The sequence below is a fragment of the Chlorocebus sabaeus genome, chromosome 1 (assembly GCF_047675955.1).
Source record: "Chlorocebus sabaeus isolate Y175 chromosome 1, mChlSab1.0.hap1, whole genome shotgun sequence".
Lineage (NCBI taxonomy): Eukaryota > Metazoa > Chordata > Mammalia > Primates > Cercopithecidae > Chlorocebus > Chlorocebus sabaeus.
The window spans coordinates 102,719,252-102,791,340 of record NC_132904.1 but is presented as its reverse complement, the minus strand read 5'-3'; the positions used below and the strand labels follow the sequence as shown (position 1 = coordinate 102,791,340).

The 72,089-nt window shown below is 38.0% G+C and overlaps 1 long non-coding RNA gene across 1 annotated transcript; it reads right to left on the bottom strand.

Annotated features, from left to right (window-relative positions):
• Nucleotides 1-33,758: 33,758 nt before the first annotated feature.
• Nucleotides 33,759-46,923, bottom strand: LOC140710074 (uncharacterized). The gene is made up of 6 exons (XR_012090973.1): nucleotides 46,679-46,923; nucleotides 44,053-44,117; nucleotides 42,090-42,755; nucleotides 39,735-39,902; nucleotides 36,521-36,606; nucleotides 33,759-34,274 (listed from the first exon to the last, which is right to left on the bottom strand). It is a non-coding gene; the product is annotated as an uncharacterized lncRNA (long non-coding RNA).
• Between the last annotated feature and the right edge of the window lie 25,166 nt (nucleotides 46,924-72,089).

Below are 72,089 nucleotides of genomic sequence, written 5' to 3'. Positions count from 1 at the left end.
TAAAGTGTATGTACAGTGGGTGAGGGGAATCTACCTAAACAGTTTAGAAAGATAAGATCTACCCATTTCTTAGGAAACTCGTGAAAAATAAACAAATTATCAGAAATATATTTCAGAAATGAAAGGTAGACTTTAAAGTCTCTATGTTACTTAATAAGTGTATAAATAAAGAAGACAGTTTTCTTTGTATACATCCAAAGGTCCTCTTGCATTCTTATTCAGTCTCTCTTACTCTCTTGCTTATCCGCTAGCATAACTTTCATACTTCCCATATTTTCCCTGAACCCTGACTCCAATCTATTTTTCACACAATAACATCCTTATTATTCAAAATCTAAAGAAGCCATTGCATGTTTTAAATTTTATTTGGTCCTACGCTAATACAAAAATCTATTAATTAAGCTGTATTCTGTCTCTTATCCCGAAAAGTACTGGTCTAGATACAAAAATCTATTTTTCCCTTTTCTATATTTTCATCCTTCTTCAAGTTGAAATACACATGGATGAGAGTAGCCCAGACAATATTTAAAAGCCAGTTTAACTCTGATAGCTCAGAACTAAAGAGAATACATTAGAAAAGTAAAATGTGGCCCTGTCTTTAACTTCAGAGAAAAAGTAAAAGTAAAACAATTCAAAGTAAAGAGAAATAGACAAATTCAAGAGATATACACAAGGTAGCTTTAACAAGACTGCGACTGATCGCATGTGTGAGGTAAAGGGGAGACAGGAAACGTGCCCAGATTTCTGACTAGAACAATTTAGGCTGTGGATCATTCTTTGAAATCATAGATAAAGAATGCAATGAGGAAAATGATGAGTTGTCTTGGAGGTATTAAGTCTAAAATCCTTATGAGAAATTGAATAGCAACATCAAGTAGGAAAATGAATATATATGTCTACATCTGCTATAGAATGAATGTTTGAATTCCACCAAATCACAAGTTGAAACCTAATCCTCAATGTGATATCACTGGAAAGTAGAGGTTGTGAATAAATTAGATCATGAGAATGGAGCCCTCATGAATGGGATTATTGCTTTTATAAAAGAGGACCCAGAAAAATTCCTTGTCCCTTCAATCCTGTGAGAAAACATCCAGAAAACTACCGTCCATGAACCAGGAAACAAGCTCTCACCAGACACTGGATCTACCAGCACCTTGATCTTGGACTTTCAGCCTCCAGAACTGTGAGAAATAAGCCATCTAATCTGTGGTATTCTATTATAGTTGCCGGAACAACCTAAGACAGTATCTTCCTAAAATGACTTAAAATATAGATCTAGGGGGCTGTGGCTGTTGGATGGTCCTCAAAACCATTTTTCTATTGAGAGAGAATATATGAAATGAGAAAAGGGAGTCTGAGAAACATCACAGTTAGAGAAGAGAACCCTTACAAAGAAGACTAAGAGAATAAGAGGCATAGGGTGAAAAATGAAGCAAAGAAAGCAGGTGTTTTTAAGAGAGAAAGATTACAATGCTGAGATATTAAGGCAGATAAGGACCAGTTTCAATTAGATTTAGCAACAAGTGATTCTAGTGCTGTTCCAGGGGCTAAAGCAAGATGGCAATGAATTGAGCAAGTGAATAAGGTGATAAGAAGATGGAGACTACAGTATAAATTATTATTTTAAGAAGTGTGTCTTCTTTCTTTAACAGAAAAAAAGAGTAGGAATGGAATAAATTCTGATAAAAGTTTTCCAGAAGAGAAACAAAGATTGAAACACTGAAAGCAGATCTCTGCATCATCAGTCTATTTCTCAGTACACAAAATATTCTCAGATCTCCCAAATGTAAAAATTGTTTTTAAAAATTCTCTTTTGATCACCCCATGTCTCTCTTATCTTATTTGTCTCCTCCCTTGTACAACAGAACTTCTCAAAGGAGGGATCTGTAATCATTACCTCCACTTCTTCACCTTATATCTTCTCCTTAACTGCAATTCTGCCCCAATCACTCCTCTGAAACTACTATATAGTGATACTAAGGACCTCTGCCTCTTCTAAGTCAACATAAAACCACACCTATGTTCTCCTTTTAAACACTTAGAAGTATTTTAATCTGCTCAAGTACTCTAATTTCTTGAATTCTATGGCACCACACCTGATGGATTTCACTCTATCTCCCTGGAAGACCCTTCTGTCTCAGCAAAGTTAGTTCTCTGTGAAAGTGCTGAATGACAGAATAGCCCCAAACCAGACCTAGATGTTCCTCTATTTTCCATCTACATTAATCCAACCTACCATATCTCCAAATAGCAGATGTACTAATAGCTTTTTTTCTCGTAGTTGTTCTTCTTGACATCTCTGCTGGACTGTCCAATTGATGCTTTAGATTTACTGCCTATCAAATACTGGCTATTTCCCTCTGAAAGTGAAAATGGATGGGATACAAAACATAGACGGAGAGATTCAGAAGATGAACATTTCTTCCATTGTACAGGCAGGGAAAAAAAGGGGGGGATGGGTACAAATGCCATCTTGGTAGGTTTGGGTAAGTATCAGGCAGGTGAAGGAAGACCTCAACTTAAAGCTTCTATCACCTCTTAAGCGAAAAGAGAATGGGAACACCTTGCAGGCCCAGTTGTAGCTGAATATCTTGAATTTATAGTCACCATTAGGAGTTATAAGCAAGAGAGTGATGTAATTATATTATTTTGAGAAAGGTGAATCTGCCAGAATAGAACATGAATTAGAAGACATTGAACTGATAAGCATGGAGTCCAATTAGGCAAGACCCCAGCCATGTTTAGAAAAATGATTATGGAGAGAGAATGCAATAGTGCACATCAAATATTCAACCTTTCTTTGATTTACCAATATTCAATGGTCCAAACTCCTTTGGGTCTATTTAGAGATTATTCATTTACTACCTGTTTATTTTTTCCTGCAAACTTAGGACAACTGCTTTCCTGGAGGCATCGCTGATCATGCAGAAGAGAGGAGTAATGGGTAAATCTTTGTGAACAACACTGGAATAAATGATCCTTTCTATTCTTTAAAAAAAAAAATGGAGGTCATCTCTCTATCTGAATGCTTGCACTTGAGTGAAACCCAATAAGAAGAACTGTTCTTCTGCACCCAAGATGAGAGGGCATTTTTGAAGAACTTTAACTAGAAAATGCTGTCAAGATCATCCTGCTAAGAAGTTTGTGTGTTTCTTGCTATTCTAGGTGCTAATGGACATAAAAAAACTGTAAGAACAATTCATTTCTGGCACCCTCTGAGGATGCTACTCCTAAAACAATAAGAGAAAGTGTGGAGCTGGGTACCCCCTCTGAGAAAATGTGTCCATGAAAATATCCATTGTGCAGAAGGTGGAAGATCTTTCACTCCACCTAAGAAATTGGAGTAAACAGCTCATTAAACTCATGTAGCATACTAAGGTGAGAGAGAAACTATAAAAATCAAGAAAGAAGGTAAATAAACAAAGAGGCTGCATGTCTCCAATGGAAATTGTTTAATATGTATTAGGAAGAAAATAAGTTACATATTAAACAAGAATTTAACCATAAGTTGTAATAAAAACTGATCTGGCCACTTACTAGGTAGTTTTTCATAACATTCTCTGTATACTATCATAAAGGAACAGGATGAATTCCTGATGTGAAGAAGGGAGGGGAATGATTACATGGAAATTACAGATGATGAATATCAAGAAGCAGTTTAGGAAGTTGGGTTTTGGGAATTTAAGTATATTTAAATATATATATACACACACACACACAAAAAGATATGTTTTAGTTGGATGAACATATATACATATATTTCTATACATGTATATGTATAGGAATAGGAATGTATATAATTACATAAGTATGAATATATTATATAAATATGAATTATATCTGTATATTCATATTATACAGATATATATGTATATGTGCATATATACATATATATGTATATTTCTGGAGCATGGAGTCCAATTAGAACTCCAATGTATATGTTGTTCATCCAACTAAAACACGGATCTTTTCAAAATTTGATTATCTACTCTATGCAAGCACTATAAGAAATTTTAAGATGGTATAAGACAAAAAAAATCCCTTTTCTCAAACAGGTTTTTAATATTTGAGATTGATTTATCACTTAGAGCACAAGCACCTGATTCAGTATATGATCAATAAATATTTGTTAAATTTGTGGAATGAATAAATTAATGAATAACAATCTTGTTTCTGATCTTGCACAATGTTTAAAATGCTGAAAGTTGGGAACCTGACACAAAAGTAATAAATACCACAGCCCTGTTAGTTTCGGAGCAGTAATCCCAGCCAAAGACTGATCCTATTGGAAAGAGTGATTAAAAGTTAAGCTCAGGGCTGGCCACTGGGTAAATGTACTGTGCAGCAGTAGGAGGCAGAGAGGAGCACCGGAAAGCTGCCACCTCTCCCTCCAAGGGGGTACTTCTGTACTCCAGAGTGGAGGATGAAGTAAATCACCCTTGAAACTTGTGTAATTGAGAGTGACATATAACAATGTGGTGAGCCAGAGTAAGTCATTAGAGAATGCCTAAGTGTGGGGAGAAGGGATAAGTCACAATATAGCTTCATTCTTGAAGGGAGGTTCAGATGTCTCTACTTTCCCTCCTGAGCCAGACAGATTGAAGCTGACTTCTAAGAGTGCTGTGGCTGTGCAGAGATTTAGGATAAATTGAAATCAACACTATGCTGAAATAAAAACATCCTTTCTCTGCTCTTTACACATTCCTGTGCCACTAGAGGCTACTTCCAAGCAGCTGTTAGATTATTTTTTTCTTACTTTTCCCTTTGATAATTCTCTTTCATTAATGTCATATCCTAGCTAAAAATGTTTACTGGCACCACTAGCCTGGGACTTCTAAATCAAATCCCCCAAATCTGTTTGCCACCCATCTTTTCAAGCTGATCTTCCACACTGCCCTATACGCCCTCTCTACCCACGAGACTAATTTGTTCACTATACCCAAATATGCCTTTCATGTCAGTGCCTTTGCTTTTTTCTTGCATTCTTTTATTAATTTCACAAAATATTTGGGCAAGACAGACATGTGCTGTTTATTTTATACCAGAGCACGGTACTAAAGTACTTTACATGAATTTACTAATCACAATAGTGCTTTGAAGCTAATTACATTGTTATGCTCATTTGCAAACGAGGAATTAAAGAACTGCAGTTCTTGATAACTTTTCCGAGATCATACAAAATAATAAAGGATGTGTGTGAAATATTCTGATTCATTCCACACACACAGAACAGATGCTTATCATAGGGCTCCTATGTAAGCTTATCTTCTGCAGTTCTCCACTCTGGGACAATCTGGAGTTTCAGTCAAACTGGTCTACCACCTATTTTATGACATTCTCCTTCTTGATCCTGTAACCTCCTGCCTGGGAGGTCCTCCTTTTTCTTTGTCCCGATCTTATTTTTACTTCAAAAACTGGGCCACTTCTCCAATTGGGCAGACTACTGCATATAGTCTCTGTGAAATTTAATCGAATTCTACTGTGCTATTACTTTTCCTTATTTCAGCATGTCTATCAAAAGACTATAATGTTAGGAATTATATATTCCTTTGTCTCATCCACAGAGTCTAGCAGTACCACACTTCCGGAAGTTTCTACTAATTTTGAGAACAGAACTCACCTCGACTAAATTGAGTCCCCAACTGTTTAAAAGATGCTTTTTCACTTTGTCTGCACTTCCTAGTACTTACAGATGCTAGCTTTTAAACTTATTTTAGAGAATTATTTTTAAAACTCAGTCATTAAAGATGCAGAAAAAAATCTTCAGAAAGGATGTTTGAAATGAATTCGCAAGGTTGAACATATCCCTTTTCACGATACATGAAATTGTTTCAAATAAAAGGTGACTCAAAGGTTGGTATTTTGTTTTTGTGCCTAAATTAATCTAATGGCATGCTCAAAATATGACAATTCAAATGACTTTGAAGCAGAAGACATATTTTGCAATTTTTATTATCAAACTTGAAAACACAGTCATTTCCCCAAAATATGGCTCATTAAATTGATTTCAAAGCATCTTTGTTTCATTTAATTATACATGTCCATCTACTTTCTAAGCCCTTTTATTTGGCTTAAAACATTCTCATTTTCTGACAAGTCTCTAATCTCTTGTAAGCTCCTCAGGAAATTTAGAGGCACTCTCTGTCACAGAATGCCACATGCCCACAGCCCCAGCACCCCTGCTGAACTTGCAAAGCTGCTGATTCTCTGGTTTGTGTCAGACCTTGGCACCTAAATTTCCTTTTCCAGGCTGCTGACAGCCATTTCCACTGAGTGCTTTGCCTCTGACTTTTCTCTCTAGACATTCAGGTCAACTGGGGTTCTGAAAATGGCAGAATTTCTCCTGTCTCCTTCTTTGCAGCCAAGGTCATATCCTGAGAGATTGACAGGCTAGGCAAGGAGCAGATGGGGAGTCGTCTCCCTTTGGCTGATGTGGATGTGTGATGAATGACTACAATAAACCAGAAGGCAGCTGTGGTTCAGAAAGAGCCCTGAACTCACAGTTACAAGGGCTGTATGTGTCTCTCGTGTGAGCTTCTTAGCTTGTTTGTATCCACGGGAAAGTCACCACACCCCTCAGAGCCTCAGTTTGATCCCCTGTGAAATAGACATAATACCTACAATCAGGATTGCTGCAATAATTATACAAGATAATGCAAAAATATGGAAATGGAAATAGGTGCAGGAAAAATATAAACTTAAATTCTAAATGTGGGGTTTCCTAGTTTCTCCTTTTAGTTTACCATAGAGATGCAAATAGGTCAATATAATTCCTTACAGCTAAAGTTAACTGAGATTAACTAAAACTACTCAGAAGCTAAAGCACTTGGATAAAAATTCCTTGTCCCTTCAATCCTGTGAGAAAACATCCAGAAAACTACCGTCCATGAACCAGGAAACAAGCTCTCACCAGACACTGGATCTACCAGCACCTTGATCTTGGACTTTCAGCCTCAGAACTGTGAGAAATAAGCCATCTAATCTGTGGTATTCTATTATAGCAGCCGGAACAACCTAAGACAGTATCTTCCTAAAATGACTTAAAATATAGATCTAGGGGGCTGTGGCTGAGTAGCATAGGGTTTTATTGGGTGAAAAGGAAGAAAAGGGAAAACAGGGACCCTGCACAAAGCCAGAGTCACTGCTGGTACATTTACTGTCTCACACTTTAAATCCCAGGTTCCACAAAGGAAGAGGAGAGGCCTGGCTCCTCTGAAATGGGCTCAAACTTCTCTGGCTGCACTCCAGTGTGCATACCTCTCATTGCGCATGTCCGTCGAAGGCTCTGCCTGGGAGCCCTTCCCACCTGGCTGTCTCATCAGCACAGGTATTTTATGAGGGAGGTAAAGCAGCTACAATTAGTCCATTTTGTAGTTGAGAAAACTAATTAACAGCTGTCAGGATGTGAAAGTAGATCTTCTGATGGTACAGACTTTCTCCACTCTAATAAGGAATTAGAGGAATTTTCATCCCATAAGTCAGAAATAGATGATATTTAGCACCTGTTCAATGGAATTCCACTTCCTGTGGGTATAACAGACATCAATAATGAATCATGGCATTCTTTATTGCTGACTCTATGTGCAATCTCCAAATCCTTGTCAACATACATTGTGTAGCAACCACTTGTGAATCTGAGTTGGCATATGATGAAATCCATTTTCAATGCTTACCTCAGGTATTTCCATTTTTAATCAGGACTCTAAAAAACCTAATAGCTTTATACGCATTAAGCTATGACTCTTTGTTTGTACGCTAAGTAGTTATGAGCCCTTGGGATGTCACTATACAAATCTAAGCCCAGTTCCTCACTGATAAAATGGATGATCTCTAACGTTTCTTTCAGTATAACAGTAAATAATTATATGAAAGTCCAGGCATGGTGATGAGATGGGTTATTCTGAAGCAAGAATGACCTTCCCATTGCCACTCAAGTCACATCAGATAGAATTCTGCTTTTATTTTCTTCTTAGTTCAGCCCTGCTAATTATTATTTGTTTAAAGATCAAACTGGTATAGTCCCAGCTACTCAGGAGGCTGAGACAGGAGAATGGTGTAAACCCGGGAGGTGGAGCTTGCAGTGAGCTGAGATCGCACCACTGCACTCCAGCCTGAGCAACACAGCAAGACTCCGTCTCAAAAAAAAAAAAAAAAGCTCATACTGGCCCATATAATGCTGTGGAATATTAATTGGTTATTTAAAATGTAATACATGAAACTATTTCTAACATTTATTTGGTCTCATTAGTTTGGGTTTATACAGATTGCATACAAATTGTAAATCAGAGTAGCTTAGTATAAGAAAGTAGGGACTTTTGAGTCAGATGGAACTGAATTCAAATCCTGATTTCATCCTTGATGGGTAGTAAAAGACCCTAGTGAAGGTTACATACCTAAGGCTTGGATATTTTAAATATACATAATATATATAATTTGTGATGTATTGTTATGTGAAGTTGAAATAATGTGTGTAAACACTTTCTATCACAGAGCCTGGCATGTAATAAAAATATTATTATTTAGAGATCTCTCCTGTCAATGCAAGATACTACACAGTTGCTTATTTGCTTACCTACCTTGAAAATGGAAAATGTTGCCTTTTGGTTCCAGATACACTCCATAGATAACTTTAACATTAGCTGATCAAACTCCTTTCCCATAACTCTTCTGTGGGAAGTTTTGTGGCATGTAGAACCATGTCTATAATCTTTGCCATTAACTCAATGCCTGTGATCCCTGAGCAAAACACATGCCCTGCCACAGCCACAGAAATGTACTGTAATGTTTCTTGGGACCACCATCTGGATCTAAACAGAGTTCAAATGGCTGACAGGGTGATACAATGCCTGTTTATTTGTACTTTATGTTCCAGAACTAGCAGATAAATGGCTATGTTTTAATCCCATATCTTCATGCTGGAATGAAGCTCTGTTTGAGACTAAATAAAGGATGTAAGTTTAGACTGGATACAATATGTATCCACTAAAGCATCACTGTATATTTGAAAAGCAAATATCATTAGTGGGAACTCAATACCTTCAGATTCTATTGAAGTGTGCTGAGCCTCTGTAAAGCTGGGGGATGAGAAAAATCAGCTTTTGACCGAACTGTAAAGAACAGCAGGATAGCTCTTCAGACTAAGGAGCAGGGAGGGGTGGCTGTGGAGCTGCAGGCAGTAATTATTCATCCTAGTTCTGCCTATAATCCATCAAAAGAGGGGGCAAATCGTCACTCCTGTGTGTCTTTGATTTCTGTATCTTTAAAACATGGGCAACTATTAAGCATTATCATGAACCTTATTTATTTTTTTTTAAAAAAAGGGAATTCAAAGAGTTGGAAGGTTCAGTGAATGTGAGGTGATAAAACAAAATATTTTGATGAAACAAAATATTTTATAAATATTTATAAAATCAAGACTAGCCCTGGCTGGGCGCGGTGGCTCAAGCCTGTAATCCCAGCACTTTGGGAGGCCCAGATGGGCGGATCATGAGGTCAGGAGATCGAGACCATCCTGGCTGACACAGTGAAACCCCGTCTCTACTAAAAAATACAAAAAACTAGCCGGGCGAGGTGGCAGGCGCCTATAGTCCCAGCTAGTCGGGAGGCTGAGGCAGGAGAATGGCGTGAACCCGGGAGACGGAGCTTGCAGTGAGCTGAGATCCGGCCACTGCACTCCAGCCTGGGTGACAGAGCAAGACTCCATCTCAAAAAAAAAAAAAAAAAAAAAAAAAAAAAAGACTAGCCCTGACTTGATGGCTGCTGCCAATAATCTGCCAAAATATCTCACATCGCATAAGATTCCTGATACTCTAAGTTTCAATCATCTGGGACTTTTCTTTTAGGATTAAGAATTGTGTCTTTAAGAATTCCATTTTATGACCCAAATAGCCAACAAGAGGGTAAGGTACTAAACAATGCTTATATTTTAATAGGTTTGTATATGAAACAACAGTGAGGGACATAAAATAGATTCACACTGATTGAGGTGGGATGAGTAGAAGGATAGGTCTGGAGATTGAGGCACAGTATCTAAAGACAGGGTCAGATAGAACCCTAAGAAAAGAGGAATCCAAAGCAGGTGACCAGGAAAGGCAACAGAAGAGTTCAACATGGCTACAGTATCAGTATGGAAAGCCAAAAAAGATATCTTCAATGGGAGCATAAAGCGAGGCATCACACCTACTCCCTATACAATGACGAGCACTTTCTGCATGGAGTCAAGAAATCAAACTAGAATACCAGATCAAAATTGTCCTTTGCTTTTAAGTAGCTCAGTATCAATGCAGCAAGATTGAGATGAGACTCTTCCCTTCTCTAAACTTTGGTTCCCTAATTTGTAAAATGAGGTGACTGGAGTAGATGATCTCTGGGACCCATTCTAAGTCTAACATGCTACCTCTGTGTATGTCCAGAATGGCAACTACATTACAGATATCTGAATACTTCCTCCACACAGAAGCCTGGAAGAGATCAATAATCAATCATGATGCTTGTCTGCTGAACTCAGATGCAAACTTAGAGTCCTTTTCAAGGAGAGAGCAACTAATAATATAACAGAGTTGGCTTGGAATAGAAATCCATTTGCCATCCCTAATATATGTATTTAGACGCCTAAATTGTCTCAAAGACTAGCACAAATGATAACACTGGCCCCAAAGTGTGGATTTAATTCTGCCCCAGTAACTGAGTAAATTCCTGTGGAGATTATATGGGTGGAGCCAGTTACTAGAAGTGGAGAAAAGACAGACACAGCAGTGGATACCCAAAGAGATTTGAAGAAATACTGAGCAGAATTGTTCACCTTTGTTCTTTGCCTTTCCAGTCACTACTGTTTAATATTTAATGTCCCCTCTGAAATGAAAACTACCCTGAAAATGGTCCAAGGAAGAAGACAACATAGTGTGGGTAAGAGTTAACAGACTTGGATCACATCTGGCTGTGAATCTTGGGTAGATAACATTTGAGCATTATTTCCATATTCTTACAGTGGAAACTAAAATACTTTGTAAGTTTATTGCAAAACATAAATAAAGGAAAAGTTCTTTGTACACAAAAATGTGTTGCTAGCATAAGTCCTGTATTAGCTAACACCTTTGGAGAATTTATTTGACAACCAATTAGGTGGCGGGCGTCTGTAGTCCCAGCTACTCGGGAGGCTGAGGCAGGAGAATGGCGTAAACCCGGGAGGCGGAGCTTGCAGTGAGCTGAGATCCGGCCACTGCACTACAGCCTGGGCGACAAAGCTAGACTCCGTCTCACAAAAAAAAAAAAAAAAAAAAAAAAAAAAAAAAGTTAACCACAGAATGGGAGGGACTAGATAGCCAACTAGACACAGCCAGCAGGAGCCTCTCCAACTGAAAGAGATCAAAATATTGAGTGAATCAACATCTTTTGAAAAAATCTTTTGAGGGAAAACACAGAGAGCTAATAAAGAGGAGACACAGACACAAAGCCTGAAGAGAGAGGAAGCCAGGAACCCAGTATGGGATTGTGGAACACCAGAACTCATTCCTGGCCCTGAACAGGTCCTAAAGAAGGGATGAGTGAAGTGACTGCACGGCAACCCACTGTCACCACAGACCTCTGGGATCCTAGCTACAAGGGATATGACCCCCAAGGACAGCTGAGCTGGCCGGGGCAACTTCCTGGAGAGTAGGCAGAGACAGAACTCAAGGCTGCATCGGATTTTGCAAGGGTACAGGGCAATAAAATATGGCCATAGGTGCCCATCTCCTAGGGCTCTCCATAGTCCTCTGAGTGCCTCTGGCCTTTGCTGACTGTTGGACTAGGAGACAATAGGGTTGTCTTTCCCATGGGACTGGGGTATGCAAGATCTGTATGTCCCTGTGTTCACCGGCCCCTGGCAGGGTCCCTGCCTGGCCACTCCTGCAAAAGCAAGCACATAGAGCCACCTCCACTGCCTTGCCTGAGTGGTTTGCTGGTGGCCTGGAACACCTTGGTCCCTCAGCACAGCTGGTACTTGGTTTTAAGGGACACAGGACTAAGCCAAGGGCGCAGTCCAAAACCCCAGGGTTCAACAGAGCATGCAGCTCTGGAGGCTGAAGTTGAGATAAGTTGCTGGAACTCAAGCATGGAAGAGCCTTCACTCTCAGAACACCAAGAAGAGTGAGGCTCAAGTTTATGGGTCAGTGTAGGATTTTGGTGTGCCCCCTCCACAGGGCTGGTCTGGGAAGGGTGTGCCTTCTCTGCCAGCGACAGCTTCTGACCGAAGGATCCCTGCAGCCCCGAACACCTAATAGCCCAGCAATTTGGGTGCAAAACTAGCAAATCAGGCCAGTTACTGGGACAGCCACCAGAAGGAAAGCTGGTCAAGGGAGAAAGAAATGGGTGGTCCTCATAGCTGTCTGCTAAGCAAAAATCCCGGGCACAATGACTGCCAAGCACAGAGATACAACAAGCTCCCAGGGAGCTGCAGGTCTCCTAGCAACTTAACTTTCCATTTCAGCTGTCTGTAAGGAAGGTGGTATCACAGTCTGATGGACCCACCTTGAAACTAAAGAATTGCAGGAACAGTTCCAGTGATGGAGGGAGCTCCCCTAAGGCCAGGGAATGGATCTAGTGAGAGGTTCATCTCTCTGATCTTTTTGCCTCCTCCACCAAAAAGCACCACTGCAAATGCATTGAAATGGGAAAGAGGCTTGCAGCTAGGGGCCTAACTGCCAGCCATTACTCTTAAGTGCCATATACAGGATTGCAGCCTGAATAACACCACCAACAAATAATTGCCCATATATACTGCCCAATTCAGTAATCTAGCCACAAATAAACATCCCATACAGAGTCTTAACCCATACAGAGTCTTCATCCACTGTAAGCACCCAGAATCTAAGCAAATTGACTATACTCAACTTGTACCACAATCAAACCCTCAAGGGTAATAATATAAACCAAAAAGCCCAATCAAAAATGACAGCAAATTGAAAAAGAAAGGAACAACAGTCCTTTCAGATGAGAAAGATTTAGTGCAAGAAATCTGGAAGTCCTAAAAGTCAGAGTGTCCCCTTACCTCCAAACAATTGCATTAGCTCCTTAGCTATGTTTTTTAATCAGATTGAAATGACTGAAATGACAGACGTAGAATTCTGAATTTGAATGACAAGGAAGTTCAGCAAGATCCAGGAGAAAACTGAAACCAAATACAAGGAATACAAGAAATTCAGTAAAACAATCCAAGAAGTAAAAAATGAAATATCAGTTTTAAGAAAACCAAACTGAGTTTCTGGAACTGAAAAATTTACTACAGAAATTTTATAATACAGTTAGAAGCATTAACAACAGAATAGATAAAGCTGAGGAGAGAATTTTAGAGCTCAAAAACTGGTCCTTTGAATCAACACAGTCACACAAAAATAAGTTTAAAAGAATTTTTTTACATGTACAACCTCCAAGAAATATGTTATTATGTAAGGAGACCAAACCTATGACTCATTGGCATCCATGAAAAAGAAGAATAGAGAGTAAGCTACTTAGAAAATAAATTTGAGGATATAATCCATGAAAAGTTTTCCAATCCTACTAGAGAGACCAACATGAAAATTCAAGGAATTCAGAGACCTCTGAAAGATATTATACAAAATGACTATCTGCAAGGCACACAGTCATCAGATTCTCCAAGTTCAACATGAAAGAAAAAAATCTCAAAGGCAACTAGAGAGAAGGATCAGGTCACTTACAAAGGGAACCCATCAGGCTAGCAAGGGACCTCTCAAAGCAGAAGAAATTGGAGAAATATCTTCAGCATCCTTAAAAAAAAAAATCCAACTGAGAACATCATATCCCTTGAAACTAAGCTCTGTAAGTGAAGGGGAAATAAAATTTTTTTCAGAGAAGCAAATGCTAAGGGAATTAATTAGCACTAGACCAGTCTTACAAGGGGTCTTTAAGGGAGTGCTAAACATGGAAACAAAAGAATGGTACCTGTTACCATAAAAACACACTTAAGTACATAGTCCACAGACACTATATAGCAACTACACAAACAAATCTATAAAACAGCTAGCTAAACAACATGATGACAGGATCAAAATCTCACATATCAATGTTAACAGTGAATGTAAATGCTCTAAGTGCCCCACTTAAAAGGTAGACATGGGCAAGCTGGATAAAAAGTCAAGATTCCACTGTCTGCTGTCTTCAAGAGACTCATCTCAGTTGCAATGACACACATAGCCTCAAAGTAAAGGATCGGAGAAAGATCTACCATGCAAACAGAAAACAAAAAAATAACAAGGGTCACTATTCTTATAGCACATAAAACAGACTTTAAGCCAACAACAGTACAAACAGGATGAAGAAGGGCATTACATACTGATAAAAAGCTCAAGTCAACAAGAAGAATTAACTATCCTAAATATATACACACCAAACATTGGAGCACTCATATTTATAAAGCAAGTTCTAGACCTATGAAAAAACTCAGACACACAGTAATAAGGTAGACTTCAACATCCCATTGACGGCATTAGACAAATCATTGAGGCAGAAAACTAACAAAGAAATCCTGAACCTGAACTCAACACATGACCAATTGGACCTAACAGACACCTACAAAACAATCTATAGAGCAATGATAGAATGCATATTCTCATCTGCACAAGGAACAACTACACAGCCCTAAAGCAAGTCTCGATAATTCAAATAAATCAAAATTATACCAAGCACACTCTCAGATTACACAGCAATAAACACAGAAATAAGTACCAAGAAGATCTCCCAAAACTACATAATTACATGGAAATTAAACAACTTGTTCCTACATGATTTTTAGCTAAACAATAAAATTATGGCAGAAATCAAAAAGTATTTGAAATTAATAAAAACAAAGACACATTATATGAAAATCTTTGGGATGCAACTAAAGCAGCGCTAACTGTTTTACATTTCTTAAGAGGAAAGTTTGTAGTGCTAAATGCCTACATTAAGAAGTTAGAAACATGTCAAATTAACAATCTATGATTGCACTGACAGGAATAAGGAATTAAAAAACAAAACAAAACAAAACAGCAAATAAGCCCAAAAGCTAACAGAACAAAAGAAACAAACAAAGTAAAAGCAGAATTGAAGGAAACTAAGATGCAAAAATTCATACAAAACATCAATGAAACCAAAAGTTAGTTTTTTGAAAGAATAAAGAAAATTAATAGACCACTAACTACATTAACAAAGGAAAAAAGAGAGAAGGTCCAAATAAGCACAATCAGAAATGACAAAGATGATGTTACAATTGATCCCACAGAAATACAAAAACTCTTCAGAGACTATTGGGAACACCTCTATGCATACAAATTAGGAAATCTAAAAGAAATTGTTAAATTCTTGGAGACACACAACCTCCAAATATTGAATGAGGAAGAAATTGAAAACCTGAAAAGACAAATAATGAGTTCCAAAATTGAAACAATAACAGAAAACTTGCCAATCAAAAAAAAAAAAAAATCCCTGTACCACATGGATTCACCGTCAAATACCACTGGATGTACAAAGAGGAACTGGTACCAACCCTACTAAAACTATTCCAAAACATCAAAGAGGAGGGACTCCTCCCTAACTCATTCTGTGAAGCCAGCATCATCCTGATACCAAAAAATGGCAGACACAATGGAAAAAAACAAACAAACAAACAAAACTTTAGGCCAATATCTTTGATGAACATAAATGCAGAAATTTTCAACAGAATGCTAACAAACTGAATCCAGATGCAAATCAAATAGCTAATTCACCTTGATCATGTAGGCTTTATTCCTGGGATGCAAGATTAAGTTGGCATATGCAAATCAATAAATGTCATTCATCACAAACAGGATTAAAAACAAAAAACATATAATCATCTCAATAGACACAGAAAAACTGTTGATAAAATTTAACATCTCTTTATGATAAAAATACTCAACAAACTAAGTATCAGAGGCATATACTTCAAAATAATAAGTGCCATCTATGACAAACCTACAGCCAGCATCATACTGAACTGGCAAAAGCTGGAAGAATTCCCCTTAAGAACTGGAACAAGACAAGGATGCCCACTCCCACCACTCCTATTCAACAGGGTTCTGGAAGTCTTAGCTGGAGCAGTCAAGAAACAGAAATAAAGGGCATCCAAACAGGAAAAGAAGAAGTCAAGTTATTTCTCTTCACTGATGATGTAACTCTACATTTAGAAAATGCTAAAGACTCTGCCAAAAGACTCCTAGAGCTGATCAAGACTTTAGCAAAGTTTCAGGATACAAACTCAATGTACAAAAATCAGTAACATTTCTATATATCAATAACACTCAAGCCGAGAGCCAAATTAAGAATGTAATCTTACTTACAATGGCCATAAAAAGAATAAATTGCCTAGGAATATATATAGGTAAAAGATATATAGGAACATATATAGGTAAAAAATACATAGGTAAAAGATCTCTACGAGGAAAATTACAAAACACTGCTGAGAGAGATTATAGATGACACAAACAAATGCAAAAATATCCCATACTCATGGATTGGAAGCATCAACATAATTAAAATAGCCATACTGCCCTAAGCAATATACAAATGCAATGCTATTCCTACCAAATTACCAATGTTTATTTTACAGAATTAGAAAAAAATATTCTAAAGTACATGGAGAAACAAAAAAGAGCCCAATAGCCACAGCAATTCTAAGTGAAAAGAATAAAGCCAGAGGAATTACATTACCCAATTTCAAACTGTACTATGAGGCTACAGTAACCATAACAGCATGGTACTTGTACAAAAACAGATGCATAGACCAAGAGAATAGAATAGAAAACACATAAAGTCACACACCTACAACCAACTTATCTTCAATAAAGTTGACAAAAATAAGCAACAAGGAAAAGACTACCTATACAATAAATGGTGCTGGGATAACTGGCAAGTCATATGCGGCAGAATGAAATTGGACCCTTACCTATCACCTTGTACAAAAATCAACATGAGATGCTTTAAAGACGTAAATATAAGACCTGAACTATAAAAATCTTAGAAGAAAACTTAGGAAATACCCTTCTCAACATCAGCCTTGGCAAATAATTTACTACTAAACCTACAAAAGCATTTGCAGCAAGGACAGAAATTGACAAGTGGGACCTAATTAAACTAAAGAACTCTGCACAGCAAGAGAAACTACCAAGAGAGTAAACAGACAACCTGTAGAATGGGAAAAATTATTTGGAATCTATGCATCCAAAAAAGATGTCATTTCCAGGATTGATAATGAACAAATCAATATAAAAAACCAACCCCATTCAAAAGTGGGTAAAGGACATCAACAGGCACTACTCAAATGATGACATACAGTGGCCAACAAACATATGAAGGAAGGCTCATAATCATCACTAATCATCAGAGAAATACTAATCAAAACCACAATCACACACCATCTCACACCAGTCAGAATGGCTTTTGTTAAAAAGTCAAAAAAAATAACAAAGGTATGTGAGGCTGCAGCGAAAAGGGACCACTTACACACAATTGGTGGAAATATAAATTAGTATAGCCATTGTGGAAAGTAGTTTGGAGATTTCTCAAAGAACTGAGTGTTGAACTACTATTTGACCCAGCAATGCCACTACTGGGTATATACCCAAAGGAAAATAAATCATTCTACCAAAAAGACACCTGCAGCCGTATGATCATTGCAGTGCTATTCACAATAGCAAAGACATGAATCAACCCAGGTGCCCATTAATTGTGGATTGGATAAAAAATATGTTATACATATACATCATGGAATACTACGCAGTCATAAAAAAGAAAGAAATCTAGTTCCTTGTAGCAACATGGCTGCCGCTGGAAACCATTATACTAAACAAATGAATGCAGAAACAGAAAACCAAATACCACATGCTCTCACTTATAAGTGGGGGCTAAATATTGGGTGGTGCATGTTTTTATAAAAATAGGAACAATAGACTCTGGGGAATACAATAGGGGAAGGCTAAGAGTTGAAAAAAACTACTTATTGGATACTATGCTCACTACTTTGGTTCACAAATTCATATTCCAAACCTCAGCATCATGCAATATAGCTTTGTAATAAAACTGCACATAAACTCCCTGATTCTAAAATAAGGGTTGAAAAAAAAATGAGCCACTAAAAACAGTATGGTACCAAAGGCAGGCAGCAAAAAAGAAGGCAGATGGACACTGTGTTAGGTTCTCCAGAGAGACAGAATAGGAGACACTATATATAAAAATATATGTATTTTATATAATTATATATAAGATAAAATTATATGCAATATGGAAGTTATATATATTACATATATTACATATATATTATATAATATGTAACATATGTAATACATATATTATTTATAATACATATTATTTATAATATATATAAAATTATATACATGTACACTTTATGTCCCTCAACCCTCTGATTCAGCAGTCTAAGAAGGGAGTTACAGCGTTGGTTGGGGATAGTGATCTGGACTACCAAGAGAAAATTAGACTATTATTATTCCATGGTGGAGATCAGAAAGAGTATGTCTGGAATACAGAAGTTATATATATTATATAATACAGAAGTTTTATATATATATTCTGTAATATATATAACACATATTCTATAATATATAATACAGAAATATATATAGAATACACTAATATATATTCTGTAATACATAATATTCATATATATTATATATGTATATTATATATTACAGGATATATTATATAGAATACAGAATTCTATATTATATATATAACTTCTGTATTTTATTACATAATATAGATAACTTCTGTATTCCAGACACTCTTTCTGATCTCCATCATGGAATAATAGTCTAATTTTCCCTTGGTAGTTCAGATAACTCTCCGCAACCAACACTGTAACTCCCTTCTTAGACTGTTGGATCAGAGGCTTGAGGGACAAAAGTGTACATGTGGCAGTCTTAACTTCCAATTAATTGGAATCATTTTTGTGTCTCTAGTGGGAGTATTCCTTCCTCTGGAACTAATACTTCTAGGCCAGCAGAGGACAAAGAAAAAAAATTTTTGCTAGGGCGTCACTAAGAGTAATTGTGAGTGATGGCACTCACACTTCTTTCCACTCTTTGAGTCTTGGACCCATGAATTTTGACTATGGAAAAAAATAGTACCACATCTTGCATTCTACTGAAAAGCACATACAACCTTCTGAGCACCTTGTCCCAGCCTTACAAGGTGCTATCACCTATCTGGTGCTGTAACTAGGTCTTCAAAAGGCCATTTCACCCTTCTGTCAAGCCAGCTGCTTCAGGATGGTCGGGTATGTGGTAAAACCAGTGAATTCCATCAGCATGAGCCAATTGCTGCACTTCTTTGGCTGACATGATTAGAACCAATACCAAGTGGAATACCGGGATGGTGAATAAGGCATTCTGTAAGTCTACAGATAGTATTTTAGGCAGAAACACTGCATGCAAGAATAGCAAATTCATATCCAGAGTAAGCATCTATTCTAGTAAGGATGAAATGCTGCCCTGTCATGATGGAAGCGAGCCAAAGAAAATCAACCTGACACCTGGTGGTTGGATGATCACCCTCAGGAAAGGTGCCATAAGGCCAAATGGTTCACAGGCCAAGGAACCTGGAATTTTGATGTACAAGAGCAGGAGAATAAGGGCATCCCACTCGTTTTGTTCCATCTGGGCCCCCAGCCAATTATGGTGCCTCACCACATTGACAGTAAATCTTCCCCACTCAGTTCACTAATGCACACACAACTCTTCCCTGGAAACACCCTTTCAGACAATCCAGAACAATGGTTTGCCAGCCATCTAGGCATCCTTCCTTCAACCCAGTCATATTTGCATCTATAATTAACTGTTACAGACACCAAACCCACATTTCATCAAGCTTACTTTATCCTCCTGTTCTCAATGGACTTCAACAATGTGACTCAGGTTCCTCACAGAACAACTGCCAAGACTTTGACGTGTTCTTCTCAAAATGCAGCATTTTTATATTCATTCTGCTATACTCATTTCCTATTCATTTTTACCTTGGGTGCTCTTGCAGTTGATAGAAAATATGCAAACTACACAGACCATTTGCCACCACTTGAAAGGCTCCATGGTACAATGACAGTAGAGAATGTTTGGAATTCTGGGGCATTAATAAACTCTCTGAAGTGAATACTGTGGGAGTCTTAAAACTTCTGTTCCTTTCACTCTTCAGCAAGATGTTGGCTGAGAAGCAGTTCCTCAGTTATTCCCTCTATATATCTAGGGCAGTTGGTTCAGTCTGTGACAAAACATAATGCATCTAGATCTAGGAATTAAACCCTATAGTTCTATAGAAATCAAGCAAAAAATCATTAACCAGAATTTTGTCACTACCTCACTTACTGTGTCCTTTGTATGTGTAGTGTGAGAGCAGTGCTCTGGATAACTTTTACAGAAAACAAGGGATGTCCTAATAAAGTGGCGAGGAAAATCAACAAAAAGATTTAAAAAGGCAAACTCAAGCCACTGTTTCCTCTGATTGTATATAAACACATGGAGCAGAACTGAGACATTGAAGACTTAAGTCTTCATGGATGCTTTACAGTTTAGAGACTAAAACTGGAGGAAAAAAAAAGAAGGTAGAGTCTTGCATCAAATATATTTACTATCTCTCAACTTCAAGGATCTTTAAGATTGACAACAGTTTACTAGTTACTCATACTCATAGTTAAAAGGAGGAAAGTACTGTAAGCTACATGGGTCCACACAGATACTGTACTTGGAAGCAGAGAAAGCAAGCAGGGAGTGTCAGAGGAAGGCTTTGTAGGATCAAGAAAATGAGATGCTCTTTGATTCCCACAGTAGGGTGTTATTGGTTTGTCTGAATAATCCTATGAACTGAAGAGAACTGAAACAGATTATACTACCAACTGTTAAGACTACAATAATATGCTATAGTATTATAATGCTGTACTATGTACTATAATACTAACTACAGTTCGTTGTTCGTTCTCACTTAATGTTGTTGGCAAGAGGTTCTTAGAAACTGTGACTTTAAGTGAAACAATATGCTATATAATGAAACCAATGTTATCCTGCGCAAATTGATATTAATACAAGTTAAGTTTCTTTGACATACTATACGTTGTTTTGCCTAAAGTCACAATTTCCAAGAACCAATTAAGGATATTAAGTGAGAACTTATTGTACGTGTATTTTAGTAACATGTAAGATGAACTATATATATGCACACACCATTATTTCCGTACAAAACTGTATGTTGTGTACATATTACATTCATGTATCACATAACAACCTTTTGGTCAATGGCAGACTCATATATGATAGTACAGTCTAAATGCATAATAGACTCCATCATCTAGATATGTGCAATCACTACATACTAGCTAAATATATGCTATACACTCTACTACGGCATAGGAATCTCCAAATATGATGCAAAAAGTATAACAAAAAAAAAAAAACCAAAAAACTGAATCTATCAGCAAATAAAAAAAAATGTATACTTCATTACCAAGAGAGATTTAACCCATACAAGCAATACTGCTTTTACATCTGAAAGACAATATAATACACCATATAAATAAAATAAAGGTCAAAACCCACATGATTATCCCAACAGACTCAGAAAAACTATTTGAAAAAGTTCAACACACCTTAATAATGAAACATTCAATAAATAGTGAATAGAAGAGAATTTTCTCAACCTGCTTTAAGGCATTTTTTAAAAACACACAGCTAATTTCATATATGGTGGCCACAGGGGTGCTTTTATCACCACACCCCAGTTCCAGCTGGCTCGGTGGGGAGAGGGGGGGGGAGAGAGAGAGAGAGAGAGAGAGAGACCAATTGACCATTTGTCTGGGAGAAAATAAGGAAAGAGAACAAGATTCTTTTTTCTGGATAGTGCAGAGAATTATTTGTGATCTTATCTAAGACCACCAAGGTGGTACCTCTCTGAGACTGCAAAAACTACATTATTATTAGGATTGGCACCAAAGTCGCTTCAAATACCTGGAAAGCTTTCTCAAGAAGGACAGGCACAAACAAGCCCAGACTGCAAAGACTGCAATACCAAACTCTTCAATGCTCAGAAACCAGTGAACATTTACAAGTACGAAAATAATCCAGAAAAACATGACTTCACCAAACAAAGAAAGTAAAACACCAGGGACCAATCCTAGAGAAATAAAGATATATGTCCTTTCAGACAGAGAATTCAAAATAGCTGTTTTGAGGAAACTCAAAGAAATTCAAGATAACACAGAGAAAGTATTCAGAATTCTAACATAAATTAAATGAGATTGAGATAATTAAAAATAAACAAGTAAAATTCTAGAGTTGAAAAATGTAGTCGACATATTCAAGAATGCATCAGAGTCTCTTAAGAAAAGAAAGAATTCATGAGTTTAAAAACAAGCTATTTGAAAATACACAGTGAGAGGAGACAAAAGAAAAAAAAAATAAAAACAATGAAGCGAGGTAGTTCCAAGATGACCAAACAGGAACAGCTCCAGGCTACAGCTCCCAACATGAGTGACTCAGAAGACAGGTGATTTCTGCATTTCCAGCTGAGGTACCAGGTTAATCTCAATGGGCGTGTCAGACAGAGTGTGCAGAACTGTGGGTGCAGTCCACCAAGCAAGAGCCAAAGCAGGGTGAGGCATCGCCTCACCTGGGAAGCGCAAGGCATAAGGGAATTCCCTTTCCTAGCCAAGGGAAACTGTGACACATAGCACCTGGAAAACTGGGTCACTCCCATCCTAATACTGTGCTTTTCCAAGGGTCTTAGCAAACAGCATACCAGGAGATTATATACTGTACCTGGCACAGAGAATCTCATGCACACGAGGCCTCCCTCATTGCTAGCACAGCAGTCTGAGATCTAACTGCAAGGCGTGGCAAGGCTGAGGGAGGGGCGCCCACCATTGCTGAGGCTTGAGTAGGTAAACAAAGTGGATGGCAAGCTCGAACTGGGTGGAGCCCACCTCAGCTCAAGGAGGCCTGCCTGCCTCTGTAGATTCCACCTATGGGGACAGGGCATAGCCAAACAAAAGGCAGCAGAAACCTCTGCAGATGTCAATGTCCCTGTCTGACAGCTTTGAAGAGAGCAGGGTTCTCCCAGCACGGAGTTTGGAACCTGAGAACGGACAGACTGCCTCCTCAAGTGGTTCCCTGACCCCCAAGTAGCCTAACTTGGAGGGACCCCCCAGTAGGGGCAGACTAACAACTCACACGGCTCGGTACCCCTTTGAGATGAAGCTTCCAGAGGAATGATCAGGCTGCAACATTTGCTGTTCAGCAATATTCACTCTTCGGCAGACTCCGCTGCAGATACCCAGGCAAAAAGGGTCTGGAGTGGACCTCTAGCAAATTCCAATAGACCTGCAGCTGAGGGTCCTGACTGTTAGAAGGAAAACAAACAAACAGAAAGGACATTCACATCAAAACCCCATCTGTATGTCACCATCGTCAAAGACCAACAGTAAATAAAACCACAAAGATGGGAAAAAAACAGAGCAGAAAAGCTGAAAATTCCAAAAATCAGAACACCTCTCCTGCTACAAAGGAATGCAGCTCCTCATGAGAAATGGAACAAAGCTGGAAGGAGAATGACTTTGATGAGTTGAGAGAAGGCTTCAGACGATCAAACTTCTCCGAGCTAAAGGAGGAAGTTCGAATCCATGGCAAAGAGGTTAAAATCCTTGAAAAAAGATTAGACGAATGGCTAACTAGAATAACCAATGCAGATAAGTCCTTAAAGGACATGATAGAGCTGAAAACCATGGCACAAGAACTACATGACGAATGCACAAGTTTCAATACCAATTCAATCAACTGGAAGAAAGGATATCAGAGATGGAAGATTAAATGAATGTGGATGGAATGGATCAGACGGAAGTGTCCAAATGTATTCAGGACACTCATCTCACATGCAGAGACACACATAGGCTCAAAATAAAGGGATGGAGGAAGACTGACCAAGCAAATGGAAAACAAAAAAAGGCAGGGGTTGCAATCCTACTCTCTGATAAAACAGACTTTAAACCATCAAAGATCAAAAGAGACAAAGAAGGCCATTACATAATGGTAAAGGGATCAATTCAACAAGAAGAGGTAACTATCCTAAATATATGTGCACCCAATACAGTAGCACCCAGATTCATAAAGCAAGCCTTTAGAGACCTACAAAGAGACTTAGACTCCCACACAATAATAATGGGAGACTTTAACACCCCACTGTCAACATTAGACAGATCAATGAGACAGAAAGTTAACAAGGATATCCAGGAATTGAACTCAGCTCTGCACCAAGCAGACCTAATAGATAGCTACAGAATCTCCACCCCAAATCAACACAATATACATTCTTCTGAGAACATTGCACTTATTCCAAAATTGACCACATAATTGGAAGTAAAGCACTCCTCAGCAACTGTAAAAGAACAGAAATTATAACAAACTGTCTCTCAGACCACAGTGCAATGAAACTAGAATTCAGGATTAAGAAATTCACTCAAAACCATTCAACTACATGGAGACTGAACAACCTGCTCCTGAATGACTACTGGGTACATAAAGAAAGGAAGCCAGAAATAAACATGTTCTCTGAAACCAATGAGAACAAAGACACAACATACCAGAATCTCTGGGATACATTTAAAGCAGTGTGTAGAGGGAAATTTATAGCAGTAAACGCCCACACAAGAAAGCAGGAAAGATCTAAAATTGACACCCTAACATCAGAATTAAAAGAACTAGAGAAGCAAGAGCAAACACATTCAAAAGCTAGCAGAAGGCAAGAAATAACTATGATCAGAGCCAAAATGAAGGAGATAGAGACAAAAAAAAAAAAAAAAACCCTTCAAAAAAATCAGTGAATCCAGGAGCTGGTTTTTTGAAAAGATCAACAAAATTGATAGACCACTAGAAATAATAACACAGAATAAAAGAGAGAAGAATCAAATAGATGCAATAAAAAATGATAAAGGGGATATCACTACTGATCCCACAGAAATAGAAACTACCATCAGAGAATACTATAAACACCTCTACACAAATAAACTAGAAAACTTAGAAGAAATTGATAAATTCCTGGACATACACACTCTCCCAAGACTAAACCAGGAAGAAACTGAATCCCTGAATAGACCAATAACAGGCTCTGAAATTCAGGCAATAAGTAATAGTCTACCAACCAAAAAAATCCAGGAGCAGACAGATTCACAGCCAAATTCAACCAGAGGTACAAGGAGGAGCTGGTACCATTCCTTCTGAAACTATTCCAATCAAGAGAAAAGGAGGGACTCCTCCCTAACTCATTTTATGAGGCCAGCATCATCCTGATACCAAAGCCTGGCAGAGACACAACAACAAAAAAGAGAATTTTAGACCAATATCCCTGACGAACATCAATGCAAAAATCCTCAATGAAATACTGGCAAACCGAATCCAGCAGCACATCAAAAAGCTTATCTACCATGATAGAGTGGGCTTCATCCCTGGGATGCAAGCCTGGTTCAACATATGCAAATCAATAAACGTAATCCAGCATATAAACAGAACCAAAGACAAAAAGCACATGATTATCTCAATAGATGCAGAAAAGACTTTTGACAAAATTCAACAGCGCTTCATGCTAAAAACTCTCAATAAATTTGGTATTGATGGAACGTATCTCAAAATAATGAGAGCTATTTATGAAAAACGTACAGCCAGTATCATACTGAAGGGCCAAAAGCTGGAAGCATTCCCTTTGAAAACTGGCACAAGACAGCGATGCCCTCTCTCACCACTCCTATTCAACATAGTGTTGGAAGTTCTGGCCAGGGCAATCAGGCAGGAGAAAGAAATGAAGGGTATTCAATTAGGAAATAAGGAAGTCAAATTGTCCCTGTTTGCAGATGACATGATTGTATATTTAGAAAACCCCATCGTCTCAGCCCAAAATCTCCTTAAGCTGATAAGCAACTTCAGCAGTCTCAGGATACAAAATCAATGTGCAAAAATCACAAGCATTCTTTTACACCAATAACAGACAAACAGAGAGCCAAATCGTGAGTGAACTCCCATTCACAATTGCTACAAAGAGGAAAAAATACCTAGGAATCAAACTTACAAGGGATGTTAAGGACCTCTTCAAGGAAAACTACAAACCACTGCTCAATGAAACAAAAGAGGACACAAACAAATGGAAGAACATTCCCTGCTCATGGATAGGAAGAATCAATATCATGAAAATGGCCATACCGCCCAAGGTAATTTGTAGATTCAATGCCATCCCCACTAAGTTACCAATGACTTTCTTCACAGAGTTGGAAAAAACTAATTTAAAGTTCATATGGAACCAAAAAAGAGTCCACATTGCCAAGACAATCCTAAGCCAAAAGAACAAAGCTGGAGGCATTATGCTACCTGACTTCAAACTATACTACCAGACTACAGTAACCAAAACAGCATAGTACTGCTACCAAAACAGAGATATAGACCAATGGAACAGAACAGAGCCCTCAGAAATAATAATAATACCACACATCTACAACCATCTGATCTTTGACAAAGCTAACAAAAAAAAGAAATGGGGAAAGGATTCCCTGTTTAATAAATGGTACTGGGAAAACTGGTTAGCCATATGTAGAAAGCTGAAACTGGATCCCTTCCTTACATCTTATACAAAAATTAATTCAAGATGGATTAGAGACTTAAATGTTAGACCTAAAACCAAAAAAAAAAAAAACCCTAGAAGAAAACCTAGGCAATACCATTCAGGACATAGGCATGGAGAAGGACTTCATGTCTAAAACACCAAAAGCAATAGCAACAAAAGCCAAAATTGACAAATGGGATCTCATTAAACTAAAGAGCTTCTGCACAGCAAAAGAAACTACCATTAGAGTGAACAGGCGACCTACAGAATGGGAGAAAAATTTTGCAATCTACTCATCTGACAAAGGGCTAATATCCAGAACCTACAAAGAACTCAAACCAATTTACAAGATAAAAAACAAACAACCCCATCAAAAAGTCGGCGAAGGATATGAACAGACACTTCTCAAAAGAAGACATTTATACAGCCAACAGACACATGAAAAAATGCTCATCACTCGCCATCAGAGAAATGCAAATCAAAACCACAATGAGATACCATCTTACACCAGTTAGAAGGGCAATCATTAAAAAGTCAGGAAACAGATGCTGGAGAGGATGTGGAGAAATAGGAACAATTTTACACTGTTGATGGGACTGTAAGCTAGTTCAACCATTGTGGAAAACAGTGTGGCGATTCCTCAAGGATCTAGAACTAGAAATACCATTTGACCCAGCCATGCCATTACTGGGTATATACCCAAAGGATTATAAATCTTGCTGCTATAAAGACACATGCACATGTAGGTTTATTGCAGCACTATTCACAATAGCAAAGACTTGGAACCAACCCAAATGTCCATCAATGATAGACTAGATTAAGAAAATGTGACACATATACACTATGCAGCCACAAAAAAAGATGAGTTCATGTCCTTTGTAGGGACATGGATACAGCTGGAAACCATCATGCTCAGTAAACTATTCCAAGAACAGAAAACCAAACACTGCATGTTCTCACTCATAGGTAAGAACTGAACAATGAGAACACCTGGACACAGGAAGGGGAACATCATACACCGTGGCCTATTGTGGGGTGGGGGGAGGGGGAAGGGATAGCATTAGGAGATATCTCTAATGTAAATGACGAGTTAATGGGTTCTGTACACCAACATGGCACATGTATACATATGTAGCAAACCTGCACGTTTTGCACAGGTACCCTAGAACTTAAAGTATTAAAAAAAAAATGAAGCATGGCTATAAGATCTAGAAAATAGCCTGAAAAGGACAAATATAAGAGTTATTGGCCTTATGGAGAATGAAGAAAAAGAGTAGGGGAGAAAAGCTTATTCAAAGAAATAATGTCAGAAAACTTCCCAAACTTCCCAGATGAGAACACATGGACATAGGGAGGGGAGTATCACACACAGTGGCCTATTGATAGTGGAGGGCAAGGGGAGGTGGAGCATTAGGACAAATACCTAATGCAAGCAGGGCTTAAAACCTAGATGATGTATTGATAGGTACAGCAAACCACAATGGCACATGTATACCTGTGTAGCAAATCCATGTGTCCCAGAATTCAAGGTAAAAAAAAAAAAAAAGAAAAAAGTCCTCACAGCATAAGAAAAATCAACAAAGTTAAGAGATAATCCATAGAAAGGCTGTATTAGTCCATTTTCACACTGTTAATAAAGACATACCCAAAATTGGGTAATTTATAAAGAAAAAGAGGTTTAATGGACTCAAAGTTCCATGTGGCTGGGGAGGCTTCACTATCATGGTAGAAGGTGAAAGGCATGTATTACATGGTGGCAGACAAGACAGAATGAGAGCCAAGAAAAAGGGGTTTTCCCTTATAATACCAAAGGATCTCATGAGACTTATTCATTACCACAAGAACGTTATGGGAAAACTGCTCCCATGATTCTATTATCTCCCACCAGGTCCCTCCCACAACACATGGGAATTATGGAAGTTACAATTCAAGATGAGATTTGGGTGGGAACAGAGTCAAACCATATCATTCCACCCCCGGCCTCTCCCAAATCTCATGTCCTCACATTTCAAAACCAATCATGCCTTCCCCAAAGTCTTTTTTTTTATTATTATTTTTGTGAGAGAGAATCTCATTCTATTGCCCAGAATGGAGTGTAGTGGCACAATCTTGACTCACTGTAACCTCTGCCTCCTGGGTTCAAGCGATTTTCCTGCCTCAGACTCCTGAGTAGCTGGGATTACAGGCATGCACCACCATGCTCAGCTAATTTTTTGTATTTTTAGTAGAGACGAGGTGTCACCGTGTTGGTCAGGCTGGTCTCAAACTCCTAATCTCAAGTGATCCACCCACCTTGGCCTCCCAAAGTGCTGGGATTACAGGCATGAGCCACTGTGCCCAGCCCCCCAAAGTCTTAACTCAGTTCAGCATTAACTCAAAAGTCCACAGTCCAAAGTCTCATTCAAGACAAGGTAAGTCCCTTCTGCCTATGAGCCTATAAAATCAAAAGCAGGTTACTTCCTACATACAGTGTGGGGTATAGGCATTGTTTAAATACACCCATTCCAAATAGAAAAAAAATGGCCAAAATGAAGGATCTAAAGACCACATGCAAGTCCAAAATCCAGCAGGGCAGTCAAATCTTAAAGCTCCAAAATGATCTGACTTCATCTCTCATGTCCAGGTCATACCAATGCAAGAGGTAGGTTTGCATTGTTTTGGACAGCTCCACCCCTATGGCAGGGTACTGCCTCCTCCTGGCTGCCTGAATGGGCTGGCATTGAGTGTTTGCAGCTTCTCCCAGTGCACAGTGCAAGCTGTCAGTGGGAATACCATTCTGGGTTGCACAGGATGGTAGCCCTATTCTCACAGCTCCACTAGGCAGTGCCCCAGTGGGGACCCTGTGGAGTGGCTTCAACCCCACATTTCCCTTCCTCACTGCCCTAGCAGAGGTTCTCCATGAGGGCCCCATCCCTGCAGCAAACTTCTGCCTGAACATCCAGGCATTTCCATACGTCCTCTGAAATCTATGCAGAGGTTCCGAAACCTTAATTCTTTACTTTTGTGCACCTGCAGGGTCAACACCACATGGAAGCTGACAAAGTATGAGATTTGAACCCTCTGAAGCCACAGCTGCAGCTGTATCTTGGCCCCTTTTAGCCATGGCTAGAGTGGCTGGGACTCAGGGCACCAAGTGCCTAAGCTGCACATGGCAGGGGGGCCATGGGCCTGGCACAGAAAATGCATCTGACTTGAACTTTTCCTCAGAAAATGGATTTCCCTTTGTCACATCATCAGGCTGCAATATTTTCCAAACTTTTATGCTGTTTCCCTTTTAAACCCCAATGCTTTTAACAGCATGCAAGTCACCTCTTGAATGCTTTGCTGTTTAATAATTTCTTCCACTAGATACCCTAAATCATCTCCCTCAAGTTCAAAGTTCCACAAATCTCTAGGGCAGAGGCAAAATGCTGCCAGTCCCTTTGCTAAAACATAGCAAGAGTCCCCTTTACTCCAGTTCCCAACAAGTTCCTCATCTCCATCAGAGACCACCTCAGCTTGGATTTCATTGTCCATATCATTATCAGCATTTTGGTCAAAGTAATTCAATGAGTCTCCAGAATATTTCAATCTTTCCCACATTTTCCTGTCTCCTTCTGAGCCCTCCAAACTGTTCCAACCTCTGCCTGTTACCTGGTTCCAAAGTCTCTTCCACATTTTTGGGTATCTTTCCAGAAGTGCCCCACTTTACTGATACTAATTACTGTACTAATCTATTTTCACACTGCTGATAAAGAAATATCTGAGACTGTGTAATTTATAAAGAAAAAGAGGTTTAATGAATTCACAGTTCCACATGGCTGGGGAGGCCTCACAATCATGGCAGAAAGTGAAAGGCACATCTTACGTGGTGGCAGACAAGAGAGAATGAGAGCCAAGAGAAAGGGGTTTCGCCCTATAAAACTCTCAGATCTTGTGAGATTTATTCAATACCATCAGAACAGTATGGGGAAAACCACCACCATGATTCAATTATCTCCCACTAGTTCCCTCCCACAACAGGTGGGAATTATGGGAGCTACAATTCAAGATGAGATTTGGGTGGGGTCACAGAGAAACCATATCAATGGGATAGCATATTTGCAAACTACCCATCTGACAAGGGATTAATAACCAGAATATATAAGGAGCTCAAATAACTCTATAGAAAAAAATCTAATAATCCAATTTAAAAATGGGCAAAAGATTTGAATAGACACTTCCCAAAAGAAGACAAACACATGGCAAAAAGGCAGTTGAAAAGGTGCTGAATGCCACTGATTATCAGAGAAATGCAAATCAAAACTACAATGAAATGTCATCTCACCCCAGTGAAAATGGCTTTTATCCAAAAATACGGCAATAACAAATGCTGGAGGATGTGAGAAAAGGGAACCCTCACACACAGTTGATGGGAATGTAAATTAGTATGACCACTATCGAGAACAGTTTGAAGGATCCTCAAAAAACTAAAAATTGAGATACCATATGATCCAGCAATCCCACTGCTGGGTATATGCCTAAAAGAAAGGAAATCAGTATATTGAAGAAATATCTGCACGCCTATGTTTGCTGCAGCATTGTTCACAGTAGACAAGATTTGGAAGCAACCTAAGTGTCCATCAACAGATGAACAGTAAGGAAAATGTGGTACTATTCAGCCATAAAAAGAATGAGATCCTGTCATTTGCAACAACGTGGATGGAAATGGAGGTCATTGTGTTCAGTAAAATAAGCCAGGCACAGAAAGAAAACATTGCATGTTCTCACTTATTTTGGGGATCTAGAGATCAAAACAATTGAACTCACGGAGACAGAGAGTAAAAGGATGGTTACCAGAGGATGGGAAGGGTAGTGGGGCTATGGGGAGGGAGGTGAGAATGGTAAATGGGTACAATAAAAAATAGAAAGAATGAATAAGACCTATTACTTGAGAGCTCAATAGGGTAATTATAATCAAAATGATTTAATTGTACATTTGAAAATAACTAAAAATTATAATTGCATTATTTGCAATATAAAGGATAAATGTTCCATTTTCCATGGTGCAATGATTATGCATTGCATGCCTGTATCAAAATATCTCATGTACCCCATAAATATATATAACTACTATATACTCACAAAAGTTAAAAATCAAAATTTTTTTAAAAATGAGTCATGGACAAAACACCATATATTTATGTCATGCAATATTTTATTTATGTTGTGAATTTTCACAAGCATTATACAATAATTATTTTGCATCAGGCTTTCCATATTACATGTAGGATTTCTTTCCAGTAGAAGTTTCACGTGACTTTTAAAGTAATTGTTAAAAGCAATAACTTCTCTGTAGTTTTTTTTTTTTGTTTTTTTTTTTGAGACGGAGTCTCGCTCTGTCGCCCAGGTTGGAGTGCTGTGGCCGGATCTCAGCTCACTGCAAGCTCCGCCTCCCGGGTTCACGCCATTCTCCTGCCTCAGCCTCCCGAGTAGCTGGGACTACAGGCGCCCGCCACGGCGCCCAGCTAGTTTTTTGTATTTTTTTAGTAGAGACGGGGTTTCACCATGCTAGCCAGGATGGTCTCGATCTCCTGACCTTGTGATCCACCCGTCTCGGCCTCCCAAAGTGCTGGGATTACAGGCTTGAGCCACCGCGCCCGGCCTAGTTTTTTATTTTTTGAGACAGAGCCTCACTCTGTTGCCCAGGCTGGAGCGCAGTGGTGCCATCTTGGCTCACTGCAAGCTCTGCCTCCCGGGTTCACACCACTTTTCTGTATTTTCTACACTATTAGTGCTTTAATCCAGTATGTATTCTTGTATTTATAAAATTCTCTTCAGTGTCTGTTACCATGTGTGTTTGCATATATATGAGAAATGAAAACATTCCCACATTCCATACATTCATAGAGTCTTCCTCCAGAATAAGTATGCCATCAAGTGAAAATGGAACAACTAAAGGCCTCACCATGCTTCTTACATTCATAAGGCTTTTCTTCCACGTGAGCTCTTCTGTATTTTCAAAAAGAACTGGGAAAACTAAAGGCTTAGCCATATTTCTTACAATCATAGGGTTTTTCTCCAGTGTGATTCTATTCAATTCTTTTGACCTCAAGAGTCTTTGAATGGAAAAGGACACTAGATCATTTGATCCTTTTTTTACAATTGAGACTAACAAATCTCAGATAGTAAAGTGGCTAGTTGATGATTTTCCTGTATCTTCTGCCACTATGTCACAAGGTAAGTGGCCAATAGATTGACGACTTCAGAGAAGTCAAAAGAGAGATGTACGACATGAGATAAACAAAGTTCGAACGGGTTATTGGATATAGGGTCAGTAATACGCATTTTTTTTTTTTTTTTTTTTTTACAGAAAGAATGTTGAAAAGAATATTCAATTTTGTTTGAAAAGTTGTAGAGTAGGGCACTAGTGAATTACTCAGTATCATCTGTTTTCATTTTTGACAACACAATTTTTACAGTAAAGATTTCAATATAATCACCAAACAACAGGATCCATCTATGTGACAGCATCATATATTTGGTCAGTTTTTATCCTGCCAGCTTGTAGAGGGGCCACAGACATGTCCCAGGTCATAATGAGGGTTAGTGGCAGATCTCAAATGAACAGTAGTAACAAACATATAAAGAAGTGAAATTTTGCCTGAAACAGAACCTGCTATATGTTCTGATAATGTGAAATGGACCAAAATAACTAGGGCGGGGAGAGGGTGAGAGGATAATCCCCAGGGGGCTAGGACTAATTCATCCCTGTGATCTCTCTTGTGCCTACCATAATGGTGAGCCCGAAGTAGACACACAGAAATGTCATTTTTTCATTGACTTGAATCTGACCAACTAAAATCAAGAGTTGTTTGCTGATGGCTCTGCTGCAGCTGTGAAGAAATAAAAGCAGGGAATTCCAACAGAAATTATTATGCAGTGTTTACATAGTTTTCCCAGAAAAACCACTATGACTTTCAAAGGGATAATAACTCAATAAATTTTCCAGAAGAAACAAGAATGAAAATGAGGATCATGTGGATAGAATTTATGTAATTCTAAACAAGGCAGTTAACCTTTTGGGAAAACAGTTTTGATTTTGGATTAAGAAGGTCATGAATATGTCTCTCCCACATTGAATATTATAATTCCAAACAACTTTTTCATGTGTTAGTGGACATTTTTTAAAAACGACAACAGAATATTTCCTGGGCTTCTATATTTTAAATCCTTGGAGAACAGAGTGGTTCTATTTTGAGAAAATACCACATTGATAACCCTGAACTCTTCTGGATGTGGAATTCACAGAATGTTAAATATGAGATAAGTTTAACTCTGTGGAGAAAGTTACACTGAAACTTTAGCATGAACTATCACTTCTCAGGGTGTCTATGAGAAAAGTATTCGCAACAACAGTTCAACACTATGACCTCATAACTATCAATTTAGTTTGCATATAGGTGCCCCTGGTGGCTCATATCTGTGTTACATTATTCACTATTCTTTACCTCCTGAAAAGCTCATGTTGAAGTACAGCATTTGGCATGTGAGTAAAAATAACACAATCTGCTAAATGTCATAATAAAACAAATGGTTTTATAAGACGTGCTCAGGTAGCACCCAAAGGTGTCTCTCTGCTTCAAAGGGTCATCCCACTATTTCAGCTGTCAAAGCATGGATACCTGGAGCCAAAGAAAGGAAGAAAAGTGTAATATTAGTTCACTATATTAATATGGTTTTTAAAATACCTGTTGGATCTGAAAAGAAAACTGAGAGGTCAATGGAAAGAGGCAGAGCAATGTAACAGAAGACCTTAGCATTTAGAGCAAAACCTGAATTATATCTGAGGTCTTGGCTCTGTTACTTACTGGATATGTGGCTTAGAGTGGCTAACTATAGGCTCTGTTGCCTACCTACTCTCAAAAAGAGAAATATCTACTTCACTTGACTGCTGAAAAGAATTTAGAGGAAATAATTCAGCATATAATCTATCCTGGGTCCTAACTCAGCAACTGATAAGGAGATTGGTTCCATTTAAATACAACTTTGGGAAGCATCGATGAGAATAAGAACACAGATCCACTGATGTTTTTCTATACTGTTATTTTCTTCTAAATCTTCCTGTAATTTTTGCACTGAATATTCCAGTATAGACCTTTGGGAAAAAAATAAAAAGAAGGACAGACCCCATGAAAAATAGGTAGCAGACTTAAAACCAACTCCTTCAGCACACAATCATTTACAACCTCAGTTGCAACTTTCAGAAAAGTTAAGCATTGACTGTCTCATAGTGAGGTGCGTGCCTAAAAGTCCTAAAAAGAAAAACTAATAACAGAAAATATATATAATAAGTGTTAGCTTAACCATCAAGCTTAAGGAATGAACAACTGTCAAAAAAGTTCAATTTAGGGTGATACAACTAAGATGTTATTCTGTGGCACTTTATATGAAAGAAATACGAACCAGAACCAGCTTACTACCCAGAATATGACACTACATAGAAACATACACACATAAATCAAGGTTTGCAAATCTCTTGAGATTTGCATAAAAGTAAATATCAAAGGAAGATGGTTCTTGATATGGCATCAGGATATAGCCCAACAAACTTGAGGAAACTTTAACCCATAAAACTCTAGTTTTATAAAATAAATCTGAAAATAAATGAGCACCCAAAAATTTGCACTATGATTAATAAGGGCTTAGCAGTGTTCTTTTTCTGGAATTTAAAATCCTGTATCTAAAGCTAATGAAAGTGGTAGAATTCAGAGTCCAGAATGAAACTCAAGCCTCATACCTGGGAGAAGCCTGTATTTCATTTATTTGAAGGAAAGACTTGAGGGCTATAAACCTCAGGCACTGTCTCTTCATCTCCCTCAAGAATATATTTTAACATACCATTTGATATAAAATACTACATGACCTTAAATAGCAGCCTTTTTGGGGGATTAGGACTAATTGGGCTTTCAACTGAATGTTGCTGTGAAACTGATGGCCTTGCTATCAGCAGGGAGCTGGCTATTTTTAATCCAAACACAGAGAAAACGCAATGACAGATATGAAAAAATCTTTAAGCAAATAGACCTTAGAATGTTTAATGTTTGTAAGTTTATAAGTCTGCAGGTTTCTTTGGTTTTGTTTTTACGTTAACAATATCTAATGTTAACTTCAGAAGCTGACTTGTGGGAAGGGACAGGAAAGGTAGTCTCTAAATGATTAAACAACTTCATCCATGAAGCATGAGGTTTAACCAGCAAGGCTTTGAGTAGATACTTTTCTTCTCTTCCTTAGATTCTTCATTTTTAAATGGGGAGGTATCCCTAAAAGATATGTAAATTCCATCTGGCTCCCAATTAAACTATCACTTATGGCACAGGGTCCCCAGCCTCTTAGGGGCCTGTTAGAAACTGGGCTGTACAGCAGGAGGTGAGAGGCTGGCAAGCAAACGAAGCTTCATTTGTATTTACAGCTACTCCCATTGCTCACATTATTGCCTGAGTTGGCAGCATTAGATTCTCATAGAAGTGCAAACCCTATTGTGAACTACACATATGAGGGATCTAGGTTGCATGCTCCTTATGAGAATCTAATGCTTGATGATCTGTCACTGTCTCCCATCACCCCAGATGGCAGATATCAGTGACAGATATCATCAAGCATCACATATTGCAATGTAATAATAATGGAAATAAAGAGTACAATAAATGTAATGCACTTAAATCATCCCCAAACCATCCCCCATCCCTGTTCATGGAAAAATTGTCTTCCACAAAACCAATCCTTGGCACCAAAAAGGTTTGTGACCCATGACTTATGGTATTGGGAATCCTAATTATTTCATTTCTCTATCTCTAAAAACCATTTACTTATTTGTGTTTTACAAATATTTTTACATTTATTACAAACTCTATAAATATTTATTAAGTACCTAATATGTTCCAGTCACATAAATACTGGAGATAATGCCATGACCAAAACAGCAAAAATCTCTTCTGCCCTGAAATTAATATTCTACTGGGAATAAAAAATATAAACAAAAGCGAGTCAGAGGATGATAAATTTAAAACAAGGAAGAAGGAATAACTTCCGTAGGGTAAGACATGACAATTTTAAACAGAAAACTTCACTAAAAAGATGACATTTAACCAAAGAGCTGAAGGAAGTAGGAGGCGAGGCATGTGGAAATCTGGGAGAAAAACATGCCAGGGAAGGCAAGTGCAAACGGCCTGAGACAAGAGCAAGCATGTACATCTTCCGGGAACCACTAGGAGCCCAGTGTGAGTTGGGTGGAATGAGCAAGGAGATCAGTAGACGGTGAGATTACAGCAGTAATAGGAGAGACAGCTGAGGATTTAAGTCCTTGGAGGTCGTTGTATGAATGCTGTGTTTAACTCTGAGAGATGGGAAGCCATGAGCAGCAGGTGTAACATGACCTGCCTCCCTTTGGCTGCTGTGCTAAGACAGATCGCAATGGGCACAAGGTGGGTAGAGGAAACATTAGAGGATGGCTCGGATGAGGATTGTGACAATGTGGCTAGTAAGTGGTCAGATTCTGAATATATCATGAAAGTATTACCAACAAGATTTGCTATTGGATTGGATGTGGGTGTAAGAGACAGAAGTCAAAGATTATTTCAACATGCTTGGCTGCAGGAATTGGAAGTATGCTAATAGAAAGACCAGAACCAGGCCGTCAGGCTTTGCAGTCCAGCTCTGCCACTGTGACAAGTAAGTATTTCCCTCCACTCTGCATTGCAAAATAGAAGTAATAATAATATTCAACCTCACATGGTGTTGAGGATTATGTGAGTGAATACACAAAACAAATTTTTAAAATAGTACTTGGCACATAGCCCCATGTAAGTGTTTGCTATCATTATTACCATGATATTGGGAAAAATTATAGGGACCAGATTTGGGGAAAGAAGTTCAGGATTTAGTTTGAGGGCACGTGAGGTTTGAGACAAGATTCCTACCTGCAACCCAAGTGGGGACATTGGGCAGTCAGATTCACATATATATGAATCTATAGATTAAGTATCATCAATGTATAGAAGCAACTGAAAACATAATACTGGATTAGATAACAAAGAGAAGAGTTCTAAAAATATTGCCCTGGGGAACATGAAGGGAGAGAGAATATAACAATGTCCTTGAAGCCAAATAAATCAATCATTTCAAGGAGAAGGCAGTGATCAGCTCAACCAAAGGTTCCTGATTGCTCAAATAAGAAAAAGACTGAGAGTTTTCTATTGGATTTAGCCAGGCAGAGGTTCTCAATCAAGAGCTTTCTCATAGAGGGGTAAGGGTGAGGACTAGAAGGAAGAATTGGAAATAATAAGCAAAGTCAAGTCTTTTTAAAAGTTTTGCTCTGGAAGGCAGTAAATAAATATAGTATTACTTGAAAAATGAGATCAAGAAACATTATATTAAAGTGGGGGAAATGGCAGCATATTTGTATGCTGATAGGAATGGTGTAATAGGGAGGAAAAAATTAATGATGCAGGAGAGAAAGGAGACAAAGATAAATTATTCTCATCCTGCCCCTCGCAACTAGGCAGACAGGAAAGGTGGGTCACGGGAAGCTTCAGTGTGATTTGAGGTACTCAAGGCTGGGGATCCCCAAGCTCCCCAGAAGCACAAAGGTGAGAATGGATTTTCCTGCCACTACAGGACAAACTACTCATTACTTATGCTTTCTGGGCAATTGGGAAAATACTGTTGACCCAGCCCGTTCCTCTCTGGTTTAGAGAAGGAAAGCCATTGGAGAACTGAAGCCTCAGGCAGCCAATATGTCTTCCTCTGCAGAGTATTGGCCTTTCCTCACTGAAAACTCAATACACAGTTCCTGCCAAGTGCTAAGAGACTTTACTAGAATTAGATCATCTAACCCTCTGTACCAATGAGGAGTGTATCACAATTATTTATGTTTTAGAAATGCAGGAACTAGGATCTTCTGTAGACAAATAAACTGCTCAGGAGATTTTAACTGAGATCTGACTTCAGAGCCTGAGCACTTCCTCTTCAGTCTATCTGCTTCACGATCTAACCCCTTCCATGCATGTCTTACTCAAGGACAGACAGCAGTTGCAGAAAGAGAACCAAATCTGAAACTCACTTCTCTTCCCCTGAAGAAAAATAATTCAAGATTTCCTTGAATGGAAAAAGCGAGTGCTGAAATGGATTCACATGTTTATATAACACCGGGACATAATTTTACTCTGTCATTAACTAGTCTTATGAACACTGATAAAGGTACATTTCATGACACCTTCAAAATGCTACTTGCCTGCCTTACAATTACTTGCCATCATCTCAGAAGCTTGAAAGTTCAATAGTTAATTAATGTGAAAATCATCACTGAGCCCCAGAACTGCACAGTATTTTCCAAGGAACACTCACAAAGCCTAGGTTTGCACCTAGTGTCAAAAGTCTAACATTAGACTGGATAAGTGGGAATCTGATAGAGAAAGTCCCATACTCCCAGAGAACCTAGGAGCCAGGGACCCTGAATTCTTCCTTTGAAAGTAGCATCAGATCCTTCTCCTAAATATCTCTCCTTTTCTTTTTAATAAGAGGAACACAAAACTGGATCAATCAGTTAAGACTTATTGAGTCCCTGCTGTGTGCTGTTCTAGACAAGACAGGTACATATTCTGCCCTTCTTCGTGTAACTTGAATCAAGAGACACAATTTCTCGAATTTCATTTTCTCCTTCTGCAACATGAAAATTGTAAGATTTGACTTAAAAAATTTTCTAATATTTCAAAAGCTGTGTTCCTTTTCTAACTCTCACATTAGCCAGCACAGAGAAGGCACACAGAGATACTCCTAACATGCCAATTGCATTAGGTGGGCTGAACCCTAGACACCAAAGAGTAAGTGGCCTCAGGTAAATTTATTTCCTCTCTCAACTACTTTTCCTTGTAATATTGGAATAATAGTAGCTCCCTGAAAGGACTGGTGAAAATTAAATGATATGAATAATGTAAAACACCTGTTTGATTGTAATGTGCTTTGTGCTCTTCAAGTTAAAGGTGGATTAATTTTAAGTTACTTTCAAATCCTTTATTTCTAGTTCTACAGAAACCATCATATTTTCTTAGGGCCAAGGGAGTCAGATCTTTCCATTAACATCTAACCTCTTGGGAATTTTCCAGAACCCTTTTATCTGCCCCAATCACAAAGGACCGTATATTAAGCATTCTAACTTCATCGTCTCTCAAATGGGCTAACAGAAAGTTCAATGAATTGTATATTGTCTATTTAATGACTAATCTGGCAACCCTAATGTGGCATGAAAATGATTCCTGTTAGAAACAAAATGAAAAAAAATCAAAATTTCAAACACTTTATCAGTTTTGACTATCTTTTTATAGGGCAAACTTTGCATGTGAAGAAAATTATGCTCTATGTCTACGTTTGCTTATAATTTACCTTGAAGAAGATTGAACTTTGCCACTATATTTGTCCTTATAGGCTGCTTACAGAGATATTTACCTGTTTCATCCCATTTAATTTTCAGAAAGGGAAAAAAATTATCCACATTTTACCATTGTAGAAGCTGAAATTCAGATAAATAAGGTAATATGTATGTTACATGGCTAGCTTATTATGTAACAGAGATTCAATCCCTTGATGTCATAGTTTATTACTAGTCCTTTTTACTATACCGGGTAACCGATTTCTGAAGACCTTTGATGTTCTCACCACCTCATTCACCATATTCTTATGGTATGTTGTATCTGACAACATTACACGAATTTGATGAATTATTTATTCACCAAATAACTATTTTTCCTCTCTTATTATTAGCTTTCCTAAGATTAGGACTGTAATAACCATAAACAGACATAATTGCAAAACTAAATGTGAGGTTAGAACTGTCGTTAGTGTCATGAAGAAGTATATGATGCTGGTCACACATAATGGGAGGATTTTATCTAGTCTGGGGCGTAGACTCAGAAAAGACTTCCTGAAAAAGAGGTAACTGAGCTAAAATCTAAAATCCATCTAGCAGCAAACCAGGCACAAGAAGAGTGTTCCAGGCAGAGGAAATGGCATGCACAAGGACAGTGGAAGGAGAGGAGAAGAGTCACAAAGAACTGGCACCAGATCAGGGAAGCCAGAGCAGAAACCAGCGTGGGAGAGGGGTGGTATAATGTGAGAAGAGACAACACACAACAGGGATGGATTTTTAGAAATAGATTTTATTTTTTACAGCAGGTTTACAGAAAAATTAAGAGGAAAGTTCAGAGATTTCCCATATACCCCCTACCCTGACACATGCGTAGCCTCCCCCATTATCAACATCCCTTACCAGAGTGGTACATTTTTTGCAATTAATGAACCAACATTGACACGTTATCACCCAAAGTCCATAGTTTACATTGGGGTTCACTCCTGGTGTTGTAACTATATGGATTTTAATCACTATTATGACAAATGATTTCTCTCTTTCTTTTGTTGATTTAACATATATTGATAAAGCACTCATCATATACCAGGCACTGGACAGCCAGTAATGACAGATAGCCCCTGCACTCACGCACTTTGAGTTTTCACCAGAATACATGAAATAGGTCACTGAAATTCAATTCTATGACAATTTCAGGAAGTATATCTAAGAGGGACTTCTAATCTAGACTGGAAGGTTGGGATTGTATTAGGTAGGACCTAAACATGAATGAATGTTAGCCATAAAAAGGTAGGGAAGTGTTTCATAAACCAAGGTAACAGAGTAGAAGGTCTACAGGTAATGGACTAAACCATAGAGTAGAAGAGGGGTTTAGAAATGAGGATGGAGATGTAGTTAGAAGTCAGCATGGGTCTCATAAATTATGTTAGAGAATGTGCGATTTCTCCCAAATCACTGGAACTTTTCATCAGAGAAGAAATCAGACTAATTTATGTTTTCTCTTTGACTGTAGAATTGAAAATGGTTTGAATTGGACACCACAGAAGGTAGGGAGATATATATATATGAAAGCTATTACTATAGTCAAGACATGAGGTATGGTGACCTGAATTGGAGGAGCTACAGTGGGGATAGAGAGAGACAGATGGACTCACGCCACATCCAGAAGGTAGAATAAATAGAATGTGCTCTTTTGCAGAAACTGCCTTTGTTTTAGCACATTGCCTGAAATGCCTGCAGCCCCTTCTAGTTGAAATGACTCTGCCCATAGCCTCTGCTAAAGAAACAGCCACGATTTGCACATGTGATGCCATTACCCAGCAGGTCCAGGTCACTAGAGGAGGGGAATCTTATTGGATAAAGGCTGAGTATCTGACCCAGAGCTAGGATACAATCTGTCTTAAATAAATTCATATTGTCTCTCCTGAGGATTAAAGTCAATAAATACAAAGAAAATAAGGCAAATCACAAAATACAATCTAACATTATGAGAAAGTCGAGCCACATGTAGAGCAACGTTAAGTTAGAATGCTAGAGTGAAAAGCCTTATATCCCAAGCTTCAGAGCTAACTTAACCAACCCTGGTCCTGGAATCCCACTTCAGCTACTGCTCTTCCTTTGGTTATCTGGCTCTTTCCAATGTCCCATGCCTGCATATTGCTACATTAAATCCCCCACTGTTCGAGAAAAATCTGAGTTAGTCTCGAATTCTTGAAGCCAAGTTAGCTTAACAAAAACAGTCCATCATACATCTCTTGAGGAAAGACAAACATCCGCCATCCTCCAAAGTACTGAAACAATGCAATTTTTCTTTCAAAAACCGTTCCCATAGATAGCTCTGTTTAACTGGTAGTTCTCTTCAAGAGCATAGAGGAAGATTAGATTTAATGGGAGTGACTGGTTGTTCCATATTTTAGTGAGAAATGAATAAGAAAAGGGGACTTCCATTGTAATTAGAGGAATTTCAATTGGATTTTTCTTTAAAAGTAATGATATTTTATGCTAGAAAGGATACATAATGAATCTTCTCTGGACGAAATAGATAGCAAATCATTTTAGAAAAGTATTAGACTTTTTAAAACTGGAGTTCAATATATGTGCTACTCTCCAGCGCTCCATAAGCCATGATAGTCACATTTATGGTGAATGAGGATCAGTTCATCAGCTCTGATGGACACAGAGGCCCAGGTAGCCCTTCGGAAAAGGTTACAGCCTGCAGGTCTTTAGTTCATGTGGTGGGAGGGAGCTTGAAGAAAAGACACAAGATCAGCATTTAGTGTCAGAATGCCTCCACTGAAGGTTTGACGCTATGCATTGTAAGTTTCTATTTTAGAATTTTTAACATAGAGATAGAAAGCTTTGCATGGTTACTGTATCACAGAGTTGCCATGTAGAAAGCATAATATAAACTGGACATCACTATACACTGTTCATATTTGTGATAACAGTTTTCTTACAGAATAAGGAAAACTACTGGTGAAACTCACATACAACAGCAGTTAAAAACATAGACTTTGGGATCAGATGGGCCTAGCTTTGGGAATCCACTTGTTATAACACTAATCCCATAATATTGGACCAGTAAAACTCTTCAACACTCAGAGTCATCAGCTAGAAAATGGGTTAAAATGGCACCTGACTTCATAAGCCATTTAGTTTTAAATTTAATTACATGAGACCATAAAGTATTAAGCCTTCTAATTCATGCTTATTATATACTCTAAATATTAATTTCAATAGCAGCAGCAGTAGCGAGTGGGTTTTCAAGTATTATTTATATACATCTCAGATCCTATAACATCTTGTATTGCCTATCCCAAGAAGTAACTCAGAATGGGCAACCTTGACCATAAATCTAATTTTTACAGCAACTAGCAATATGCTTCATTTATGTGACACAATAGTTTCCTCTTTGCTAGCAAAAGGAAACTTCCTCTTTCCTCTTTCCTAGTAAAAGAAAATGTAGTCACTTTTTCCAGCCACTAATATGTAGTTGTCATTTAGGGAGAGTGCAGGACTGGTGGGCTGTCTTGAGGAAACACATTCTCTTAACATAGTGTTCAATTTATTGTTTATAGTCTTCTAATTTAGTTTAGAGATAAGACTGGCAAGAAGAAAACATTCTATTCTATAATAAATGAACACCTACATCCTTAGAGTCTGTAATTTTGACTCCTACTTGTGTTCATGTGTCCAGTCATTCAACAAATATTGATTGGCACTGGATTAAACACTGGCTATTTAACAGCTAGCAAGATTCACATGGTACCTGCCTTCAATAGTTAGTAGTCCACTGAGTGCAGGGTAAAATAACCAACAATTACAATACTCTGTTTTAAAAGCTATGATAGGATAAATATGTTTTATGACTACCTAGGAAGGACATTTGGCTCAGACTCATTAGGAAGCAATCCCATATGAAAACACAGGATTTGTCTCTTCTCCCTTATTAGATTATAGACAGGTCCTCTTGACAAAATCTGGCTTACTTTATCTTTGAATTCGCTGTAGTATCTGAATTATCACTTAGCACAAGTACTTGCCTGGGGTGTATCCAGTTGATTTTCTCAGGCTCACTCAGTATCTATCCCAAGCTTCTTATAATATCCTACAAGGTTGAAAAACTAAAAATAAGATTTCCCAGACTCCCTTACATACATGGTTATAATTGCAACTTGGATTAGACCAGTTAGACACAATCACAATAATTTGTTTTGGAAATTATTAAATGCAAACAGAAGTAGTACAAAAAGCATCTGATACAGGTGCAGATTGTAGTAGACACATGGGTTGGAGCCAACAAATTTGACAATGACTTCCTGGGTCATAGTCAAGGTGGTATGAACCTGAGGCCAGCAGTTTCAATAGAAGCTTCCTGACTCCCTGACTTTTCAATTGCGACAGAGATGATAGCTCTCTCAGTGGGCAAGTTCTGCAGTGTAACTCTTACTCTGTAGTCATTTCTAGAGGCCCAGCCTGAGGGTTGCTTTTCCAGCACTTTGAACAATGTTGTAGCCAACTAACTCCTTATATTAAGTCCTGTTCTGCTCAAACTAGCTGGAACTATCTCTGCTATCTGCAACTGAACCTTATTGTAGCCTTTTAAGCAAAAATTAAAATTTTCAGAAACATATACTAAGCTCCATAGTCAATACATAAAGCACTATAAAGAATAATAAGGCCACCCATTGAATGTGAAAATAGCAAGAATGAGCACACAATGGCACACTTAATCAACTACATGAAGAATTGTGCTTAAGATGGTCTGAGAATGCATTTATCAGTAGTTTGGAGTCACTCAAGGCCAATCAATGTGGCTCTGTTGCATGCTTAGAACTGGCATGTAACAAGTAGGCAGTCTAATCTATCCCATTTAAGAATGTGTTATGGGCCGGGCACGGTGGCTCACGCCTGTAATCCTAGCACTTTGGGAGGCTGAGGAGGGCGGATCACGAGGTCAGGAGATCGAGACCATCCTGGCCAACATGGCGAAATCCCGTCTCTACTAAAAATACAAAAGTTAGCCGGGCATGGTGGCATGTGTCTGTAGTCCCAGCTACTCGGGAGGCTGAGGCAGGAGAATCACTTGAACCGGGAAAGCAGAGGTTGCAGTGAGCCAAGATTGGGCCACTGCACTCCACTCCAGCACTCCAGCCTGAGCAACAAAGCAAGACTCTGCCTCAAAAAAAAAAAAAAAAAAGAGAATGTGTTCTGGTCATCACAGATCTAGAAAGAAGGAAGTCAATAAGCAGAAACAGGTCAGTGTGGCTTTCACATCTTAGAGATGGAGAACCAATCAACAGACAAGACAATCAGCCTCCCTTGGAAGGTGTGATTTCGTTGGTTAAGAGCACTTGCCTGGAAGATTGTCCACCTAATTCTTTTGGGTCTGTTTGTTACTGGGGGGTCCTTGCTCCCAGAGCTCCCAAGATGGTGGCAGGCCACTTCCAAAATGGAGGCGGGCTGCTTCCAAGATGGTGGCGAGCCTCGTGTTCTCTGGCCTGGGGTTCTTGGCCTCACAGATTCCAAGGAATGGAATCTTGAGCCATGCGGTGAGTGTTATAGCTCTGTTAGAAGCCTTCGCTCATGGAAGAGAACCATAGAACCTGGTGACTAGTGCTCAGCTCGATTAGGATGAACCCGGGCACTTAGTCGTGCAGGAACAATGGCAAGCCTTTAGCTCCATCGGGAGCGGCAATGGGCACCTTGCTGGATCAGGAGCACAGTGAACACCCTGCCGGATCCAGAGGGATGGAAGTCAGCAGCGGGTCTGTGATGGTGGCAAACAGCAGTGGTGGATGGCGAGCGAAAGCTCAGCTTGAGCTGTAACAAACATGGACCAGAAGAGAAAGCAGTTGCAAGATTTAATAGAGTGAAAACAGAGCTCCCATACAAAGGGAGGGGACCCAAAGAGGGTAGCCATTGCTGGCTCAAATGCCTGGGTTTATATCCGGATCACTGTCCCTCCTCCTGTGCTCTCAGGTGATAGATGATTGGCTATTTCTTTACCTCCTGTTTTAGCCTAATTAGTGTTTTAGTGAGCTCTCTTTACTATCTGACTGTTCAGGTGTGAGCTAAGTTGCAAGTCCCGTGTTTAAAGGTGGATGCAGTCACCTTCCCAGCTAGGCTTAGGATCTTAGTTGGCCTAGGAAATCCAGCTAGTCCTGTCTCTCATGTTTCCAGATTATAGATTTGTAAAATATCTAGCTAGCTGCCCATCACATGGTGAGTATTTTACATACCTAAATTCACTTTCTTCTTTCACCGTAGTCTTTCTAAATCCATTGTATATATGAAAAGGCTGAGACTTATGGAACGTAAGTAATATACCCCAGGTCCCAGAGCCAAGTAGTTGGCAGAGCCAGAATTCACTGACTCTTTAATGCTACATGCAGAATCTTGAAAGGCATTTTATATTATGCAGCTTCCCACAAAAAAATACTCAACCAGGGAGAGAATGTATTGACCAAATGATATTAATATTCAGGTCCTCTTGCCAACCAGAGTTATCTGTAAAATAATTGTGTCTGGTTGTAAAGTAGTCCCTTATGAATAGGAATACCATGATTTTTCACACCTCATCCACTTCCTCAGACCTGTTGCATCAATTTCGTACATTTTAGAGGACCAACAAAGTTAAGAACAGTCTCAGGAACATGCCAAACCTACCAAAATGTCATCTTTGGGGGCCAGCCTGGACAACAAACAAGACTCTTAATTTATTCCTTTTCTTCTAAAGCCACAGCCTTTATCTTTCTCTTCCCTCTGTCTCCAGGAAGCTGTTGTGTTTTATGTGTCCAGCTCTTGGGTATTTACTGTAACTGCTTGACACAAATTTTTGAGCTATTTTGGTGAAAGGCTTGCCCCCATGTTGTTCTCACATGAAACATTTTCCAAAGGTTTTATAATTCCACAGCTCAGTCTTATCTTGAATGGTCTTTCTTAAATACAGGCTCTGTGGACAGCAGGGAGTCTTAGCAGCTGCTTTTGTGATGTAATTTCATGGTCAACAAAAAAGCAACTCTGACCCTCATAAAATTTCATCTCCATCTGTTCAATGGTATCTAAAAATCAAAAGAGATTTATTCATTTAAGCTGTGACTTCCTGTGTTTCCCACAATTCACATACCCCTAGGAAACTAGTATTTTAAGCTTCATCAGTCATTAACATCCTACTGAGACTGAGTTTATCAATTCTTCTACCTACAGGAAGTTTTTAATAGGGACAGAAAGGGAAGCCTCAGATCATAAGGCTATATTTAAAGCACAGGACCATGGAGTATTGTGTCTGTCTCTCTAGAACCCAACTCAGAGGAGAGAAGTATCAAATGCCTGATTCACACTCTCTCCATGGTCTCTTTTTTGTTTCACTAGATCTTCTGCAATCTGGCTCCCACTGCCACCGTCTGAGTGTGTTCACTGATATGTAAACTCCATAAGGGAAGAAATTCTGCCCATGCTTTGTCCCAACTGGGACTGCCACAAAACCCCTGCTCAATGAGCATTTACAAAAAAAAAAAAAAAAAAAGGAAGAAAAGAAAATGTGGAAGAATGACCTTCCAGTGGGCACTATTCACTTCTTATGGAAACTCTTTGGAGCATTTGTTTACCATTTTCTAATTCTTGGAACCCCTCCCTTGGTGTTCATGTTTCCCCACCTTCCTTGGGTGAAAGTGAAGAGATGATGGTGGCACACTGATGAGGAGATAGAACTCTGGAGTCAGACAGACAAGGTTTAAATCCAAGATCTTCTACTTATTAATTGTGTGACCCAGGCAGGTACTTAATTGTCCAATTTTGTTACTTCATGAAAAATATGGGAATCTGAAAAGGTTTTGCACAATCAGATTGCAATAAGGATTATGTAAAAGAATCCCTGTTAACACTACATAGTACCATATACATAGTCAGCAATCATAAATATTAGCTATGATTTTAATATGTTAAAACCCTTTGGTTGCTATTTCTCATGCTCATTCATCTGTCACTTAAATCTTTACAGATGAAAAAACTGAATATTCCTCAGGTTTCTATTCTTTTGCTTCTTTTGCTTTTAACTCTATCTACATCTACTCCCTGTGAATTCTCATCCAGTCCATAGCCTCAATTACCCATTATATTTTAATGATAGACCCTTTAACACTTAACTCTCATTTCTGAACCATCAACTCCTATGTGACAGATATTACTATGAATTCATCCAAATTCACTTTTTTCTACCTTTTGAGTACACTGCTAGACTACATGTTTCCCAACCTTCCTTAGAGTTTTGTATGGCCGTGTGAGTAGCTTCTGTCAATGGAATATGGTGGTGATAAAAACAAGCCATCTCTAGGATTAGCACAGAAAACACCTTCCAAGTGATCATTCATACTTACTTTCTCCCCATCTATCAGTCTGTGCAGAAGATCTAGGGGAGGAGATGGACCCTTGAGAATGGTGAGGCCATTGAGATTGTGGAGCAGTGTCCCTAAATGACCCTGGGGAAGGCTACTTGCCAACCAAAAACAACTGCATTGTTCTTTGCATGAGCAAGAAATTAACTTTTACTGAATTAAAATGTTGAGATATGGGAGGATTGTTACAGCAGCTAGTGGTTTATTACATACCCTTTATTTAACAGCCTCATAGACCTTTGACTTAGCTGTTCCCTCTACAAATCAAATTCAGCATGCCTAAAATTGAATTCATAATTGTTGAAATTTTTACTAAAGAAGATATTTTACTTAACCAAAATTCAGGCAAACTTCTTAACCTTTTCCTAGGCCCATCTGTGCACTTCCTTGTAAAATCCAGTGTTAGACAGGAAACATACTGCTAAGTCAGTGTGGTACTGTGAAATTAAAACCAGCCCAACTTCTCCATAAAACTGACAGTTGTGTGTGTGTGTGTGTGTGTGTGTGTGTGTGTTTTAAATAAACATAGAAATTGACCCTTACAGTCTTAAACCTTGAAACTTACTGTGTTGGGCCATTCTTGGGTCTCAGGAATACCTGAGACCAAGTAATTTATAAAGAAAAGAGATTTAATTGCAGGCTCTACAAGCATGATGTTGGCATCTGATTGGCTTCTGAGGAAGTCTCAGTGAACTTTTACTCATCACACAAGGTGAAGCAGGAGTGGGCCTGTCACATGGCAAAAGCAGGAAGAAGAGGGAGAAAGACATGCTACACACTTTTAAACAACCAGATCACATGAGAACTCACTCACTATCACGAGGACAGCACAAGGCAATGAGGGATCTGCCCCCATGACTCAAACACCTCCCACCAGGACCCCCCAACATTGAGGGTTACATTTCAACATATTTGGACAGGACAGATATCCAAACCACATCATTTCATCCTTGGTCCCCCCAAATCTCATGTCCTTCTAACATTTCAAAATATAATCATACTTTCCCAAAGGTCTTAACTCATTTTAGCATTAATTCAAAAATCCTAAGTTCCAAGTAAAAAGTCCAAAGTCTCAACCAGAGATGAATCCCTTTCACCTAACAGGCTATAAAATCAAAATTAGTTATCTACTCCCAAGATGCAACTGGGATACAGGCATTGGATAAAGATTCCTGTTCCAAAAGGGAGAAATTGGCCAAAAGAAAGGGAACACAGGTCCCACACATGTCTGAACCCCAGGAGGGAAGTCATTAAATCCAAAAGCTCCAATATAATCTACTTTGACTCCATGTCCCACACCTAGAGCACACTGCTACAAGCGGTGAGCTCCCAAGATCTTGGGCAGCTCTAACTCTGTGGACTTGCAGGGTACAGCCTCTGCAGGTGCCCTCACAGGCTGGAGTTGACTGCCAGCAGCTTTTCCAGATTCAAGGAGCAAGCTGCCAGTGGATCTACCATTCCAGGGCCTGTAGGATGGTGGCCTCTTACCACAGTTTCACTGGGCAGTGCCTCAGTGGAGACTCTCTGTGGGGTCCCCAACCCCACATTTCCCCTTAGCACTGCCTTAGTAGAGGTTCTCTATGAGGGGACCACCCCTGCAGCAGGCTTCTGCCTGGGAACTCAGGCTTTCTCATACACCCTCTGAAATCTAGATAGAGGTTGCCAAGTCTCCTTTACTCTTGCACTCTGCATGACCACAGGCTTAACACCACATGGGAACCACCAAGGTCACCTTTCCAAGTGGCAGCCCAATCTGTACCTAGGCCCCTTTGAACTGCATCTAGAGCTGGAACAGCTAGATGGGGAGCAATGTCCTAAAGCTGCCTAGGGCAGCAGGGCCTTGGGCCTGGCCCCCATAACCATTCAGTCCTCCTAGGCCTCTGGGCCTGTGATGGGAGGAGCTGCTTTTAGATCTATAAAATGCCTTCCAGGCCTTTTTCCCATTGCCTTGGCTATCAGCAACGGGCTCTCTTTTAATGATGCACATCTCCCTAGCAAGTGGTTATTCTGCGGCCTGCTTGGATTCCTTTCCTGAAATAGCTTTTTATTTGCCACATGGTTAAGCTGCAAATTTTTCAAACTTTTATGCTCTGCTTCCCCTTTAAATATAACTTCCAACTTTGAGTCATATCTTTGCTCCCACATCTGAGCATAGACTGTTAGAAGCAGCCAGGACACTTCTTGAATGCTTTGCTGCTTAGAAATTTCTCCCACCAGATACCCAATTCATCATTCTAAAGTTCAAACTCCTGCAGATCCCCAGGGAACAAATAAAATGAAGCCAAGCTCTTTTCTTAAGTATAACACAAGTTATCTTTGCTACAGTTCCCATTAAGTTCCTCATTTTCATCTGAGACCTCCTCAGTCTGGACTTCACTGTTATTATCACTACCAATATTTTGGTCACAACAATTTAACCATTCTCTAAGAAGTTCCAAACTTTCCCTCATCTCTCTCTTCCTGTCTTCAGAGCCTTCCAAACTCTTACAACCTCTACCTGTTACCCAGTTCCCAAGCTGCTTCCACACATTTAAGTATCTTTATAGCAATGCCCCACTTTTCAGTACCAGTTTTCCGTGTTAGGCCATTCTTGCACTGCTATAAAGGAATACCTGATGCTGGGTAATTTATAAAGAAAAGAGGTTTAAATGGCTCACAGTTCTTTAGGCTGTACAAGCATGGTGCTGGCATCTGCTCAGCTTCTGGAGAGACATCAAGGAGCTTTTACTCATGGTGGAAGGAGAAGCAGGAGCAGACACATCACATGGCAGGAGCAGAAGCAAAATGGGGGAGGTGCCACACACTTTGAAACAGCCAGATCTCATGAGAACTCACTCACTATCACGATGACAGCACCAAGCCATCAGGTATCTCCCCTCATGACACAAATACCTCCCACCAGGCCCCACCTTCAATATTGAGATTTATATTTCAACATGAGATTTGTGCAGGACAAATATCCAAACCATATCACTTACCTTTCTCTTATCTGAGTTTTTTCCTTAGGAAATGGACCCTCATGCCTCTCAGATAGTATCAAGGAACTGAAACTCACCAGATCACTGCATCCAGACAATGAGATGCCAGAACCCTCAATCATCATTATTGCTTCCTTATCCCTCCCTAAGTCCTGCTATCCACCACATAGCTACTACATTCATTTCCCCACTACACAAACTCCCAATTTTAGTTGGCTAGGAGAGACGGATTTGAGATTTGGGTCCTTTCTCTCTGGCTGTTGTCACTGAACTATTGCCTTTCTCCCATGGCAATACTGATTGTCCCACTGATTGGATTTCTGTGCTTTACCAAGACCCAGACCAAACCCCTGGTGTTTTGGTAACAAAATAATAAGAAATATATATTAGTCTCTGCCTCCCATTTCCTGGCACAGAGCTCTTGAAACCCTTGTAGGTAATAGGGCAGTTGGAAAATAATCTGTCCTATTATTTGGTCTTTGACCTGGGTTCCTAACACAAATCTTCTAAGACATTAATAAATTCTTTAGTGATGGGAACCTCTGTTTCAGGTCCTAAATATATTGAAATTTCCTGGGTAATCAGAGCATCTTTTGTTCTAATGACAAAACACTTGGTGGGCTCCTGGATGACTTCATGATGGGTGCTGGTTGCCAGGGGAACCAACCATATAATTAGATGGTTAAAATTTTCAGTCTCACTTTTGGGGAGGAGAGAGAGGCTGAAGGTTGAGTTGATTACTAATGGTCACTCATTTAATTAATCATGTCTATGTAATAAAGCATCCATAAAAACCCAGAAAGACAGGGTTCAGGGAGTTTCTGTATTGCTGAACACGCAGAGGTGCCTGGAGAGTGGTGCACCCTGGAGGGGTGTGAAAGCTCAATGCCCCTTCCCACATACCTTGCCCTATGCATTTCTTCCATCTAGCTGTTCATCTGTATCCTTTGTAATAGCCTTTATAATAAGATAATAAAAGTGTTTCCCTGAGTCCTGTGAGCTGCTCTAGTGGATTAATCAAAGTCCAGGAGGTGGCCATGGGAATTCTGATTAATATCTGGTCATTCAAGAACTATGGGTGACAACCTACTACTGGTGATTGGTGTCTGAAGTGGGGAGCAATCCTGTGGGACTGAGCACTTAATCTTTGGTATGTGATTTTAACTCCAGGTAGACTGAATGAGGAGACACCCAGCTGGTGCCCACTGAAGAACTGCTTGGTGTGTGGGTAAAAATGCACATACATCTGGTGTCAGAAGTGTTGTTAAGTGGTGTGTGAAAGTAGGAAAAAGACGTTTTTGTTTTCTTCTGTTTCACACGTTTGTTTTTCATCCAACATACTTTGGCAAGAATTCCCCTCCCTTGATACTCACTTATCCTCAACATCCAATTGGATGCCTCATCCTCAACCATTCTTCAGGTGATGTCTGCTCACCCTGACCCAGCTTCAACAAGAATCTCATTAGGTTGGTTTTGCCATAATCTCCCTAATCCCTAATGTTTCCTTTCTGTAATTTTCCATCCATTAACGTTCACTCTGCATCTTAGCTATAAATTTTCACTTGCCCATGCTGTATTCAGAGTTAAGCCCAATCTCTCTCCCGCACTGCAAAATCCCATTGCTTATCACAATGGCCTCAATACTCCTATCACAATGATCTTGAGAAAGTCTTTACCATGCTTTACCAAGTATCATTGAATACATTTTTCATTGAGATTACAGTGCCTCAGTAGGTGACTAATAATGGTGAGATTATCTCCCAAAGCCTCCCATATTTTACTTCATGGGATTGCATTACTTTGGTAAATTCACCTCAGTCTGGGTCAATGTTAGTAGCTTGAGATCTGATACTTCCAGCATACCAAGAATGACTAAGCTTCTCAAGGACAGAGCCTTATTAGACAAGGTTATAAGACTGACTTATGAAACCAGAATAAAAATGTATTCGTTTACAGTGAGAACTGTAACTTCCGACTACAATGGCTACTTGAATCAGCCTGACTAGCATGTTTCCTCCCATTAGAAATTAAAGTTAAATCCAGAGATGAATCTGGAATCATAACATGGAACATTTATTGTGGGAATTGAGGATTCAGTAATCCTAAATCCCTAAATAGCCTGTAATAACTTGATTACGTAATCTGACACCATTATTATGAGAATTGCCCTTCATTCATTCTTCTATGTTCACCAATACTTTACTCTTTCTTGAATTTTCCTTCTGTCCACTCCAAGTGTTGGAGTCTTAATTTCAGGATTTCATTATTGCACACCAAGGCTGTAACAACAGCTACTTCAACAATAGGCTTACCTACAATTTTACCTCATTCAATAAATTTTCACAAGTTCTATGCTTGTCTTTTTAACAACATGTGAAATCACATTTTTTCCAGTTTAAAATTCATCCATGTTTTTAAGATGAAATTCCAAGTTCATAATGTGATTTTTAAATTTCTTTAGGAACTGTCTCCTGCCTATCATTCCAAACATTTAATTTCCTCACACTGTAGTCATGTTGAAATTGATGCAATCTTCTCTAAGTAGGGCAGGATCTTTCTCACCTTCTTTCCTGGGCCAAGCTGCTTCTTTTACACATAAAGATCTTTTCCTCCTTTTTTCTTGGCTGACTCCTCCCCACACTATCTTAGCTACTCCTCCAATACCCTCTCTAGCACCCTACATCTTCATCTATCATGGAATGTGTGTTAGCATAACCTAATTTTTAATGTACCAATTTCTCTTCCACTATATAGTGAATTCCTGAAGGAAATGACTTTCATTTACCCTTACATTACTAAATCTTATTGCTTGATGAATATTTATACAATGAATAAATGAATGTATGAGTGGAAGGCGTTTGTCGTTTTTGATCAGTAACTCCTTTGGCTACTTCAAACATGTTATTTAATCATTGGATTGAATGTTTACAGAAAAGTAGTTATAATGCCTATTTTGTACAGGAGGAACTGAACTCAGAGGAGTTAACCAACTTTATCAAGAATCACCGTTAGTAAACTGAAAGCCAAGATTTAAACACAGGTGTGACTCTAAAAGTCAATGTGTTATCCTCTGGATCATTATTTATGCAATTCACTATAGTTTCAAAATGAATTCAAGTATTTGAGTATCAGCTGGCCTGGAATTATTAGTAAGTTTCATGAAGAAGCAAGTACCTAGTTGGGCTGGAAAACTGGGTAGGTTTTGGAAACACTGAGAAATGAAGATGAAATATTTCAGGCAAGAGAGACCTAACCAAAGCAAACCATCCCCAAATAAATTCATGGATTGTGAAAGCACAGCTATGATGTTTTCTTACTCATTTATTGAAACACAAAACTTAATTCTAGCCTTTACCTATGAAATTAATATCTGGTTTTAAATTGCATATTTTCATTTCTGAAGTTAGAAACATAACGCAGTTGGGGTTGCAAAGAAAATGAGAATGTTTGTATTGCAGAGAAATAACTTTTAAACTATTCACTTCTAGATAAAGGGTGGAAAGAGTCAATGCTTACCACAAATCAGTTATTACATCAGTTTCCAGTGACTTCCTAGTTCCAGCTTAGGAAAGATTCTTATCAACACATCATTATATTTAATGTATTGCAAAATTTAAGCTCTGAATTACCCTAGGAAGGTTGAGGATGAAATTATTAATGTTTTAAAATGTCAAAAACTTAAACTTGAGTTCTATTCGATTGTAAGAAGTCTGGGGCTGATACTGGTTGTCTGGATTATTTTTCCACTCGTGTACACTGCACTGAAGACAGGCTTGAAATAGCTCACTTATTCAGCTGCTCTTTCCTAAAAGCAAAGAGAGAGCTGAGAAAACAGATGCCCTCAGCAGAAGGCTGGATGAGTAAACCCACCAGGAAAAAGCTGAAGGGAATGAAGTCTAGAGGCAGGTCAATGTTTAAGAACACCTACTAAGAGCGGCAAACTGGGCCAGGCATTTTTATCTGCAAGATGCCATTTAATTTTTTCAATAACATGACTTTAAAAAGTCAAGTAATTTGTCCACAGTCTCACAGAGAGCATGATAAGCAGTAGGATTAAAACAATTTTTTGCAATTTTTTTTTTTTTTTTTTTTTTTTGCAATTTTTGTTGGAGTTTTGTAAAGGCCCTTGTTAACTCCTTATACCCTCCTTCCATCTAGGTACCAACCAGGAAAAAGCCCTATGAAACAGATGATGATCAAAATACCTTTTCAGGTATTTGTTATTGGCAAAGCTCATGTGGTAATCACAGTGGAACCTCCTACCTCGCTCCAAAAACTTAAACCTTGAAAAGCTAGTGAAACAGAAGTCTCTACCCAGTAACACATGGGAAAACTGAAAAAGAACAGAGGCTTGGCTGACCTACCAGAAATAGGTCCTTCTTTATCTGCTACCTCAAGAAGGAGGAAGCAAGAATATACACTGAGCAAAGGCAGGACTGACATAAAGCAAGAGCCATGTCCTACATATTGCCCACAAACCAGAAGAATGGTCCCACCTTTGGACTTGTATGATCAACTGGGTGTCAGTCACTCCTCCCAAGCAGAGGAACAAGCGAGAGCCAAATGTCACTGCTTATATTTGAGAAGAAGAGTGGAAATCCTTCATAAAATGAGAACAAGAAGTAACAGTTTTCACTGTACTAATCGCCATGTATCCACCTTCTGTAGACTATTGCAAGCCTTTATAATAGAGCCTTAAGTTAACATCATGCTACGTAGATGACAGAAGCAGCATAGAACCACATAGCGTGGGGGAAAAAACGATAGGAACATTCTTCATTGTGGCACTTGCATTCAAATGTAACTAATTTTTCACGTTTTAAAAAATTAAATGGTCTTCTCTTGAATTTCACAGCAACAATGTGACTTTATCATTGCCTACCTTGATTTTCCAGGTGCTTTTATTCCCAAGGAGATTAGAAACAGTTTTTTATATTTTTGTGCTCCAGGGCATAATTCAGTGTTGCGAACTTCACAAAACATAGAATTGAACTAATATTATTTCCATAACATAGTTTAGAAACTATGTGAAGGCTAATATGCATGTATTCTGCTTCGCCAACATCCCTCACAGCACCTAGCAGTACTGAACATGTAGGGGAAGATGAATGAACAATTTACTTAATAAATAAGAGACACAGAAACTAGAAGGAAGCTATCTTGTTCTCGAGAAAGCCTATGTTGTTTCTTCAAGGGTCTGTTGCCATTTTGGCAAATGCTTTTAAGTTCTGCATAAAGAAAACATCCTGTCTCAAGCCTAGTGTTTTAAATGTTGTTCCTGAATAGTCTAAATTCACCTGATCTGCATCTTGCCCTGCTTTCCTGAATCCTCTGACTGTCCACCTTATTGCTCTTTTATCATCTCCTCTTCTAGCTTGACGCACAATCTTTCTCTAGTTTAATTCACCTCTGCTGAAGTATGCAAAAGCAAACTCCAAAATAATCCATTTCAAGTTCTGCCAGATCTCTGGGATCACCCCCAACTCTCTACACTTCTCACCAAGCATAATTTGACCAAGGTTTGTGACCAGAATACAGATTTTATTTTCTATGCTAAAATACAGCAACCAACATTCAATCTCCATTAACATTAATGTCTCAACTTTTTAAAAATTATTTGTACAATTCAGTTGTCAATTATGACATCTTTGATCCTCTAATAGTAATCATAATAATCGTGATAGTAATAAATAACCATGATGGAGCTCTATGTATTGGTTACTTTCCTAAGCTATACATGTATGATACATATCATCTATAAGATATGTGACATATTTTATATATATAAGCTTTTGAAGTTAATACTGTTATATCTGTTTTGTAGACAAGCAAACTGAAGGGCCAAAGTTTGAGTGATCTGATAAAAATTTGAGTAATTTAAATCCCCACTTCTAAGTCTAAAATCCTCCCTGACAACTTCCAAGAATTTCTAGATGCTGTACAATCTCAGAACCACTTCGGGTACTCAGCTCCTGCTTTCTTATTTGATGTATCTGATACCTACATTTGGTACCTTATACAGACTCAATAAACAGAGTCAATCTTTCCTTCCGCTGTTAGAACAAATTAAGAAATGAAACTTGAATCTGGAGAGGTGGATGCCAAAATGTCAGTTATATCACTAATAAAGCTGATTAGAGAAGGTGTGTTTGGATCCATAACCACATAGCCTTATTAATTATCTGCCCCCTGCAACTTGAAATACATGAGTCCATATGTCCAGTCACTTTCATGGATAGAAAGTGACTGTTCTTTTCACATTTCCCCTGTGAGTTACTAAATGGAGAAGTGAGATTGGTTCTAAGGGGGAGAAAAAAAAAGCACCCAGAAGACACTAAATTCATTGATTAATTATCCTAATCTCACCAACCAGATAAGTCACTCCTCCTCCTCTAGAAAGAGTCAGGGCTTATTCCAACTGAAGTTTTTCTTCCTGAAGATAGGAACTACAGGAGATAAGGGTACTCCCTAAGAGCCAGACATGAAACTCAGGCCATTCCTTCATTTCCATATGTTTAGTTGATTTTGTTAAAACTTTGGAAGGAAGATTAAAAACTAAATTTAAAGGACAGCAATGCTGTAGCTCCTAATTTTATATCTATTTTTTTCAAAACTATCATGAAAAAAAAAAATACTTAGATGGAAAAATGTGGTTTTAAAAAAAAATAATGATTCCTACCGTATTTGTATCCAACTTTTAGTTTTAAATATTTTGTCTTATAGTTGGTTTAATTGTACATATTTGCTGTAAATACGTTTGGGGAATAGACATAATAAAATCCAAAATTAAAGTAAGACCTGAAATACTGAACAAGCGTGTCTATACCTCTCCAGTTGCAGGTAAGCTGGGTCAAATCCAGCTCTCCTATGTAAGTAGCATTCCTATAGCAATAGGAAACAGAACCTCAGAAAATAAGGAAAGAAAACCACAAACCTGCACTGTATGTGGTTTAATACCTTCTTCTATTTCACATCTTAAGACAAATAAAATGAAGGTGATTCTTTCAGCAATTTAAAATAATGTTTATTAAGTACTTTTATTCACGTTGCTGAATATATAGGAAAATAAAGACTGCATCAAATTGTTGTACTATATGATTTTCTCAGAAAAAAAATCCTTCACTTTTGAAAAAAAATCTAGTAAAGTAGCTAAATTGGGACTCTGATCCCCAATCTTATTAATTCACATATGTGCTTTAATTTAAATTTTAATTTAGAATTTTTTATGGAACATTAATCTTCAAAGCACCCAGGAGAGGTGAATGAGGGTTACTTCTTTAGGCTCTCAGTCACAATATTCAATAACAGCCTACTGGGTATAAAGGAAAAGAAAAAATAATAAAATGGAAAGGTAAACTATTAATTTCAATGTCTTTAAGGTAATATTAAAAATGTTTTTAAAAATATAATACAGAAATAAAAGAAACCCCTAAAAGGTAAAAGAATCTCCAAATTAAAAGGGTATACATTGTTCTAGGAAGTATTAGTAGAAACAACTAACAACAAGGCATACCCTAATAAGTTGCCAAACTTTAAAATTGCAAAAGCAATTCTTCAGGCAACCAGAAGAAAAAAGTAAAAGGAGAAAAAAATCAGGCTAAGCACAGACTACTGGGTGGGAACATGTAAGCCCAGAAAATGATTAAAGACTGTGTACACAATTTAAAATAAGAAAAATATGACTCATGAATATTATAGATGAACAAGTATTTGTTCAAACTCTAAGGTAGCAGACATACATTTTCAAACGTAAAATAAGTCAGGTAATAAGGCACCCAAGGGTTAAAACATAGGCTTTCTTATTATGCTGAATCCAGTTGACTATAATCTCCTATTTTTTAAGACAACCTGCTGTTTCAAAGTTCAGTTTGATTACATGTCACTCAGCATGAGTGACTCTGCTCTGGTTTGGTCTGGTCTCCTGGAGCCTACTGTAGAAAGCTAGTTCAAAACAATGGCTTCCCATAAACTTTGTGCAATACTACTTAGATATCTGGATAAGAAATAATGTAATTAATTAATCTCATGAATTAAGAATTTTTTAAAGACAAATTAACTCCAAAATACAAATAGGAAGGATTACTAAACATAAAAATAAAAATTATACAATAAAAAAATAATTATTTAAATAAATAAAAAATTAATAAGTGAACCACAAAAGAGAAGAAATACTTTCTAGGAAACTAAGAAATAAAATAACCCAAATACAGAAAATTAGGGTCAAGTAAAGGTAAATAACCATAGGTAAAGAGTAAATAACTGAAAGGGAATACTTTGCAAACTTCTTGCCTGAAATGTAAGCTTCTTGCTTGAAAATTTTAATGCTTGAGTAAAATAAATTATTTTTAAGAAAAACACACATTATCACAGAAATGGAAAACTAGGTAGACCACTAAACGTGGAAGAAATTGAGAAAGTTGTCAAAAACCTACTCATCCAGAAAACTACTAAGCCCAGATTATTCATAGTTGACTTATTCTAAGCCTTCAAGAAAGAGATCATTCCAAAGCTTCTCTGGTGCTTCTAAGACTAACAGAGTGGTCATTTTTCCTTTTCCCTGGGTGAGTTTGTACATGGATAGGTAACAATGCCCTGGCCAATGGGAAATAAAGAAAAAAAAAACAGTATAGGGACAAAAATAGAGATATTTCAAATCTTCTTCACAAAGGCTACATAACACTGATTCTAAAACCTGACAATGCATGCACACATACACACACACACACTCACAATTATAATACCTTGATTTTAAATACTCATTAAATATTGACTTTATATGTTAATATTTATTTGAAAATTATTAATATTTATTTTAGCAGGGTTCAGTGGCTCACCCCTGTAATCCCAAGCCAAGACAGATGGATCACTTGAGGTCAGGAGTTCGAGACCAGCCTGGGCAACATAGTAAAACTCTGTATCTACTAAAAGTACAAAAATAGCTGGGCGTAGTGGTACACGCCTGTAATCCCAGCTGCTCAGGAGGCTGAGGCAGGAGAATCACTTGAACCCAGGAGGCAGAGGTTGCAACGACCCGAGATCACTCCATTGCACTCCAGCCTGAGCAAACAAGAGCAAAACTCTTTTTCATAAATAAATATGTATTTATTTTAAATGCTAATAAAAAGATTTACAAATACAATCCACAAGTTTTCAAAATCATCTTTAACTATCAATTAGATTCATTCAAAAAATGAAGAGCTAGTTCAAAGACAGATTTTTTTTACAGCAAATTGATCAATAAACTTTTCCCTAACAAAAGTCAATCGAAAAATCTTATATGACCAGCTTCATTGTTGGCAATAGGCATTTAAAAACAAAAAACAAAAAAACCAGCAATAGCCACTGATAAATTCTGGAGAAAAATGAAGGTGGAAATTCCCTTTGGAAGACACTACGGACTATCCAACTGTAGTCACACCCTATCCCCTTCTTTCTAACAGGTACAATCCTAATTTGGTTCAGTTCTTCACCCTCCACCTACTCATCCAAAAAACTACCAAGCCCATATTATTCACAGTTGAATTATTCTAAGCCTTCAAGAAAGAGATCATTCCAAAGCTTTTTTGGTGCTTGTAAAACTAACAAGAGTGGTCATTTTTCCTTCGCCCTGGGTGAGTTTGTATGTGGATATGTGCTCAGAGAATGTGATTATACCTTTCCTGGATTTAGAGAGTAAATATAACGATTAGTTTATATCTACCAGACTGATCATTTTTCCTTTGCCCTGGGTGAATTTGTACATGGATATGTAACAATGTCCTGGCCAATGGGAAGAAAAGAAAAATCTGCTGGAGAAATTTAAGAAAAATTTATCTCACTAATTAACAAAATGACGCCTGGAAGGAAGGAAACCCAACTTTCCTTACTACCAGATGCACTTGATTCTATATGTGATACTTGAAATTACAGGCCAGATGCAGTGGCTGATGCCTGTAATTCCAGCATTTTGGGAGGCCGAGCCAGGCGGATCATGAGGTCATGAGATGGAGACCATCCTGGCCAACATGGTGAAACCTTGTCTCTACTAAAATACAAAAAATTAGCTGGGTGTGGTGATGGGCATCTGTAATCCCAGCTATTTGGGAGGCTAAGGTAGGAGAATCGCTTGAACCCAGGAGGTAGAGGTTGCAGTGAGTCAAGATCGTGCCATTGCACTCCAGCCTGGCAACAGAGCAAGACTCCATCTAAAAACAAACAAACAAACACCCGAAATTACCAGGACCACCTTGCCACCATAAGGCATGACATCACCAGCATGCTGAGGATAGCAGAACAGAAAGAAAAAAGCCCTTGGATGCTTGATGACAGAGTTGAGTCACCAGATTAACTCCAGGACTCTGCCTCTCAAAGTATACAATGTGACATGAAAGCTTTACCTCATTTTTAAGCCACTTTTCGTTGAACTATTATTTATGGCCACTGTCATAACTGATATAGTCTCTAAAAATGGTTACATAAAGTATCAAAACAAAAGCCCAAAACACTAAAAGCAATCACATTAAATTTGCAAGAAACAAAAGGATACCTGCTATTTAATACTATTTAACATAGTTTTGCAAGAATTAGCCAATGGAAATAGAAAATTATCCTTATTTGCAGATAAGTAGACAACGGGAAAATTCAAAATTCTGATACATAAAACTATTAGAAAAAAATGAATGTTAATGTATTCAACTGAATAAAAATATATGTAAATAATAAGCAATTAGGCAATATCTAAGATAAAATTATATTTACCACATCAATAAAAACAACAAACGAAATTCCTAGAAATAAAGTCAATAATGTCCTATTGATACAAAGCTATCAAGCTCCAGTAGAAGATTTTATTAATGAAATACATGCTTCTTGTTCTTTGTTTGCAAGTCCAATTCTGTATAAATGTTATATAGTCTCATTTAAAACACCAGAATAATTTTTTAAATGGCAAAATTACTCTAAAGTTTAGCTGAAAGAATAAACACAAAAATATCTGAAGAAATTTCAGAAGAGTGATGAAGGAAGATTTGCCCTGTCTCATATAAAGACAGATGCTAATGCTACGGTTGAAAGAGTATGGTGAGGAAACCAAAACTTACATATAACTGATACACAAAAAAAGTTAATAATTAGACCAAAATATTTATGGAAAATTAGTAGAAAATAAATTAGCCATCTGGGTAGAGGTGGACAAATCAATAAGAGACTTGTGGCCATATGGTGCACCTTTTTGGTGGTATGAGGAACCTGAATTCACATATTAGCACATAAAAATATGTCCTAATGAACCATAGATTTAAATGTAAGTATTCAAAATATTATTTCCAATTTAAGATCATAATGTTAATTTATAACACCTAAGCCTTCTTAAAGCAAAGAAGGCAAGAATCATTGTTCCCAAACTAGAGCAGTTATTCTAAAAGCCACTATGCTTTCTGGCAGAACAGAAAGACAGAATTCATGGTAGTGAGTCAGGGTGAATGCTGACTGGCTCAGAGGACCAGGAGTAGAACTAGACCAAGTGCTTGGAGTACAGGCAAGGCCTCCCAACCTGTGCCCAAATGGCAAAGATGGTACCAACTGGGCGAAGCCAGATCAAGAGAATTACCACCCAGCAATGAAAGAATGTAAGCCAAGTTCAAGGAAATCACGTGTCCTTAAAAACTTACACTTTTTAAGGGTCAGAAACCTCAAGTTAGAAACTTATCCAAACTTAGCTGAAGTCACTCCCGATGTGTTAAATGCTAAGCCCTCCTGAGACCATTTCTGGGTTCTTGGACATGTGCTGAAGAAACTTTTCTGTGAAGATAAACTACAAATAAGAATCACTGAGCACCTGAGAAAAAAAGTAGCACAAGAAAAAGCAAATAATGAACTCAGAACATAGAAGCATTTAAACTCAAGGAAATCAACATAATAGGGAACTCTAAAGCAGACCACAAAATAAGTGTTTTTAACATTCTCTGAATTAATGAAAAAGAACAGGGAAACAAGACAGAAGGTGAATGAAAAAAGAAGTGATAATGAAATAATAAATGAGAGGTTATTTTAAAACAATTCAAAATCTTAGAAATGCATAATATTTTAACAGAAGTTTAAGCATCAATAATAGGATACATATTCAATTAAAAGCTATTGATAAATTCATGACTTGACGGGTCAAATTGAGGCAATCTCCTATAAAGTAGTACAAACAAACAAAGAAAGATGTTTTTTACATGGGAGGTGAGATGCTAACAATAACTGAATAAGACAAAATGTTCCAAATAAAAATAAGATTTTCAGAAGAACAAAATAGAATAGTGGATGAGCAATATTTAAAGAAAAAGACTGGTAATTCCCCGCTACTGAAGAAGCACTATTCCTAAATATTAAAAATGATTTGGACCACTAAGAAGGATAAATTTTCAAATCTTACACAGAGATCAATTACGGTAAACCTTGAAAATGGTGAGGAATTCTAAAAACAACTAAAGAATAATAACAGATTATCTACAACGAAGATGAATCTTATTAGTATTAGCTTTTTCATCGGCATCACTAGATATCAAGACAATTGACGAATACGTCTTCAAAATTATGAGAACAAAATAACTCACAACCTTAAATCCTATACCCATTTAATGATCATTCAAGAGTGAGGAATAAAGATATTTCAAAACTCTGAAGGATTAAAAAGTTTACCTTCCACAAACCTCAATAAAAGAACTACAAAAGGGCATATTCAACAAGAAAAATAAACGTAGAAGAATATAGTGTAATGCAAGATTAAAATAAAAGCTGTACAATCTATGGCTAAATTGATAACAACAATGAATAAAACAATTTTCACAGGTGTAATAGCAAGTTGGCATATCATTTTCAGAAATCAATCATATAGGAACTTTAGAGAACTAACCCAAAGAGAAGTGAAAGCAACCTAAAGATTTTATCTTGCTCCAAAGAAAAATGATAAACTCTGCACATTGCTGAGAAACATTTTTAGAATACCACTAATAAAAATAAAAATAAAACATGTAATTTCCAAATCATTAAAAAAAAAGGAAAATAAAGCAAGTAATTTATTTAAAAACTCACCAATCTAACGGGAAAGACACAGTAAAAGAGAAAGAAGTGTGACAGTAGAGCAGAAAATAAGATGGTAGAAGGCCAAGTATGTTATTAGATACAATGCATTTTAAGGTGTTAAATACATCTTTTGAAAGAAATTCTTCTTCACAGGAATTTTTTAAAAAGAACACCAAAACAAAATGACAGCAAAACAGTTGAAATTGAGAGGGGAATGGTAAACTACAAATTACCAACTAGAATAACATGATTTCAAGTTTTCATAAGGAAACATTTTCAACTACCTTTTTGGAATTGAAAATTCAAGCAAGTAAAATATAGATATATATAATGAATAAGCAAAAACTACTACATAGAACTTTGCACCCAACAGTGAATGCACATTCTTTTCAAGCAAACAAGGGCCATTTATAAACACTGACCACGTACTAAATTTCAAAGGAAATCTCAATAAATCACAAAGAATTGGTATCATGCAAAAAGTATTCTCTGATCACAATACCAGGAAATTATAAATAAACTTCAAAAAGGTAATTCCTCTCCAAATCCTATACATTTACCAAGCAGAAAATATACTGCTGTATACAGTAAGTATATTATGTATACAGTAAGTATACAACAGTATCCTTGATTTATAAAGTATCCTTGATTTATAAAGGAAATTTATAAAGTATCCTTGATTTATAAAGGAAATCAAAATAGAAAACCATAAAGGATTTAGAACAGGATGACAACAAGTTAGTACATATCAAATGCTGTGGGACATCGCTAAAGTACTTACAGCCGTAAAGATACTCATTAGAAAGCAAGTAAGACTGAAAATAAACAAGCCAAGTTTCTCATTCAATAAGCAGGAAAATTTAACATACATGCAGAGAAAATAAAAAGAAACATCTAATAAAGATGAAAGCAAAAAATAAAAAAAGAATTAAAAACAAAACAAAGCAATGGAGGTGATCAACAAAACCAAATACTGGCTGTTTAAAAAGCCAAATAAATACAAACGTTTTGTAAAATCAGCTGAGGAAAAAAGTAAGGCACAAATAAACAATTTAAAGAATGGAAAAATAGAAAATACTACAGGTAAAGTAGAACTTTCTAAATCCTTTTAAAAATACTGTAAACAAGTTATTAAATATAAAAAATGTACCAAAAGGTTATTTTCTAAGAAAAATAATTACTACAGTTTACAAAGTTTAAAAATCTGACTAGACTAATAGCCATTTTAAAAATGCAAATGATATTCAGAGTCTCCCCCTAAAGAAAAAGTACCAAGCCCAGATCATGTACAGACAGTTCTATCAAACCTATGAAGAAAAAAATAATTCATATTTTATAAAAACTTTTCTAGAGTTAAGCAAAAGAAAAATGTTTCCCAGCTTATTTTAGAAGACGAGACAAACACTGATTCCAAAGCTACGCAGAGAGAACACAAGAAAACCACTGGTCAATCTCACTTATAAACACAGAATCAAAAATCATACTTTTTAATAAATGAAATTCAGCATGTAGCAAAAGAATAATATTAAAAGGACCTATCCCTAATATCCAAACCAGTTCAACACTTAAAACATCAATTTAATTGACATATTAATAGATCAAATGAGAAAAATTAATAATTATCTTTAAACCTTTAGATAAAAAAATCAATTTGTCTCAACCATTCAATGACATCCTTTCAGGATTTAAAGAATAACAATCCTTTCAGAAAAAAACTTATTTAAATTGGTATCTATTAAAATCTTACATCAAATATTAAAAGCATTCCCATAAAAGTCAGGAAGAAAATAAAGATATCCACTATCATGTCTACCATTCAACATTTCTTTGGCATAGCTAACATGTTGAGACAAGGAAAAAAAATAAGTGTAAGGATTAGAAAGAACAAAGTAATAATTATTGTGGCTTTCATTTTTGTCTGTCCAACACTCATCTGTTTTATGGGGAAACAGCCCACTCCAGTGTCCACAATGACGTTCACAGGACCAGGTTCACAATCCAAATTAGAAGAATCCTAGAATGGTAGAGCCTTAGTCACAGTCATTACTACAGAAGTGGGCAGAGGAAGTAAGCCAGATCAGTTGAGCTCTCCACCAGGATTTTTTCTAGTGCTGAATCCTTACTCCCCTGCCCTCTAGAGCTAGAAGAAAATTACTTGTCAAGCTGCTGAAAACCTCATCCCCTTGCATGAAGAGTAAAACACATTTACACCAGGAAAGTGTGAAGTCAAGCACAGATAAGCAAAAATAAAAAGAATAATAGAAGCATCTTAAAAGTATTAATTTCCTAGTTCTAGTCCTTCTGATACAAGGTTCAAGTGGTTCCTGATAAATGTATATTCTTTAGCATTCTACAGATTTTTTTTTCCATCTCCACATTAGTCTTCATTCTTGGAAATTGGGAAATGGGAAGAACCAACTGTATCAATCCCAAGCCATGAAAATATCCAATTTTCCTACTTCCTAGCTCTTTCAATTCTGCTAACTTCTCCAAGATATTTCCATTAATACTCATAAAGTCCTGATTAATGTTCTTTGCAATTTTCTATATTAAGGTGAATAAACATGCAAATGTATTTTGGAAGGCTTTCCATGAGGGTAAGATGACTTTGAAACTAAATGAAACAAAAAGACAACATTTATCATTCACTATAATAAAGGCAGTATGCTAAGCCATTAGTATATATTATCTTAATCTTCACAACAGTTCTACAAGGGAAGCATTGTTATCCCCATTTCACCCATGAGTAAACTGGCACTCAAAAAAAAATTAAGTAAATTTCCTAATGTCATCCAATTAGTATTGAGACAGATTTTAAAACCCTAGCAAGTCTGGTTCCAAAGCTAACAATTTTTCTGACATTCCATGGGTCTTGGAGTGAACCTACCAGAAATGTAACAAAGATAAATTAATTAATGAGCTCTTAACCTCAATTCCTATTACCATTATTAGAGAAAGATATTATTCCTTAAGATTTTAGTATTCATCTTTTGTGTAAAGAGGTGGAAAAAGAAAAGTTATCCCAATAAGTGCAATAGAGAGGGAAGACTGAGTCTCTTTGACATTTAACCTGTATTCTGCATAGCTGGTGGCTGCTATGATACTTCTTATATCTGCCTGAGGAAATTATCCTATTTGTACCTTTGATTATGACAGAATTTAGTTCTTCCAGGGCCTCTTTGCCTCTGTTGGAAACAAATGCTCGGTGTTGCAAAGAAGAACCGGCACCGAGACAAAGGATTTCTCAGCAAGGCAAATTTACTTTTGTGGAAGGGGCTAGGGGCACTGTGTGAGTCACGACTGTAAGAGCACACAGAATAAAGGAGAGTAGGGGTTTTTATTTCTAACGCAGATTCTATTTCTGTGTCTTTACCCCATTGGCTGGGGTTGGACTGCATAATCTAAACTAGTCTCAATTGGCTAAACATTCAGACTTTCTTAGATAAGGTACGCACGTTACAGAGGAGAGAGGGAGAGGAGGAAGGGGTCACCTGCGGGAGACTAGAAAGTTAACCTATTTCTACATAAGGAAAGGAATGTGGACTGGGGCTTATCATGTCTAGGCATGTTTAGACAGGATACTGTGCAGCAAAAGTGGGGTGGGGAGTACTTGGAATTTAGAGAATAAATAATGGGGGAACTGGACAAACTTTAAGAGGAACCTAGCTGAATCTAACAATTTTCCCCTCTTGATTTTTATAATTCTCTTCAAACCTTTTTAATATGTCTTAACTTTGTTGTTCTACTAGAACTTTCAAAAGAAAAAGTTTATCTGAATAAGGCAGAGGAGAATTGAGGAAGGTTTTAGTGAGAGTCATCTCAATAAGTCTTTGTATTAAACCTTGAGCACAGGGTATGAGGCAGCATTGAACCAGAATCAGTACACTTAAAACAATTGCAAGGGAGGTAAATATTGAAGTTATTAACTTTCTTCATCCACCAAACCACCTTTCCATGAGACTTGTAAAGGGGTCATCTACTTTGGAGTTTTTAATTAATTCATCTGACAGAGGCGTAAGCCCTCGTAAGGCCTTTGTGATTGTCTTATCAGGGACTGTGTTAGGGATGAAAGTACAACCCTGGGCTCCAATCATGACACAAACTCCACCTTTTTTCTGTCAGTATCATGTCTAATGTTATTCTATTTTTCCAGGCCATTTAACTGATGGGTCCTAATTGTTTAGCTATTCTTCTAATGGCATCTCTGGTATAGTTAACAAATCGTCATCGGTTGTAGTAAATGTAGTTTATCTCATCTACATTTTTAATAATAGTTACCCACCACAACAATACAGATTTAAACCCTGCAGCTATTTGGTTTTGGGCTTTAAATTCATTTGGCACTCCTCGTGGAACCCTAATGGCATCTATATAAACCTGAGGATCAAAGGACTTACAAGGGGTCTCTCTTGGCTTATGACATTTTGTTTTTACTTTCTCTGGTTGATGAAATGCCAAGGCAAAAGGGATACCCAATTGAATTAGAGCTCCAGTTACTTGGCAGAGTGTCCAGTAGGGGTCTGTCACAATACCACCAGACATCCGCTCAGGGATGACTAAAGGCAGACTGATGGGTAAGCTCTTGGAAGGGCATAAGCTCTTTGTATCCCTTTAAGTCTCTGAGGAATGCCAAGTTTTCTCCCTGTCATGAGATATGAGGTAAACTTGACATTCGAAGGCGGAGGCTGAATGGACCTCAGGGGCTGACTAACAGGGTGTTGAACTTCTGGGAACAGCAGAGAAACAGCTTGGCACAATCGGTCATCCCAGGCAGTGCAGTTTTGGAAAAGAGCTACCATACAGTTGACAGGGAGACCATCCAAGTAGAAAGGGGATGATCTGGGCCTCTGGTCTACTGTGTGCACAAGCATGACACCTTGGTTTTATCATTAAGTACAGGAATAACAGGTGTTTTGTTCAAAGTTGAAATTATCACAGGTGGGAGAGGAGGAGGGGGGGAAAATAGTTGTATTTCAAAGATACTTATAGTATCTCTCTCATTATCATTGGCCCCTACACCACAGAGACTACTGAGGGTGGGACTAGGGTCAGTGGAGGTAGAGATGGTAATGGAAATGAGGATGGGGTTGCGTTGATGAGACTGGCAATCAGGGGGAGTAGTTCCTTTGGTAAAATGGAGGGAAGGCTTTAGATCAATGCAAACCCTCACTGCAGAGGTCTAACTTTGGTATTGTGTGGTCTAGGGAACATAGTCTCAACCACTATAAGGTTGTCAGGCTGTGGAAATAAAGAAATGGCATCTTGGCTGTAGATGATCACAATGGTGAGGGCTAGGGGTAACTTGGGAATTAGAGGGCCAGGGCAAAGATACTTATCTGAAAAGGCTAATTGTCTTTGGTTTTTTAGATCCCCACAAGGTATAACCAGACAAGTATCAAAAGGAATAGTTTGGGGCAAGTCAGACCTAGTTACATTGATAATGAGATGGCTAACAATAGAGTGGGGAAAGAGGGAGAAACAATATAAAAGGTATAGGAGGGTTAAGGTTTTTTTAGCTTTCATTTGATAGGGCTTGATCTTGGAACAATGGCCCATGACTCTGAAAGTGGTGGCGTTTCTTTGACTCGGGTATGGTGAGTCCATCCTATTTTCACTGTTCAGACTATAGATTCAATAGTTAGAAGCACCAGGTAGGGTCCTTTCCAAGCGGGTTCAAGACATTTTTCTTTTTACCGTTTGATGAGGACATGATCTTCAGACTGATGTTGATGTACTGGAACTCCAGGGGTGGCGCCTGTGCTAGGAGACCTTTGGTTTCAAGAGAAGAGAAAGTAGAAGATAGACCAAGTATATAACTTTTGAGGAACTGATCTTTTGTTTTAAATGTAGGGACGTCAGTAGTAGAATGTAAATAAGACAGTCCATATAGCATTTCATAAGGGGATAAACTGACATCTTTTTGAGGGGCACTTTTGATTCTTAACAAGGCAATGGGGAGACATTTAGCCTAGGGTAACTGGGTTTTTAGTTCTAATTTGGTTAGACAGCTTTTTAGAGTTTGGTTCATTATTTTTACTCTTCCTGATGCCAAGGGATGGTATTCCTATTTTATGTCTAGCACCTGGGCTAACTCTTCAATGACATGTGTAATGAAATGGGTTTTATTGTCTGAATCAATGTTTTCTATTAGTCCAAACCTGGGTATGATGTTTTCAATTAATGCCTTAACTACATAGCAGTTGCACTTGAGAAGGGGATAGTCTCTACCCAGTGAGTAAAGTGATCTATTATTACCAGTAAGTACTTTAAGTGACTGATTGGGGGCATTTCAGTGTAGTCACTTTGAACACTTTGGAATGGTCTTAGTCCTGGATCTCTTCCCCTGATGGATGATTTTCTTAGCGCTTGCTTATTAGTTTTTCTACATATTAAGCAACTATCTGTAACCTGTTTGGCTACAGTATAAATTTCAGTACACCCATAAACTCTGAGAACCATATCACACACAGTTTGGGATTCCCAGTGGGTTCCTTGATGTAGTTGAGAAAAGACCTCCCTCATGAGAGGTTTGGATAACATTTTTCTTTGGTAATAACCATTTTCCTTATGTATTTTCTTTGGCTCCTATTTTTATTAATTTTTCCTTTTCAGCAGAAGAGAAAATGGGGATTGTGGTAGGGGAAGGAAGGCAAGGAGTTAAGCGTAAGACAGGCATTTCAGAAGAAATGGCAGCTTGTTTGGCTATTTGATCTGTTAGGTTATTTCCCTGACTTTCAAGAGAAAGGCCTTTTTGGTATCTGGGGACATGGACAATACTTATTTCTTCTGGCAACTGGAGGTTATTTGATAGTTGGGTGATTAACTCTTTGTGAACAAGGTCTTGGCCCTTACTATTAATAAGACCTCATTCAGTCCAAATTTTCTCAAATGTATGAGCAACTCTAAAGGCATACTTAGATAAGTATAGATGGTCCCCTCCTGGTTCTGTAAGCACTTTAAAGCTTGACTGAGTGAAAACACCTCACAAGTTTGAGCAGACCAATTATTAGGCAATCTTCCTGACTCTATTTCTTTAAGAGTTTTCCCATCAATTACTGAATACCCATTATGACTCTTTTTTTCAATTACCCAGGAAGAACCATCTATAAATAAGTGCCGCCCCATCTTGAAAGGAGTCTCTCCTAGATCTGGCCAGACCTTTGTATGGTAATCAATTAAATCTAAACATGCATGCTCTCTCTTTAGGTTTGGATTCCCCATTAAAAAACCTGCTGGGTTGACGGAATTATCAGTAGTTAATGTTAAGTCATTTTTCTCTAACAAAATAGCCTCTTACTCTTAATTATTGAGTCAGTAAGCCACCTTTCTGTTTTTTGGTTTAAGATAGTTGTAACTTCGTGAGGCATACTCACTGTCAATTTCCCCCTAAAGGTTAACTTTCTTCGATCTTCAGTCGATACTGCTGTAGTCATAAGGGATTAAATGCATCTGGACCATCCACAGGTGACCGGGTCTAAAGCTTCTGATAGGAAGGCCACAGGTTGCCGGCAGTCTCCATGCTTTTGGGTGAGCACTCCTAAAGCTACCCCATTACTCACATTAACAAAAAGGTAAAACAGCTTTTCTAGTGAAGGGAAGGCCAGGACAGGGGTGGTTATGAGTCTTTTAACTCCTCAACCTGATCGATTTCCTCAGAGG